This window comes from Microcebus murinus, chromosome 5 (genome assembly GCF_040939455.1).
Source record: "Microcebus murinus isolate Inina chromosome 5, M.murinus_Inina_mat1.0, whole genome shotgun sequence".
Classification (NCBI taxonomy): domain Eukaryota; kingdom Metazoa; phylum Chordata; class Mammalia; order Primates; family Cheirogaleidae; genus Microcebus; species Microcebus murinus.
Window position 1 is genome coordinate 74180748 of NC_134108.1, and position 72089 is coordinate 74252836.

Here is a 72089-nt window from a genome sequence, read left to right on the forward strand (position 1 = left end):
TGTGAAATGTCTCCTGAATAGGCTCCATGTGGGTTGTCTAGGAGGGGCTCTGCTGTCCGTTGATCTCCATGATTCTTGGATTCTCCCTTTAGGAAGTTCCTCTTTTGGTCTTGTCTGAAGTGGGCATTGAAGAATATGTCTGCCTTAGAAACTGAGCAGCTTTCCCAGCCTACATTTTGCCTATAAATGGTAGAGTCCAAGAGTTATCTTAAGTCTCAAACGGCTACAATCACATTCAATCCAGGTAGGAGACTTTTTTAGCAGTAAAAGTATCTTACAAACTTAAACTTAGTTGACTTCTTAGATACTCTCAGGGTTCCTTTCTAGACATATTTCTTTGCCATATTTCTATGCTCTCTTGTCCCACTGCTTCTCTGTTCTCTCTCCCTCTTCTCCCTGCCCCCATCAGTTAGGTTCCCGGAACCTAGCAGTGAGAGCTACACCTTTTCCCCTAAACCAATTTAAGTTTTCTTGAGCCATTTGTTCTAACTGAAAGGCATTACAAGGTGCCACACCCTAATCCATGATCAGTAATCTAATCCTTGTTTCAAAGCTGAGTTTTAATAGGTTTTTGTTGCTCAAAGGATCAATTTTATCTTTCATTGTTTGGGTTGAGAAGAAGTTGCCTTTTCTAACCTTATAAATCCTTGAATTTGTAGACTCTCTAGTCTCTCTTATTTATACTTATAAATGACAATTCTTCTCTGAACCTATCTCTTTCTTACAATATCATGTTAAATGAAGCTAATAGCATCCAATAAGCAGTAATAATCTGTTTTCACTCTCCTCCCTGAAGTTAGATAGGTCTTTTGCCTTCCAATTTACTGCAGGCAACAGTTTTACCAAATATTTCACTACTAAAAAAAAAAAAGAATTTTCATTCACCCAGACTTCAGTAATAGTTTCCTTGATTTCCTCTGAGCAGCTGTTAAGTCAATGTCACATATTTTAGAGTGTATTTTATTATTAAAGCAGCACTCAACTCTTAGGTTCTAAGTTCTATGTCATTCAGGATAAGATAAATAATCCTGTGGTAACAAATTTCCCCCAAATCTCAGTAGCTTAGATAAAAGGTTTATTTTCACTTGTGCTGCATGTCCATTGTGGGGGGAGGGGGAGGTCTTCAAAAGCCTCTTCACTGTAGTCACTCAAGGACATACACAGGCAGTCTCCATCTCAACATCTGTTTCCATAATCATAGCTCCACTGGGAAGAGAGCATTTCTCTTAAAGCTGGAAATATTTGGTTAGCAACAGTAAAAGCAGCTCTATAGGTCTGGATGCAATTGCAGAGAACAGAACCCTGAACAGAATAGAACAGAACTCTAATTTAAGAAGGAAAATTCAAAGATTTAATAGCTTATGGGATAGTTGGGAAGATTAAAGAAACAGGCTCTCTGGGTTGAACTTTCAGAAAAGTCTGCCAAAGTCACACTCAGAACAAGGTCATGAAAGGAGCTGTGCCTCTTCTGCAGTCAGGAATCCACTAATATCAGGACTCTACAAGAATAAAAACACTTTCTCAATCAGGAAGCCACTATCGTTGCCAGTTCCAGATCACACAACACCTTCTACAGTCTATGCCTACAGAGTGAACGCAGGGAGACCAAACTCTCAAAACTCACAGAGCTAGTGCCCTGGGATCTTTGCTGATGTTGTTGTAGGAAAACAGGAAGCAGCAGACACAGTAGATGTGGCAAAAGTGCGGCCTCTTCCCAATCTTCACTTTCCCAAGCTCATGCTAGTGCATCTGACTAGCCAAATGCACATCACACACAGAACCCCAGCTGCAGTGGGGACTCCAGCACCCCCAGTGTGGAGAGGCAGACTCCAGCAGCGAGGGGGCTGAGCAACAACCCAGCACCTCCATCTTTAAAGCAACAGCAATAGGCCATATGTAGGGCACCATATTCTATGGCAACAATAAAATGCTTTTTTAATCATTTTTATCCCTGCCTACTTCAAAGTCATTTTAAGAGTTTTACAGTGAATGTTTATCATCAGGCCCTTAGGGATTCAGGAAAAGTTAAAATTTTCTGTGCTCTCTTATCATCTTTGGGGGAATATAACACACTTGCTTCAAACAAAATATGCTAAGTACCATCCTTCAGGCATATGTGCATTCCCAGAGTTTGGTAGTTTATCATCTTCAATTTTCACACCAATTCCACGAAGCAGTGTATCAGTTAGGGATCGTATTCAGCTGCACGTCACAGACACCCACCTACAGCAGCTTGATCAAACATGGTGTTATTTTCCATACATAAAAAGCAGACTATAGCTGGGCTATCTAGTGCCAGTACAGAGAACCAGCGGCCTGTCTTTCTACTCCTTCATCCTTAACTTGGGGCCCTCCTCTTGATGCACATAAGATGGCTTTTCTACTTCCAGCCATTGATATTAGAGCAACTTCCAGGATGGAAGGAAGGAGAAGAACAAGGGTAAAAGGCAGCTGCCTGGCTGGGTCTGTCCCCTGTTATTATTTGCTGGTATTTACACTATCCCCTCATGACTTCCTCATACATTTGTTAGCCCAAACGCTGTCACATAGCAACATCTATTTCTGCTGGGGAGCTGGGGAACTAAAGGCTTTGTTTGTTTTGTTTTGCTTTGGCTAGGCCTAGCCTATTGCCAAAATCAGAATTCTATTAGTAGGAAGAAGACCAGTGTGCATACCAGGCAGGTAACTGACAGGATCTGCTTGGGATAAACATTATTTGCTTCAGTTTTCAACAAGGAAACCAGGGTTCTAAGAAATTGAGTAATGTGATGATAGTTCAATGGGTTGGAATTTGAATTCAGGCCTGTGACTGCAAATTCAGGACTTTTTGATAAATATTTATTTTTAAAATGTTTAAAATTAAATTTTTAAAAAATTCTTGATGTGTGAAAAGGTAACTTGCATTATGAAGAAAAAAGGAAAAAGAAAAAATTTATTTGCTTAAGATTCCAGAGAGCAAAAGTAGGAGAGCAAAAGGGGTAAAAAGACAAGAGCCTTTCTGTGAGAATAGCACGATCCCATGTTTTAAAAACAACAAAAACCCTATGCTTATAAACAGCCTTGAAGATTATGGCACATTTCCAGGCTAGTTTTCCACTGCTAGGTAAAATTTATTGCCTTGTGGCTAGAATTCATTCTGACCTGGCCAAACTCATTTTATTGCCTCTGTTAACTCTTACCTAGTGCTTGAGATTTATAATAGTTATTAATCACGCTAACTTGAAAATCATCTCCAGTTGTTATATGGTATTGTCCAGAATGATTCATTTGACTCCTATTTCCCTAAACCTGGATTTTTCTTGCTTTCATAGAAAAAAGGAAAATGTTATGATCTGCCCTGAAAGGCAGGACCACTGTGAATTGTGACAGGGACGGGGCTGCTGGATGTTTCTTACAAGCTCCCAGGGGTTTTGAGATTTAAAGAAATGCAGAGGCCATTAGAAATGGGTAGCCAAGATCACCAGCTTAGAGGGCAGGGTGTGGTCCTGTTTGAGAGTGTACTGGCACTGACAGTAGTCTACAAGAATGTGTAACTCAGCCCGAGAGCTCTGCAACAACCTGAATCTGGTCATTGGCACCTTGCAGCTTGTGGCTTTTTCCCTAAGGGGGTGGGATGAGTCCTTGCTTTGCTGTGTCCTAGCCATGAACCTTGGGGATTTTTTTCCCCTTAACTTTCGCCTCCTTGAACCTGGATGGCTCTTGACACTGGCCATGCTAACAATCTAACAGAAAGGAATGGCTAAACGAACATAGCCTAATCCTTGGTTCTAGCCACTGGGCATGCCTAATTCATCCTCAAATCATCCTTTGGGAGCCACAAAGAGCAAATTAATCACACTCCTGTGAGTTTAAGTGGCAGCAGCAAGAAGAAGGAAAGGTAAATAGCACAGAAATTGAACCCAGAAAGAACAGGAGGCAGGAAAACTGTCCAAAACATACCTGGGGTAAAGAATCTGCACAGAGATTAAATTTGATTGAAGACTGGGACAACAAAGAGTGGGGTCCTGGGTATATACAACCACAACGAGTAAGATATGCAACATTTGGGGGATGGACACGCTTGAGACTCTTACCCGAGGAGGGAGGGGGGCATGGGCAATATATGTAACCTTAACATTTGTACCTCCATAATACACTAAAATAAAAATAAAAATAAAACAAAGAGTGGGTTCCTATTGGAAGGTCACCAAATGCTGTGGCCCCACTTGCTGTTAAGGCAGTTACAAGGTATGTTCGTACAATCATTGACATAATATTAAACAAAACCTTGAAAGGGTGTGGCTTGTGGGGCTTTGGCTACAGTTAGGCTCATTTAGAAGATGTGGGGTCAGGGACTTTAAACTTTCAGAGGCCCAAGCGGCTGCCTAGAGTGCTGCCTGGGAAGATAAAGGAGGTGCTTTTATAGATATCTGGATGTGTGAGGTGTTAAAATCACCCTTCAGCCTCCTCACAACTAGAGAAGAGAAAAAAGAATGTGAAATAAACAGGCAGTGCCCAGCAGAACTGAAAGTGAGGAGAGATGGAGCCTAAACACAAGGTAAAGTCTATGGGGGGAGTTTTACCCATAGAATTATGCTCCTGATTTGGAAGCATGTTAGGAAGTTTTTATGGGTATCCATCATCAGACTCTAAATGCCACCATTCGGCAAATACTTACTGAGAGCAAAGGCCTAGTCCTGAAGTTTCCAATTCTAGCGTAAATATCATGTAAGAAACTTGTTTTGACATGCAGATTCCCAGGCCCAGCCTTCCAGGATTCATTCAGTGTGTTGGAGCTGGGTTCTGGGGCTCTGCATTATCATCAGGAAGCTCATGGGACTTGGGACCAGTGGCTCTTGGACTCCCCTGGCTGCTTTGTATAAACTAACCTTGGTCTTCTCAAAACTTAGCATCCAAGCATCCAATCAAATTAGAGACTTGATTGGTAAAAATACAAACAAAACAGTATTCTTCTGCTACCTCTTATTTGTTGTTTTCGATGTTGTCTTGCTACACTACTGAATTTTTCACCTTGGAATTCTTTGGCCTATTTACTGAAGAACAGGAACTTAGTCTGGAATAACAGAGGTTATCAGAAGAAACAATATATAGATTCCAGATCTGATTTTTTCAGCAATTTGTCATTGGAGCAAAAGCCTAAGGGACCCTGCCAGTATCTGCTCAAAAGAGGGAAGGAGGGACAGATAAAAAGGGAGGTGATTTGCAAGTTATCCTTTCCTTTTAAAACTTCCTCTCAAAATTTCCTTCCAAGATTTAAAGATTAAGCACCTTTCTTCCAGAGAAAGAAATTGCTGGAGCCTCAAAGATCCATTAGATTCATTAGTCGCTTTAAATTTTTTTGACCAGACCTCTATTAAAAATACATTTCATATCACAACCCAACACACACACAGAAACACACACACATATATATGTGTTGTGTGTGTGTTTATATGAGCATGTATGGAAAATGGAAACAATCATTTTATGAAATATTACTTACCTTTACCTTGTAAAATGCATTCTGATATTTTCTATGTTTGCCCCTTTCTTTGCTTTTCTTGCTTGATCTCCCTTCTCCTCTCTCTCTCTCTCTCCCTGAATCCTTTCTGTCTTTTCCTTAATGATAGTTATAACAATATAAATGGTTTTTCCCTGCTGTTTGAAAATGCTGGGGTAGGTGTGCAATTCCAACAGTTTTGAGTAGGAAAGAAGGTGAGAGAAACTAGAATTGGAAAAGAAGTTTGTTCACTAATTTTTTTTCTTTCTTCCTCAGGCAGTAACTTCCTTAACTTATCCATTGTCTACCTTAGCTACGGCAGTATACACGTCCTGCTTTTACTGTCTTAGAGACTGATATTTCAAAACATTGGGAATTCTTAGTGGAATCTATTAATAAACAAATGAGTCTTTACTTCTTACCACCTGACCTCCTCACTGTCTTGCATGTGGCATCTTCACTTCTGCTCAGGTGTCTTTATCTCTTAACCTGGAATTCCAGTGGCCCACCAAATCACACTCTTTGCCTACTTCTCTTACCTCCTGGGTCACCAATGGAAGTCTGTGCTGATTCTCCTAGATCTTGAAGGCTACTGAAGGTATAAGGGAGAACTCTCCATTTCCTAGAGTACTGCTCAGTCAGGTGCAAGCTGTATCAAAGGAAAGATAACCAGTGCTGTTATTTTCATCACTTGTAAATGAACTAAGAGATTCTCATGACTCTACATACTCATAATCAACCTTCCTTACCCAACTAGCAAGCTTCAATTTCATTGCAACAGTTTTATTATGTGCAGTAAAAACATTCACAATTTTTTTTTTTTTTGCTGTTCTTGATCTGAGTGTTTGGCCTTGAAACATATCAAAGAAGTCAACTTTGTGAGTCACTTTTCATCACAGAAAGGAAAAATTCACCTTAGTACTACCTTTGTTGTGGCAACTTTTCATCTCCATAAAGAAAAACAGCAATCCAATTCAGAATTTGAATGGTACCCAGTATCCTTCCCACACATATCAAAAATGTCTTCACTGGCTTTTTAAAAAAACTATCAAATTTTTGCACTAGGCAAACTTTCTTCTAAGACATCTTCATTATAAATATTTTAAATATATTTTATAAATATAAAATATTTTAATATAAACATTTTTAATGGTAAATTATCAACCTCTACATTTCTATCCAGCTCTAAGCAATGAGTTGGTTTTGTCTTAGTTTTTTTGAGTATACGATTGTCATCCCCTGAATGCCTGAGAACAAGGAATATATCAAAGGCAATTGGGATCACATCAAAAGGGCATAGGCACTAATTTGAAAAGGTTCTCGTTGACTAAATATGGGGCAATATGAGCATTAAAAAATAATAACAATGATAGCAATACACTGAAGTACACTAAATACATAAAAGTCCATCAGTTCCTAAGGATGTTCCAAAACAGAAAGTCATTTTCCACCTCTGGAGTTTGCTAGGATATCAATTCACTTAACCTGAAAATTAATAAAGAAAAAGTGAAGTATGAAAATTAACTGCTTGATGATATTTTTAATACATATCTGCAGCCTCTGTGTGATCAAAATAGATTTGCCCATGTTTGCTGTTTATGGCTTCACTACATTTATGTGAACTTAGCCTTCTAAGACAATTCTGAACCTAACCTTGCCTAATTTTGCTTTTTCTATAATTTCATATAAATAAAATCATTCAGTATGGTATTTTGTATTTGACTTCTTTCATGCATCATTTTGGTTTTGATATTCATCCATGTAGGAATATTGTTCCTTTTATTGTTGAGTACTATTCCATTGTACGTGTTTACAATTTGTTTACCCATTCACTAGTGCTTTCTCTGTATCTGTTAAAATGATCGTTTTTACACTTTATTCTATTAATATGGTAATTACATGGATAGATTTTTAGACAGTAAAGCAACTTTGCATTTTTCAAGATAAACCTCATGGGTTATGATGTATTATCCTTTTAAACATTGTTGAGTTTGAGTTCCCAAAATTTTATTGATGGCTTTTGTGTCTATGTTTATGAGGGATATTGGTCTGTAGCTCTCTTTTCTTTTGAGATCTTTTACTGGTTTTGGCATCAGGGTAAAATTGTTCTCATAGAATAAATCCAGAAGTATTTTTGGAATGCCTGTTTAATGCCTTGCATAACTTTGAGAAATATTCAATTATGCATAAAGTGTGGCATGACAGGTGTCATTTAAATACACATTTCAAAGATAAAACTTATAATCACAGACTTTAGAAAACTAGAGCTAAGCAATCTTAGGGACTATTGTCATTGTACATGTAGAGGGGGAAACCGAGACCCTTAGAAATTGCTAGACTCTTCCAGCACAGAGTACACTCTTTACAGGTCTCTATCATGTAACATTCATTACAAATCTTTATGGGTATAAAGTACCTGCTGTGTATATATTTGCATTATGAAGTTATCGTGTCCATCCAAACTCTTTTTCCTTCTTATTAAGGCGCACACTTTTCTCATTAACACAAACCAAAGAAGGACCAGCAAAAAAACAATGAAACTCCAGAATTGTGTGACCTGAGGGCTACTAGTTGAACTGGGCATGCTCAGTCGCCAGGCAGATTTTTCAGTAAAGTAGAAACTACAACAGCGCGTACCGTGCGCGCGGAGGTGGGCGTGTCCTCGTGGAATTTAGAACGTTGCTTCAGCCAATGGGGCCTCGCGGCCGGCTGGCGGGGCTCCTCATTGGAGCAGCGGACAGGCGAGCGGCGGGCCCCGGGAGGGAGCCGCGGAGGTGCAGGTCGGAGAGGCCGGGCTACGCCGTGCCCTGCGCGTGAGCAGCTGCGGCGGCGGAGGCAGCATCCAGCGGCGGTGCCAGCACTTCCAGCCCGTTGCTTTACTTTTTGCTGCACCAACATAGTCATTATGCCGAAGAGAAAGGTAAGTCTTACCAAAAGAGATTTCCAAGGCCTTCAAATTGTGCTCACGGCACGTCCTGTCATTGCAATGGATCGCGCAGAATGCGCGCGGTGGTAACTCGGGAATCGGGGACGTCTCTGCTCCTCCGCGCTGCGTTTCAGATGCCTGTTGCAGGCATTCCTTTCCACCCCGCCTCCCTCCCTGCGTCCTCACCGATCTCCGAATGTTACTTTCTCTCCAGCGGCGCGGCTTCCCCTCTTTAGGAACTCATTTTCGCCGGAATGGTTTCCACCCCCGACGAGAAAGGAGCAAAAGCGGCTTTCCATTACCCCTTCCAGAAGGGGAGTTTCCTCTTCGCAAACTGCCAGGTCGTGGTTAGTGCGGAAGGAAAGCCGAGAGAGGAGAAAAACAAGTGCAGACATAGGGAGATTGGAAAGGAAAAGAAAGAAATCGGGCAGATGTTGGGATTACCCCCATGGGGGCTGTGCGCACGGCCGGGCGCGGCGCGGCGGCTCCGAGGCGAAGGGAGACAGAAAGCCATGTTTTAAATAGCGCTCACCCCCCTGCTCGCCTCCGCGGCAGACCCGTATGTACCAACTCCAGTGTCAATCAGGGCTGGGGACGGCGCAGGCGGGGCCCGGGGCGGCCTGGACCTACCCGCGGTCCGCGGCGGAGTTGGCGGCGCGCGAGGCGGGACGGCGCCAGGGCCGCCCAGTACGGCCGGTCCAAGGTCAGGGGCCCCCAGGTCCTGTCCAGCGGCTCGGTCCCGCACTCGGGCGGCAGGGCGAGCGCCCCTCCGTGCGTTTGGGGAACTGGGGTCCTTTTAGTCTCCTCTCCCGCCCCCTCTGGACTGTGTCCCCTTCCGCGCAGGCCCGGGACACCAAGTACGACGCACGGGGACACAGATCCCCCTCAGGGTCTGGCTGCGACTTGGCCTTGTCCCAGGGAGGGCGAGGGAAGGCTTTCCTCTTCCCTCCTAAAACCAGTGTGTGGTGGCTGGTTCCTAAGAAGACGCTTTCCACCCTCCCACCGCCTGCCCCGGTGTTTCCAGTAGTGTCAACTACTGTGGATATTAAATATGAAGCAAAATTATTCGTAATACCCTGCTTTATCAGTTAAAGACTAAGGACTCATTTGTGTGACTGCATTATTAAAAAATATTTAAGTTTTGGAAATACAGAAATTTTTGCCTTAAATGTCATTACTAAGAATTTGGTAGAAACTTGACTCCTACTTTATTTAAAAAAAACACATAATAATGGAAACAATTTTTAAAACTCTTAGAGTTTGTTTTGCACCTCGTACTGTACAAAGAGTTTGGCTTGTATTATCTCATTTAATTCTCAGAACATCTTGAGCAGCGACATCCTCTTTGAACTGGGGCTTAGAGACATAAGTTGTCCAACATCTCACCCACCAATAATAGCAAAGATTGAATCAGATGCTGTAGATCCCAGAATCCTTACTATCAATCACTGTTTCCTCATTCTCTGTATTTAGTGGTGGGTGGGTCAAGAGGAATTTAGGAAATGCAAAGAGACTCCCAGTTTAAGAAGATGGATGGCATATTAAGAGTACTAATAGCTGATTTATTATTTAAACTTAATTTTATGAAAGTACTATTTTTTTCAGCACTATTATACTAGAATGAGGATATTCAAATGATGCCACTATATTCAACATTTTATCTGAGAGTTTATGATGGTTTAGGAATTTTAGTAGAATCAAAGGAACTAATCATCAAGAAATTACTTACAAAGTAAGTCAGTTGGGGTCATCTCTTTTCCTGGGAATTATTAACAAAATATTTAGATAAACAGTAGGTTAGATGTGCACACTATGTATAATGGACTCTGACTTGGTGAACAAGGAAGGGCCAACCCACCAAGGGCCAGAGTTGGTGAAACCATTACACTTATTTTTCCTCACTGTCCACCCCTCTCCAGTAGACAGAAGGGAAGAAAACAAGAACAGTAGAGTAACTGACTTTTGATTATGGTTTTAGTTCCCTGGAAGGCAGGGAACTCCCATGAATAAACTAGCCAACTGTCCTGGCACTAGGGGAAAACCTGTGAGTCATCTTTCAGGACATCTGAGTGTTCTTCAGAGTTGGAAAACCTCTTCTTGATTAATAGGAAAGCTTTTCATTCATACCTGGAGCCCAAAGACCTGGGTTGGTCCCTGGGCAGGAGCAGCCACAGGTAAAACATGGCTATCATGGCCATCCCATTTATCAGTCAAATCTTAGAGCTGCCTCATGGAATCCTGGAGTTATATTAATATAATTTCAAGGCCATAATATCATCTGCATTAATATAAAAGGTTTTTGTGACATTTCTATGTAAATTTTATGTGTATCTTTGTGGGTGATAGTTGTAGCTATGTTAAACCAAATGGTTTTCTATAACTTTCATAAATTTTTATTTTTTGAAGCAGTACAAAACTTCATAGCGAGAAGTTCTTCAGTGCATGTTAAGCTCTTTCTTAGTTTGTAAGGAATAAATAAAGTTGAGTTTCCTGTATTATGTAATGGGTAGTGAATGAGTGGAAGAGCAAGGGAAATGATAACAGTAGTGGATTCAGGTGGTGGTGGGACAATGAGTAACTAAATTCTAGACTGTTCTGGTCAGACATCCACAGATGCCTCCATTGGTCATGTCGTTATGTGATGGTCTGATGTTCTGCAAAGAGGCACCAGCCGGTGAGGCCTACAATCCAGGCCTACAGTCCTGGCATGATTAGCAACAGCAAACACATTTTCACATCCACCTTATTTTTCCAGTTCCTTATCACTATTGTATCACATCAGAAATTCTTTAATGAGTCAATTTTCCATGAATTTGGCATGTAAACCATAGTGTCTCTTTACACTTAAAGGTTTAAGGAAGGAAAACCCATCTGCCTCGAGCTTTAAAATTTGAAAGTAGGTTTTTATCTGTTTTTTTAAAATGAAGGCTCAATATCATTGGGCTTAGCATATGGGATTCTTAACTAACAATGCTCAAGGTTTCTGATAATCTTTCAAAAGAATATTACTTGTCATAACACCCAAGACAGAAAAAATGAAAATATAGATAAATTTGGCTATGAAATTGAATATTTTAAAGTAGCAAAAAAAACACTCAACAAAATTTTAAAATTTATGAAAAATGGGAGAAAAAATATTTATACCACAATGCACTGAAAAAGTGTGTTATTTTAAAAAGATTATATCACATGTGTCCTTATGGAAAAGTTGTTTATTATAGGAATATAACAAAGACTCAAGTAGACGAAAATATTTGGTTTTATTAGAAATCAAAGAAATGTACCTTATTAAGAATGTACATATTACATATTGAGAATAATGAGATGTGATTTTTTTAAAGACCCAATTTAGTTTTAAAAAGACTAAAAGTATTATTGCCCAGTGGTGAGGAATATAAAACACTCAACACTCTCAATTATGAGAGTATAATTTCCTTGAAAAAATTTACAGAAGTATAATGTAATTACCACAAAGCCTATTCATCCATTCAAAGTATATAATTCAATTATTTTCAGTAAATTATAGAATTGTGCAAACATTATTACCATAATTCAGTTTTAAAACATTTCCATCATCCCCAAAAGATCTCATTGTTTACAGCCAATCCTTACTCCCAGCCCCAATCTACTTTCTTTCTAGATTTGCCTTTTCTGGAAATTTTATATAAAAGAAATCATACAATATAATCATACATATAATCTTTTGTGTCTGATTTCTTTCAGCATAACGTTTTTGAGATCCATACATTGTAGCATGTATCAATACTTCATTCTTTGTTGTTATTCAGTAATATTCCATTGTATGGATATACCACTTTTTTTTTTTTTTTTGAGACAGAGTCTCACTTTTTTTGTCCAGGCTAGAGTGAGTGCCTTGGCGTCAGCCTAGCTCACAGCAACCTCAAACTCCTAGGCTCGAGTGATCCTTCTGCCTCAGCCTCCCGAGTAGCTGGGACTACAGGCATAAGCTACCATGCCCGGCTAATTTTTTATATATATATCAGTTGGCCAATTAATTTCTTTCTATTTATAGTAGAGACGGGGTCTCGCTCTTGCTCAGGCTGGTTTTGAACTCCTGACCTTGAGCAATCCGCCCGCCTCGGCCTCCCAAGAGCTAGGATTACAGGCGTGAGCCACCGTGCCCGGCCGATATACCACTTTTTATTTAACCTTTTACAAGTTGATGGACATTTGGATTGTTCCAGGTTTGGTTTATTATAAATAATGCTGCCATGAATATTTGTATAAATCATTTCAGGGACATATATTCTCATTTTTCTTGGGAAAATTTCTAAGATGGTATGAAAGTGGTATGGAAGTCTATGTTTAACATTTTAAGAAACTTCCAGCCTGTTTTTCAAAATGCATAAGGATTCCTGTTTCAAGGTACTTGTTTATACTGTCAGTTTTTTTGCTTATAGACATTCTAATGAATTTTAATTTATATTTCTATAATAGCTAATGATGATGAGCACCTTTTCATGTATTTACTAGCATAATGTATATCTTAGGTGAAATGTCTATTCATTCAGATATTTTGCCCTTGTTTTAAATTGGGGCTTATTTGTCTGATTGAGTTGTAAGAGTTCTTTATATATTTGGATACAAATCCTTTATCATGTATATTATTTGTAGATATTTTCTTCCAGTCTGTGGCTTTTAAAGTAAAAAAAAAAATTTTTTTTAAAGTCTCGCTCTGTTGTCCCAGGTAGAGTGCAGTGGCATCATCATAGCTCACTGCAACCTCAAGCTCCTGGGCTCAAGCAATCCTCCTGCCTTAGCCTCCTGAGTAGCAGGGACTACAGGCACACACCACGACGCCCAGTTAGTTTTTCTATTTTTCGTAGGGATGGGGTCTCACTTTTGCTCAGGCTGGTCTCGAACTCCTGAGCTCAAACAATTCGCCTGCCTGAGCCTCCCAGAGTCATCGTTGGGGTTACAGGTGTGAACCATTGTGCCTGGCCAAAAATTTTTTTCTTAATGGCGTCTTGAAAAACGAAAGTTTAATTTTGATGAAATCTATTTACTATCACATCTAATAAATCTTTGCCTAATCCGAAGTCACATATATTTTCTCCTAGAAGTTGTATAGTTTTAGCTCTTATATTTAGATCTGTGATCCATTTCAAATTAATTTTGTGTATGGTATAGAATAAATTTAAATTTATTTATTTATTTTGTGTATAGAAGTCCAGTTATCTCAGCACTGTTTGTTGAAACAGACATGCTTCACTGAATTGCCTAGCCACCTGTTGAAACTAAATTCATCATAAATATGAAGCTTAATTTTTGTTTTCTCAATTATATTCCAATATCTATAGGTCTAGTCTTACACCAGTACTACACTATCTTGATTACTGTGGTTTTATAATAAAATTTTAAATCTGGTAATATCAGTCCTCTACTTTGTTCTTCTTTTCCAAAATTATTTGGCTCTTTGGTCCTTTGCATTTCCATATAAGTTTTAGAATTAGTTTATAAATTTCTATTAAAAAAAGCCTACCATGATTTTCTTAGGGATTGAATTGAATCTATAAGTCAATTTGGGGAGAATTGCCTTCTTAGCAATATTGAGTCTCTCAGTCTGAATATGAAAGGGTCTGACATCCATAAATGCTTGCTGAGTTTAATTAAGTATTGATATGGAACCTATATTTGAGTAAAGGCTCCAAAATGACAGGGCTGTACATTTTATTTATTCATTCACTTGATTTTAAACATTCATTGAGCATCACCTTTATGCAGGGTACCATCACCTTTGGAAAGTAAATGAAGAAGTGTTTTCTTTTCAAACCAAATGCATAAAACCCTTGTTTTTAAGGATCTTTGACTCTGACAGGGTAGGTAAGGCACATAGGCAAGTATTTATAATTCATGGCAAGAAGTGATAATAAGCCACAAGAAAAGCTATGAGTTGTGAGTCTTGAAAGGGTGGCCAGGCTGAATGTCCAAAGAAGAAACACTGACACAGAGTTGCTGTTTGGTTAAAAGAGTTGGCATTTTAGCTTTTAACCACCCTCTTGTGTTTTAAAGGTTCTTGTCTAGCACCATGTTTCTAGATCAGCACAAGTTACTTTGATTGATGACCTATTTTTGAATTAACTTTGTTTTGTAATCCTTCTAATTTGACTTTACCATGAGGTCTTTGATGGCTCTGATCTTTCTTTCATCCCTCGTAGCACCTAGCACAGGTACTGTAAATATTTGTCGAACAAGTGGATGAATGAATTGTTTTCAAAGGAAGAAAGTAAGTTCAGTTATTTCACAATAAGTAATTTTAGTAATTTCATATACTGTGAAGAAGTCCAATATGGGTCTGGTGTTCATTGTTCACTATTAATAGCTATCTGACTTAAGGCAGGTTCCTTAACCTCTCCCTAAACTTCAGTTTCCCCGTCTGTAAAACTGGAATAATAATGTGTTCTACCTTACTGAGTTGTTGTGGGAATTTAAATGAGATGGTGAACTCAAAGTACTTAACAAAGTGCCTGGCCTGTGTAAATCAGTCAATGGATGTTCCTTACTGTGATGATGTGATTTTAATTATTAAGAGAACCACAATGAAATAGTAGGTTTGTAATAAGCAACAAGGCTGCATTTTGTAGGTGGACAAATGGCACATGCAGCAGATATTAGAGAGCAAGCAGATCCCTCCCTGGATGTCCAGTTCACTACAATTATAGGGGTAGATGTTCAATGACCAAATGACAAATGTGTTTTTGAAAGAATATAAGCTTTAATCTTGTGCATTTTGACATGGTTGATTTTTCTCACAGGAAAAAAAAATGTTTAAAAATATCTCCATATCCCATTAACATTCTATGGTAGATCAGTTATCAAGTGATCATCTTTTCCTGTATTTTTCCCCCAAAACACTGCTTTTGTTTACACCAAAGTTAAATATATTCCATTTTCCTGCAGGGTACAATTTGGAGATAGTGACTGAAATAAACACCATTTAAGCTGTCTGCTTTCACAGTACCTAGGATGTTGAAATATGATGTTAGTCTCCTGAGTAATTTAAAAATCAGTGTTGAAGATAACAAACCAAATCAAAGTGTTGAATTCCTTTTTCACTGGCTGCTTATTTATTGTACATTTCAGTGTCATTTTAGAAGAATTCAGTCAAATCACATAGTTCTTGTTCAAGGTATTTATTGAGTCTGGTATTCTTATATCTTGTGGGAATGTCCAGAAACCGGGGTGTTTAGATAAGCCTAAGGCAAATATATATTTAGTCACACGGAAAGTAAATGATATGCACATTTAGAAGTAGAGAAATAGAAAAAATGGTTTTAAATTTCAAAATTGGCTCTAAAATTTAATATTTTAGAGAAATTTATGTCAGTAATTAACATAAATACATTATTACCATTAAAATTGAACTATGTATTGAATTCCTGGATATGCCAGATCTGAGCTGTGTGTTTTATATTCATTAGGCACCTTAATTTAAATAAAAACATTATTAGATACATAAATGTGTGAGGGAAGTATTATACTGTGGTTTTATATTTCATAATAAAATCAATAAGTCTCAACAGTTCTATGAGGCTGTCTCATCTCACAGATGAGAAAGATAGGTGGCTTTCTATGACTGAGACACTGTTTTTAGCACTTTGCATTAATAAACTTTATACTTCCAACTACCCAATAAAATGTGCACTGTTCTTAATCTCCATTTTATAGATGAGGAAATTGAGGCACCAAAGGTTAACAGACTTGCTCAGAGCCTCAGTGATAAGGAATGGCTGAGCTGGGATTTCACTTCTGGAAGTCCGGCTCCAGAGCCTGTGCTTAACCAGCGAGTCCTGCAGCCTTTCTCGCACACAGGGGAGAATATTGGTGTTTAGTGAGATTAAGGAATTTCCTCTGGGTCACGCAGCTAGGAAGTGATAGAATCAGCATTCTCACCCAGCCCACTTTAACTCAAGAATTTAACTTTAAACATTACACCGTAATACTTCCCATACATGTTTATTTCTAATAACCTCATGTATATTTATTTAAACTAAGGTACCTAATGAATGAAGGAGGAAGGAATCAGGAGTTATGTAAACATGTGAGTGTTAATTTATGTAAAATGTTGTCTTTATAATGATACAGGCTGATGCCCTCACTTCTAGGTGCCAGTCATAGAAAGTTACCCAATAAGTCATTATTATCTGTGATCATGCCCTAAGGCTGGCCTCAGGGTCCAGCCCTGTGCTTGGTAGGAGAGGCACATTATCATGAAACCTTACAGGTATTTCAGTAACTAATAGACTATAGGGTTATATACAGGATATATATACACAGTTTCCTCACCCAAGTATTGATTTCTTTAAGTATTGAAAGTCTAAGGCTCTTCGTATTTTCTCAAATTCCACCATGAAACTGCTGGATTTGCTATTTGCATGATATATCGTCTTCATTAATTTGTTATGTATAGATAGAATAATAGGGATACTCCTTTATGTCCAAGAACTTGTAAATATGATTGCATATTACACAATATATTGAGGAGTTGTAATATAAATATTAAGCCTCCATTACTTATGTATTGGATTTAAAAAGTGAGCAGGTGCTTTTGTCTTTGGAACTCATGAAATAAAAATAAAAACTTAATAGCTAAAAAATTCTATTGGACCTAGAACTGGATGGATTTTTATTTCAGTGTTCTATAACAGTGGTCCCTGACCTTTTTGACACTAGGGACCGCTTTCAAGGAAGACAATTTTTCCATGGATGAGGGTGGTGGGGATGGTTTGGTGTTGGTTAAAGCACGTTACATTTATTGTGCAGTCAAACCTCTCTGCTAATGATAATCTGTATTTGCAGCCGCTCCCCAGCACTAGCATCACCGCCTCAGCTCCACCTTAGATGATCAGACATTAGATTCTCATAAGGAGCTGCAACCTAGATACCTCACATGCGCAGTTTACAGTAGGGTTCACGCTCCTATGAGAATCTAATGCCACTGCTGATCTGACAGGAGGTGGAGCTCAGGCGGTGATGCAAGTGATGGGGAGTGGCTGTAAATAAGATGAAGCTTCACTGGCCCACTGCTCAGTTCCTGCTGTGTGGCAGGGTTCCTAACAGACCATGGACAGGTTCGAGGCCCAGAGGTTGGGAACCGCAGTTCTGGATTACTAGATGATTAATGTGTAATTACAAATATTGTTTTAAAAATATAAACTGATATTATTTTAATATTATATCTTGATTATTTTGACCCCATACAAAGAAATAAAAAAATCTACCCTGAGAGGAATTGGTTTTCTTTTTTCTTTTTCTCTTTTTTCTTTTAAGGTCTAATCTGTGGGTTTTTTATGATATTGGACAGAATTAGTTACATTCTACTTTGTGTAAAGTCATGGTCTGGGAAGTCAGGCATGGTGTTTGTGGGAGATAAACATACTAAAGATCAGAGGTGATCAAAATGTGAAGCTTTAAAGACTCCTTCTAAAGCTCCATATGTATTTCATATAATACATTTTTTAAACTACTTTCTTTCCATCTACTTCTCATTGTTTTACTTTACCCCTTACTTAGAATTTTTAATCTTATTATTCCCCCTTTAATGAACACATGTAAATCATATCACAGCCAGCTGATTAGTTTTGCAAAAGTACAAGGAACATCATAACTGTGTTTATCATTTGCTAGAAGTCAATTCATATCAAAGCAAATAGGAAAATAATAAAGTAACCATCTGATAACATCTATTTAGGAGCCCTGTATAAGAATTCAAAGACTTGGGTCTAGTGTGGATTCTGCCACTCTTTACCTCAGGAAAATCACTTGATCTCTTTGAATCTCTATTCTTCATCTATAAAATGGAAATATTAAGACTGCCCCTATTTATCTCAGCCATATTGAAAGGATCAATGCAACAACCATGTGAAAGCACATTGAACATGTGAAGTACTATTAATAGTGATAGAAATTATTTGTGTTGTGTCTTTGGTTTTAATAGTGAGATAAAAAAAATGCTTAGATCTGTGTATATAACCACTTAAAACACAGAATAGTAAAATTTTGTGCAACTCAACATACAGTATTTTTAATAGGATATTGTTTATTGTTATTTCATTAGCCTCATGGATAAGGAAGATTAGGAAACAATTCATTGCATATCTTTTGCTCCTCAGCTACAAACTACAGATTAAAGCATTTTCCAAACCAGAGCCTTTTGCTCTTCTATAGCATCCCAGATCTGCATCCATTGGCTAGCACAAACCACTTTGAGTGGTGCAGTGGTTTAAGAGTATGGACTGTGAGCCAGCCTGCCTGGGTTGAATCTCAGCTCTTCCACTTACCAGCAAGATTACAAACTGAGTAATCTTGGGCAAGTTATTTAACCTCTCTGGCCACAATTCCTCATCTATAAAATGGATATAATACTATTTTACCAACCTCACAGGATTGTGGTGGGGATTAAATCATTTAGATCATTGCCTTGCACATAAGTACAATATTGATATTTATTATTAGTAGTATTAGTATTATTATTCCTCTCTGCCCCTTCCCTTGTCCTTTCCCAATAACTCAGTGCCTGGAATCCCTATAATGTGCACATGTGACTTGGATGGTATGATAAATAAGTACATGAGCAGCTAAGTCAGACAGTTGAGTGAGATCTTAAGGTCCATCCTCTTAGTTTTACTGGTGAAGAAACTCAGGTCTCAGGAAGTCAGGTATGAGCCAGTCTGGAATCCAGCCCTCTCATTCAGCCAGGTGCTTTCTTCACGACCACATCTGCACAAAATCACAGCATATGAAAAAGATAACTCAGCTAAAAGGAGCAACTCAGACCAAAGGAGTGTAAAGTATTTAAAACTATTTATTTCATGTTGAAGATATACCCCTATTATTGAATTAGATGTATTTACACTAATGAAGTTTCACTGAATATACTTGCACATGGCTTTTTCTTTATTTATAGTTATCTTTCATACCTGATTGCAGGTAAAATATTTTCTCTAAAAGTATCCTTCAGAAAAGAGACAATTGTTTATTTCAGTTCATCCAAAGGCAGAGTTCTTACTCAATTATGACTCTTATCTTGAATAACCAAATATTATTTGGGGAAGACATACTAGCCTGCACTGACCTTAAATCAATGCAATTTGGATTTATAGAAGCCACCTGATGAAGTTCATAAGCCAAGTAGGTGAGGAGGTAGCAAAGAAATTTAACATAGGCTTGATTATTAATCTTGTGAGGTGACCTCTCAATTCAAAGTATTGTATTACTTTATAAAGCAATGGAATAATGGTAGAGCCCAAACATAGACCTACAGGATGAATGAAAACAACCATGTCAATGTTAAGCATAGGGTCCTTGTAGCTTTGAATAAAACTTCCAGTGTCTTTAAGAAGGCTACCTGTTATTTCAAAAACCTCATAAGTTATGAGTGAAATGTGCACCATCTGGGGGATGGTCATGCTGGAAACTCAGATTTGTGGGGGGAGGGGGGGAAAGGGCATTTATTGAAACCTTAAAATCTATACCCCCATAATATGCCGAAATAAAAAAAAAAAAAACTCATAAGGATATCATGGTCAGAGCCCGAGCCCCATTTGTGGGGAGAATTAACCTTGTGTTAATCAGATAGTTGAGTTCATTTTAACCAAAGAATGTCAGGTATAGTCACATTTCAGTTTTTTCTGTGGTGCATTTTTTGAAATTTTTGGTCCTAGAATGGTTTTCCTCTGCTAACCACCTCACTATTGGACTGCTTTTCTTTCTCTAGCTTTGGCTTTGTAACAGAAAATGCAAATTAACTTTTAAAGACATTTTAAACAATAAAAAAAAATCTTAAAATACTGGCTAGCAAATTGGAGAAAAATCATGTCAACATAATACATTGCCTAGGTTAAAAGAAATGATTGACCATGTATTTGTGCTGTTACATCTTTTCCACATTAGCGTTGATAACCCTAGAGTTGAGACTGGCTTTATTCTGTGGGTGCTGGCAAATGGTTACTTGAATTTCATTAAGGACTCTAGGCTGTCAGCTAATTCAATTACGTCATAAAACAATAGCCCTTGTCACTTAAACTCTGAGAAGGAAAACTCTTAGGAAAGAGTCTCCCCTTAGCAGTAAAGATCTGGGAACTTTAAGATAGATCCAGCAATCTGTGCTGAGAACCCTGAGCCCTTTTGTTGCTTCTCTTATGTGTCTAAGGATCATGGCAGCAGGGATGCACTAGCCTTAAACTTGCCGGCCTCCTGCCATGCCCTCAGTGTCCTTCTCCACTGTGACAAATCCACATGCTGGTGCCATCTAGAACAGTTCCCAAGCAACTGTCCTGTTTTCTCTGATACCTTCCTAAGTTTGGGGGGAGAAAATTTGGCTCATTACTACACGGTGCCCCTCCTGAGAAGCTCAGCAGTTCCTGTGAATGCATTATGGATGGTCTAGGGAATAAAATTCCAAGTTTCCTCCCTTGGTTTACTGATAGGGACTGCAAAGACTGAAGGGAAATACATGTGTGGTCCCATCAGTACACGTGAGTGCTCTGCATATGCAGGACTCAGGCATCTTTGTGTAAAGAAAGAATGGGGTAGCACAACTGCTCAGCTGTTGAAGGGATCCACACTCCTGCCGGGCTCCCTCCCGCACTCCTCCAAGAGAAGTTCTGAATCCAGTCCCTTCATATTAGCACAAATGAAGCAATTATATGTTGTGAACAGAAAAAGAGGCAGTATATGAACCAGATTTATAAGACATTTAAGAAATACAGAAATGCTACGAGTAAACCTAGTCATGTAATTTGTGTTAGGGAATAAGCATGGCGCTGTTAAACTGGGTTTAATAAAACAAGTTTGCTTTAGTCTTTTTCTCCCCCAATATAGATAATTTTTTTTTTTTTTTGAGACGGAGTCTCACTCTCTTGCCTGGGCTAGAGTGCCGTGGCATCAGCCTAGCTCACAGCAACCTCAAACTCCTGGGCTCAAGCAATCCTCCTGCCTCCCAAGTAGCTGGGACTACAGGCATGCGCCACCATGCCCGTCAAGGAAATTTTTTTTTTTTTGGAAAAAATGTAAATAGAAATCCAGGAAATAATATATAATAACATACCTGCTTACCTACCATTCAGAATTCACAAAATTTGAATAAAATCGTATTTGCTTCAGATGTTTTTAAAAAATAAAATAGTTATAGATGAAGTTCAATTTCTTTTTTTCTTTTTTTTTTTTTTTTGTTTTGTTTTGTTCTCAAGTCATGGAATGGCATAGAAGTTCAATTTCTAAACACCCCCTTGGTCACCTTCCCTTGTCATCCTCCCTGAAGAAAACCGTTATCATGAATTTGTTATGTATTCTTCCAGTCCGTATTTTTATGCTTTTATGATGCATACCCATGTACATCTATAATATGAGTTTGTGCATGTTTTAAAATTTGTAAAATTGGAATCATGTATATGTATTGCTTTGTTTCTTCCCTCTGTTAATTGACATTCTAATGAACAGGTCTACTTTGTTTAGGTATGTTGTAATTACCGATGTATTTGGACTTTTTCTAATGACTTATTTGGTGTTTTCTATTTCTCATGTGTTTTTCTCTGTTTTGTTCTTTTCTTCCCTGCCTTTTATGGGTAAAATTTGCTTTATTCCACTCCTCTTCATTTGGAACTTTATAGATCTTATTTCTGTTCTTAAATTTATAATAGTAATGTTTAAATTTTATTTTAGCAAAGTCTAGAATTACTATCTATCTGTATTAACCTCCAGAACAAAACCAGGACCCTAGTATGCTTTAACTTCTTATCTATTCACCCCACTCCCATCTTTTGTGGTCGATATTGTGTAAACCTGTGCTGTCCAGTATAGTGGTCATTAGCTGCATGAGGTTATTAAGCACTTAAAAAGAATGAGCTGAATATTTTATTTTATTTAGTTTTCATCAACTTAAGTTTAAAAATTGATATTACATTTAGTTATTGGGAAATTTTAAATATGTTTGGAACAACCTGGATGAAACTACCATAAATTTTATGAATTCTATATACAGCTCGGATATTCCTGATAAAAAATTTAGCATTTGAATGGAGATATGCTGTAAGTATAAAATAAATGCCAGATTTTAAAGATTTAGTACAAAAAGTTTTTGAAATATCTCACTAATGATTTATACATTAATTACTTGTTGAAATGATAAAGGTTTAGATAGTTAAATAAAATATTAAAATTTATTTCGCCTTTTTTAATGCTTTATGACTATCAGAAAATCTAAAATTACATATGTTATATTTCTATAGGACAGCATTGGTCTAGGATTTCTACTGAAACTTTTTAAACATATAAATAATAGGTGATATTTACAAGTAATAGTTAATTAGATTTATTAATATATTTATATATTTCTTCTTACATACTTTCCTTCCATCTAGATTCATTTTACTTTTTGCTAAAGTTGATCCTTTAGTAATAGATCCTTGTTAGAAAAAAGGCTTTGTTGGAAGTGAACTCTCTTCATATTTGTATTCTGAAATGGCTTAAATTTGCCATCACTCTTGAGTGATAGCTAGGTGTATAATTCTATGCCGGCAGTTTTCCTCTACTCCTTGAACAGAACTCCATAATTTTTTACATTTGCAGTTGCTGGTGGAGAAGTAATTCTTTGTAGTTAATCCACCTTTTAACTCTGATAACTTTCAGGACTTTTCTCATTGTCCTTGATGTTCTGTAGTTTTATTACAGTGTGCCTTGTATTATTTTGTTTGTTTTGTTTTGTTTCTGGTTTGTTCCTTGGTGTAAGCGTTTAAATCTGGAGACTCAAGACTTTGATTTGGGAAAATCCTGAGCCATTATTATGTCTTTGCCTTCTTACTGGCACCTGTATTCTCTGTTTCTGAAATGTCCATTAGATACAGGTGGAGCTTCTCAATTAGCCACATCGCCTGACCTCCCTTTTGTTCATCTCTTTATTGCTCTTGGTTGCATTCTGGGTTAATCCCACAGCAGTCTGTGAGTCATTAACTACTGTACCTGATCTAGAGTTTATCTGTGTTTTGAGGTTTTTATTTCAATGAGCCTGCTTTTATTTTCAGAATTTGTAATCTAAAAAAAATTATTTATTTTTCCTTCATTCCTGTTTTTCCTTCAGAACCTCTTAGGTTTTTCATAAATCAAAAACATTTTAACATAAAACACATCATACGTACATAATATCTACATATATATATGGTTTAAATAAGAATAATAAAATAAACCACTATGCTCACCATCCAGCTTAAGAGATATAACACTAACCAATGACTTTGTGTCTCCCAGTCAGATCACTCTCCCCCCTCCTTACCCAAAGGTAACTTCTAGTATGATTTTGTATTCGTCATTTCTTTGCTTTTCTTTATAGATTTACCACTTACCATATGCATTTTAAAACTTTATTTAGAATCATGCCATGACTTCCCTTTTTTGTCCAACATTATTTTTGTGAGATTCATCTGTGTTGCATGGCCATAGTTCATGCTACATAGTATTGACTGCTACATATTGTTTTATTATGTACCACAATACATTTAACTATCCTCCTGATGATAGGTATTTGGCTTATTTCTAGTTTTTAATTAATTTTAGCTTAGTACACATTTTTCACTGTCTATTTATTATCATGCTTTCTGTGTCCTTGAGTTCTTGGTGTGTCTCTTTTAATATCATATTGCTATGTGTTAGCTATTTATGTTGTTTATTTTATTAAATCTTCAAATCTGAAGATTGAGCAAGCATTCCTTCCCACCCCGTTCCACATTTATTTTTTCCTTTTTTCCTGTAGGGTACAGGAAGCAAAGCTTAGGGCTAGCAGAGGGTGGGAGAACACACAGGAGTATCCCCGCATAGGCAGCTTCCTAAAACGGCACAAGAAACTAAAAACAAAAGTTAAATCACCTCTTAGAGAGACCAGGTAAGAAATCTTGCCTGTGTCAGCTTTAGCACTTGGTGTGAGGAAAAAAGACTTTCTCCGTTTTGACCCTGATGTGTGTCCATACTCCATACCACCTATGTGTCCTGAAAAACTGTAAGCCTTGATTCTAATGGTGAAGAAAAAGTTGTCCTGATATGTCTTGACACACATATCAGCCATCAAGGATGCCCCATCTCTTCAGCTAAGGAAGTTATTTAGCTCTCCCATTTACTGGGAGAACCTAGGGTCTGCTGTGACAATTACTCTTTAGACCCTCAGGCCCTGGAACAAATTTGTAAGCCTTCATCTGGGATTAACACAAATCCCTCCAGAATGTATCAGCCTCCTTTGCTCAGGTGTCCATCAGATTCATGATGAGCATTTTACCAGCTCCTCAAAGACGACCTGATGACATGGTTATTTGATAATGACTGGTTCCTGTACCTTTTCAACATAGACCCTAGAGCAGTGTTCACCAACGTTTTTGGCACCAGGGACCAATTTTATGGAAGACAATTTTTCCATGGATGGGGAAAGAGGGGATGGTTTTGGGATGATTCAAGTGCATTACATTTATTGTGCAGTCAAACCTCTCTGCTAATGATAATCTGTATTTGCAGCCACGCCCCCGTGCTAGCATCACCACCTCAGCTCCACCTCAGATCATCAGGCACTAGATTCTCATAAGGAGCACACATCCTAGATTCCTTGCATGCACAGTTTGCAGTAGGGTTCATGCTCCTATGAGAATGTAATGCTGCCACTGATGTGACACAAGGTGGAGCTCAGGCGGTGATGCGAGTGATGGGGAGCTACTATAAATACAGATGAAGCTTCACTTACTCCTTGGCCACTTACCTCCTGCTGTGCGACCTGGTTCCTAATAGGCCACAGATAGGTAGCAGTCCACGGCCTGGGGTTTGGGGACTGCAGCTCTAGAGGGTGACAATTATTCAGCTTCATCCACTCAGTGAAGTTTCTGGCTTGTAGCTGACCAAAGTTACCTGCCGTTTTGAGATTCTTCTGAATCACCATGTTCACTTAGAATAATCCTTTAGTGCCAACGTCCAGGCTCCCTTGGCTGATTCTCTGTCCTGATCCAGTCACCAGGTGTTCAGTGATCCACCTGTCTGCTGACTTGCCCTCAGACCACCTCTTGGTGGTGCCCAGACTCCTCAGAACCCCTGCTGTGCTCTCCACCTTGACATCCCCTGTAACCTCTTTCTCCTCGCTGGCTCTCAACTCAGCATCAGGCCACCTGGGAGCTGAGGGAGGCTCAGCTGTGTGAATGAGACCTCTTTGTGTGACCATAGTTCTTGCCTTCTTGACTGATCTTGATTCTGATTGCTATATCCTGGGGACTGGGGCAGGAGCCCCTTTGCCTTGGCATTCCCTGAGTCCCATCTAACCCTCCTCATCCTTCACAGCAACCTGCTGGAAGGTTGATGTACGTCTGCAATCACCTACATACACCTCCGGCCCTTCCTTTCCTCCTTTTCTTTGTCTTTATTGCTCATTATCCCTAGGGACAAAAAGCTTTGAGCTTCTGTTTTAATCCCTTTACACCACACCCTCTCCTTCCTGTCTCCAACCTCATGGCTCACTGTTAATGTTGGACAGGATGATGGGATGAGACAGCCTATGATGGTGGGCCTGTCCAAAATAGTACATTTGCCACTCTGTGCAGCAAAAATAGATGACCAATTTGCAGGGTATCTGGGTGTACGGAAATGTGCTCAACTTGAAGGCTGTGTTGAATATAGTCTCATATTTTATAATTCAGAAGACTCCTTAAGATCTTGTATCATCTTTATTGCATAACGTCTGTATAACAATTCTGCTTGTGAAATGCTTTCTCCAACATGTCACTTGATCATAAGCATGAGCCTTTGAGTTAGCTGTCATTATCATCTGTTATTCAGGGATGAAGAGACTGAGCCACTGTTATCAACTCACTGCCCCAGATAATATAGCTCCTAAGTGAAAAGCCACATTCGAGTCAGATTTTTGAGCCCACATCCTGCATCCATGCCACTGTATCACACTGAGCCAGGGTAAATTTCTGTTGCTCCTGATTATAAACGTGTTACATGCTTGTAAATAGAAACTAACTTTGCCTAGAATTGTAGCTCTTTACATCTAGAGTCTTATCTTCATTCCTATGAAGCCATTAACATTTTCAGTATACCTACTTTTTTAATACAGGGTCTTTCCAAGTTTCTGTTTTTGAATAATTTGCATCCAGTTCAAACATTAGGCCAGTGTTTAGGGAGTGAATCTCATGATCCTGTTGCCTATCACTAATCCACTACATAGAAGAATATGAAAATAATGTCTTCAACATCAACTTTTTCTGATAATAGCTATGTGCTGCTGCTTTAACTGCCTATCAGTTATGGGTAGGGAGTAACCCAGACTGAAATCTACTGAGTGACCTGACAGATCTGAATGAGAGCCCAGCACTTCTGGGCAAGAGAGAGTCTGGTGTGTGTCCAGAAAGGTTGAGTTTATAGCCATGGATATGAGCAAAGCCCAGTGGTCCACCTACGAATTGTCTTCATATGGTCAGGCTTTTTAAGATTTTGCTGTCTCTATCTCAACTAACTGATGTATCACAAAATTATGAACCAAACATTCCTGTGCAAGAGAGTGGGGAACAGAAAAGGGACAGCTCTGTTTCCCTTCATGATAGGGAAAGTTCCATGGAAGGGGAGAAAATAGTTCGGTCACTTGGGAAACAGGAGAGACGTTCACAGACATGCAAGGTTCTGGAGAGAGGGGAACTAATAGGCTTTGGGTAAGAGGCAGCTCCAGGGAATAGAGAAAGTTCACTGTGTCCTTTGCCTTGAAGAAAAGCTTTTGTCTTTCCCAAAGACTTTATAATACATATTTAGGACCTATGTTTTATTTACTATTTTATGATGTAAATTTTTGAATTTAGCATTATTTTATATGCACTTCTCATGTATTCACATAGCCTAACTTTTTAATTCCATTATATTCATAATTACACAGTTCACTTAAACAGTTCTCTATTATTAATACTTACTGACATGTGAGTTGTTTCCACTTATTCCAGATTAGAAATACCACAGATAAAACCATATTTTTACAAAGAGTTTCTTTTTTTGAGTCCTGGTTTCAAAATTGAAATTACTGGGTCATCATATTATTAGTCCTGTGTGTCTTTTTTGTATTGCCAAGCTGTTCTTTGAAAAGATTATATTAATTTACAGTGTCACCAGCCCCAAACAGTGGGTGTTACAATCTTTTGAATTTTGTTCTTATTTTATCAAATGAGCCATTACCTCATAGCAATTTTGTTTTGCTGTGCCAAATGTCAGTTTGCTATTTGTATTTTTTCCAATGGGAGCTCTGTTCAAATCAGCTACCCATTTGTGCCGTAGAGATTGAATATTCACCCTCAGCTTTATGTAGTTTTAAAATGTGTTTAATTTTATAATTAGTTTAATTGTTTTAATCATATTTATCATTAGTTCTTAGACAATCAAAACATATTGGGATATATGAAGTGTCTAATAAACTTAAAGTATATTTTACTTTAAAATATAAGAAAAATCTAAAGTGTATGTTTCCATAGTTATATGCAGCCTGTAAAGGAGTCAAGTTTGAGCTCCTGACAAGAGCTCAAGAGTGACAAGAGTGGGCAGGTGCTGCCCCAGGGGATGGATCAAAATGTGGAAACAGATCAGCTGGGGTGGGCAGGTAGCCTGGCTGTCATGCTGAGGCTGGGAGTGCAGGAGAGATGCTGGAGTTGATAATGGAAAAATAGTAATCCTTGATAAATTTGTCAGGTCGTATCAAGAAATGGGCTAGAAATCAAAGTGAGGCAAGGATGGGGTGAAAATGTGCTTTTGTGGTTGGCCCACGCTTACCAGCATCCTGCCCTTATCTTAAAGGAACAGAGTGACTGGAACAAGCAAGAACAGGAGGGAGGATTCCAGACACTCCTGTCTCTTGACTGTGGGTCCCTGTTCTTTAACTGATGGTGGAGTCATCAAAGATAAAGGAAAATTGCTTGGGGTGAATGTACATTGAAAACAGGGGCTCATATCAGTTCTTTCACCATTCCCATTTAAAAAGTAGGGCAGTGTGCATTGTGTGCGCATATGTGTGTAAAAAACATATCCTGTTATAAACTTACTTTTTCTCTGCAAAAAATCTGTCAGCTTATCTGGTCCTGGGAATTGAAAATAGCTTTTTTAAAAAAAAAAAAAAAATCTTCCTCTAATATGTGTTTTCTTATTTAAATACAATTCACTGAAATATTTTTTTCTAGTCTCCAGAGAATACAGAGGGCAAAGATGGATCCAAAGTAACTAAACAGGAGGTAAGTATATCTTGGGCATCTGTATTTATTGAAGTTTAAGTTTTTGATAGTTATGATTGTATATATCATAATGAAAACTATTATAAACAAGGTTGTTGGGAGACTGTGTGTAGTCTCACTTGGCCTAGGTACATTTTAGTTGGGTACATGGATGAGGCATTTTCCACTCACCGTGTTGTTTATGTTTCTACCTGTGGGTTCTGCTGTTGAAGTGGATACTGAGAATCCCTTCTGGGCAAAGGGCGAGATAATAGGTAAATTCATCAAGGAGAACAAAGCTTGCCTTTCACAGCAAGAAAATAGAAGGCTGTGATTTCATAAATTCCCTGCTCCAGCGAGTGAATTACAAATTACTTTTTAGGTCCTGAATATTTGTCTAAAAGGGGTTATCTCTAAAGTCCAAATCTATGTAAGGATACACAATATGTCAAAATAGTAAAGTTTTTTTTTTAAAACTAGGAAAACTCTTAGGGTATTGGGAGAACTAATTAGGTAGTGTTTCAAAGATGCTTTGATTAAAATACAGACACCTCCAAAAGGCCAGAAACTTGGAAAAGGTGCTTGCATTTGACCCTCCACAGTAAAAAAACTATGAACCTCTAAAAAAAGATGGACTAGAAAGTCGGAAATTAGATGTAACTGTGATGACAGCCATTCCCTTTGCACAGAGCTTTAGGGTGTGTGGAAAACTGCAGCTGTTACCTTGAACTTAAAAACCGAAAGGGATCATGAGTGAGACAAAAACAATATCTAGTTACAGAGTCTTTGATTGGGTGATTCATAGGGTAGTTAATAATTCAAAGGAGTTTGTCATGATACCAAAACCCCTATATAAGATTTGTAATATAAATTCATTAACAGAATTTATAAAGAAATCATTTGAAAGCAAAACAAAGCTGTCTTTCCCTACTGTCCATGTACCTAGCATTCAGTGTCTGACAGTTTGGAATAATCGTGAGGTTTGTGATCCAAAGTTGAGTCTCCACACAAATGCTAGAATCAATCAAAGAATGATAAATATGAGACCCAAACAAAAAATATGAACCAATCAAAATAATAACTGCTTAAATTTTCTTGGAAGATGGCAAAATGTAATTTTTAGGACAGTTGGCTAAGAGCTACTAACCTTAATGTCTTTAGATTTGGGCACAAAAACACATTTGAGTTTCTCCGTAGGGACTGGCATTTAAATTGATCTGTCAATCGGAAAACATGGAACCCGTTGTACATAGATCTTTGATAGCCTTCCCAATCCCCTCTATATACTAAATGCAAATCAAGCTGGTTAGGATATATATAAAGGATATGTGTGTATTTTTGCTTACACTGCTGTCTTACACATATTATTTTAACCCAAGGATTTTTATTATTTATATTTTTATTTATTTTTATACTTTTTATATTCTATATATTAATGTTTTAGGTATTTTATATTATTATTAACAAAAATCTTTTCTAGACAAAGCTCTTTACCTGTCATTTAAGCCAAGGCCAGATTAAAACTCATGATATGTCTTCAGGACATCAACACAGTCATTTGGAAAGTGAAAAAGGTCAGTTAGCTGGTGGTTTAGGGTAAAAATGGTTAGATGATATATTGGGGTTTTTTTTCCACTGAATTGACCAAATTTTCCAGTTATGTCATTGAGTATGCACAGTCTTGACTATAGTGAATAGATAGCAATTACAAAGGGGAATTCTCTTTTGAAAGTGCTTTACCACTGCCATGATATTAGAGGGCATTATGCAGAGTATAGTACTTTAGGAGACCTGGACAATAGATGAACAAAATAATGTATTATGTTCTTTACACTTGACAGTTTACAAAGCCTTTTTCCATCCACTATTTTGTATGACCCATCCAGTAACTCCAAAATGAGAGGATGGAAGATTCATTCCTCAACAAAAATGTACGAGCACCTATAATGTTCTAAGCACCGTTGTAGGCTGTGTGGATCCCACAGCGAATGAAAGAAGCAAAAATCCCTGCTTTCATGGATCTTCTGTTTTAGTGTTGGGGAGAAGGAGTGAAATAAAATACTTGGACATTGGATATGTAGAAAAATACAGCAAGGAAGGGGAATAGTGAATGTCAAGACAAGTGCTATTTTTGAGAACAGATTGGCAGGTGTTATTATCCCTGTTTTAACTAGAGCAAACAAAGTTCTCAGAGAAATACCTGATTTTTCCTGGGTATTGCAACTTAGAAGTAGCAGAACCAGGAAAGATATCTGAATCTCCTGATCCCAAATCCTCTGTCCCCATACCCCTTTTGTGGCAGTCATAAAAATTTGGTAATCCTGTGTCCATTTCTCTGTCTTCTCTGTTACTCAGCCAAGGTTCTCATGTACATCCTTCCCTGCTTCCCAGTTTTGAGCAATTTCTATTGAACTTCTCATTTGTTTTTGAGAAATAAAAGCAGCTTGGCTTTGGGTTTTTCTTGGAAGTACATGGTCAGGCTCAGGAGCAAAAAAAATCTCATAAAAATAAAAATACTACCACATTCTAATGCAATGATCCACATGTGTCAAGCAGTATTGAGCAAAGTCCAGTGATTCTGCTTGAGTCTCGCTATCCCTGTGAACTTTGTCACCGCGAGGTTAGACATCTATGTTGCTTTTGCAACCAGGGCATTGAAGTAGAAGTCTCATATCTTTCAGAGAAGCATTCCTCAGAATTTTCTGTGGCCCAGGGCGTGATGATAAGTTAATCACTGAACGCATACTGTGTAATTCTTTTGTGCCTGGCATCTATATACCACAGTGGCAGGCCCTTACGTTTATTGTATCAGTCACTCTCAGTGACTTGTCATTCTAAAAACCTTCATTCCCTCCCTGAGTACCACTCTTTTGACCACTTTTCCTGAGGATTCACACTTAAAGAAATCAAGAGAAATTCTTAATATTTTTTTTCCTTAGTAGTCCCACCCAACAGCCTGAGTCTCAAATGAGTACTTCCAATACTAGTGGTTTTGGTTTTGGTTTTTGTTTTTTTGAGACAGAACCTCACTTTGTTGCCCAGGCTAGAGTGAGTGCCATGGCATCAGCCTAGCTCACAGCAACCTCAAACTCATGGGCTTAAGCAATCCTACTGCCTCAGCCTCCGGAGTAGCTGGGACTACAGGCATGCGCCACCAGGCCCAGCTAATTTTTTTCTGTATATATTAGTTGGCCAATTAATTTCTTTCTATTTATAGTAGAGACGGGGTTTCGCTCTTGCTCAGGGTGGTTTCGAACTCCTGACCTTGAGCGATCCGTCCGCCTCGGCCTCCCAGAGAGCTAGGATTACAGGCGTGAGCCACTTCACCCGCCTAATACTAGTGTTTTAAAGAGAAAAAAATAGCAGTCTAATCTATTTCATATCCAATAAATACAGTCCAATCATTTACAGATATTAAGGCTGTAAAGGCTGGTAGAATTTTCCAGGAAGGCATCCACACTTGCATGAATAATCAGTACTGCTGACTGTGAGTGAAAGGTTTGTCTCAGCCACCACTGTTTGCAGTGAAAATGAAAATCTCTTATAATGGCTACTGGAAAGGAAAATTTAAGAAAAGTCTTTTTTTTCTTAATGGCATATAAAGAAGAGCTGGTAAATTTTATGTAGGAAGTCCTAAGATGATTTTACAGTAAAAGATGTGCTTTTTAGAGACTGGCTGGTTTAGACAGCTTAGAGAGGCAAATTTTGTTTTTTGCAATAATTTCCCAGGCTTTTTATTTTGGAACTCTTGTACTGGACCTGAATTATAAAAAGATATTAAGTCCTTTGGATCAGAACAGCTTTCCAGCCCTTCAAAGCAGTGCTTAGATTGGAATGTCTCTCTGGACATCCCGACAGGCTCTCTGACATCACTCAGCCTGTCGTGTGTGTTCAGGTGTGCACAGGGAGGGGAGAGGAGCAGGAGCGTCACCGTTGGAGAGTTTTTCACATGATTTTGCCTCACTTTGATGAGATTTTACTCAGGAAAACCAGCTGGGTAGGGAGGCAGTTTTGAGTAATAGCTAACAGGTTTGGCCCCTTTTCTGGCCCCAAACTAGACCTCTAGTCCCCCACACCAAGGTCATAGTTGCTGTATGCTGCTGTTGCTTCCCCCTTCCGTGCATTTCAGCGTTTATTGAGGGCCCCTGCTCGGCACTGGAGCTACAGAACGGTAAGAGGAGACGTGGTCCTGTGTGGTAGGGGGTCAGCCGCCAGTCAGGTGGGCTGAACAGTGAGGTAAGGCCAACATGGTACACGTGAGTTGACCTTAAGCGGGGAGGGAGTCAGATAAGGTCCGTTCACCTCTGTAGCACGGAGGCTGCCACTTTTGCTCTTGGAGGGTATCATTCTGCCTGCTGTACTTTCCTTGAGAGATGATGTAGGTAGTTCTTGAGGCCACGCCGAGGCTTCAGAGCTGAGCCGTGTTCAGTAATTGGTGGGTGCTCCTCTGCTCCCGCGTGCTCAGGAGGCTTATTAAAGAAGCACGAGATACCCGCTTGTTGCCAGCTTTAATGTATAACGTTGCCTTTTCTTTGCTGATAATTAATGCTGTTAACCAGCCTGGGAAAGTTATTGCAGGATTTGGGTTCTGAGCGCGAGGGATTGGGATGTCATGGAATGCACCGATGATAATCATGGCGGGTGCTGGGGTGCTCCCCGTGGAGAACCTGACACGCATGCTCCTCCCACACTAATCCACAGGCTGTATGCTGAGCCGTGTGCCCTCTTGCTCTGTGCGGTAAGCGTGTCCCATCCAGTCACTTAACCTGCAGTCTCCTATTCTCGGCGCATTCTGGCCTCAGTCCATCTCTGATCTTTCCCGGAGACCCCAGGGTTAAAATTATTCATGGAGGCTCTGGCCCTTCATTTCTTTCTGTAGTTTAAAGAAAGATGAGTTTAGCTTTTCTATTTGTGCAGCAAGAAAGTTCTTAGATGTGGAGGTGGTAAGAAATATTGCTTCCAGTTTGGCCTGACCAGCTGGCCTAAGCAGACCTAAACACCACTTCAAGAATTCCGTGATTCCTCGTAATCATGGCACATGTTCCTACTGACCATTTTTGCCGACCCCCTTAAGAAAAATCATTTGAAACATTGGAGCTATTGTAATGAGGCAAAAGTCTGCATGAGGCAGGAAGAATTAGGAGAAAGCTTGAATCCATTTGTTCAGCAGGTAAGTCTTGAGTATGTGCTGTGTGTTAGGTAGTATACTGTTGTACTGGAGATAGAGCAATGAACAAAGCAGACAAGACATATAGAACATTTATTTATGGAACACTTATAGGCAATTTCCACTTTTAGAATGTGGAATTTCTTGGGGAGCCAGTAAAATATTGATTCTATATGCTATTGCTGAAATGCCTAGGGACAGTTCCGTTATTTTAAGTTTTCTGTACAGTCTCATTTGCTATTATCTTGTGATATCCTTGAAACAAAAAAAGAATTCTATCAGTCTCTACACACAGTTCCTCTCTGAATTTTCGAAACTTTGAGATTAAAAGAAAAGATTAATGAACTTTTTACTGTAGTTAAATCTTTGAACATAGACTTTTCATATTATAGATAAATATGTTTATTTTGTTTCAGGTAAAAACAAATCTCTCTTGTTAACTGCCCAAGATTTTTAGTCATTTTCTTTTCCAACCTAGCAGCAAGATAGGGGAACTCCTATTTTAGTTTCTACACCATTACATAGATCTCTTCTTGTATTAACTTAAAAGCTTTTGTTCCATTTTTTTTAGGAACAATAGTCAGACTGGAGACTAGTTCTTAAATGGAACTTCACTGTTCTCACTGTTGATTTTATCATAAAGGTAGAGGTTATGGTTTGGGATGAAGCCTAAATTCATCTTCCTTTCCTTTTCTTACTCACTACACTCTTAATTGGGCCACTTATTTGAACAATGTGCCTATACCTCTTTAGAAATACTTCCTCTCAAGTATTATGGTGCCCAGGAGACTTGGAGTATGTTTCGCTGTGCTTACCTGCAGAGGGTGATGGCAGTCATACATTATATTCTTTGAACAAAGTAATATATATTAAGAATGGATTTTTGAAATCAACTTGGTTGTATATAATCACCAAAAAAATTTTTTTTCCATTTCCTTTGTAGCCCACAAGACGATCTGCCAGATTATCAGCAGTAAGTACTGTAGAACCCCTTTGGTGTTAGTTCTTATGAATACATGTTCCCTTTGTCCAGAGCAAAGCAGCAAAAGGAATGAGCTTGTTTATTTTCTTTCTGAAAATTACCTGGGGTCATCATTTCTAGCAGAATTAACCAGTGTTGCCAAGCAATTCACTTGATCAGATGTGTCAGTGAAAAACAGTGGCCAGCCCCATTAGCAAGAATATAAAGCCCAGGATGTTGTTTGACAGTTCTAGATCTCAGAAACAAAAGACGTACGTTAAGCAAAGTCCTAGCCTTCAGATTCTACCTATGATGTGCTGAAGTCCACAGCATTCTGACTTTCTATCCACGACTCATACTTTAGAACATTTTTCAGTCCAGTGTCAGAGTGTTCTGAAGGTTGTGTTCTGAGTCCATACACTTTAGCCTCGTTGCAGACTTAGAGAATCTTTGTAAAAGTAATAATTCTACTTTGCACTTGAAGCCTCTTTCTGTGGGCCGGGCTCAGAGTTAGAACACAGCTGAGATGGGCAGGTGTGGCTGAGCCTCAGACCTGAGCGTGCTCCAGCTCTCCCTCACCAGTCCGTGCTCCTTGCTGGCTGTTGTGTTCCTCCCTGCTGCTGGCCTCTTGACAGATCAGCCTGACTCTCTGGTGGAGGACTTTGGTTAAAATTCCTACAGCCCAGGCTGCCCACTGAGAAGGCAGGGGGAAAGGCACTGACATCTTGACCAACAGCACGTATCCCCATGCTAGATACTACAGGAACTGCAGGCGACTCTGGCCTTCGGGGAAGGTCATGCTCAGCTCACACCCATGCCTGGTACAGTGAAGGTAATCAAAGCAGAAATGGGCATTAATTAGGACCACTTACAAGTTCAGAAGCATAGCTGAGTTTGGGTTGGGTGAGCCAGCGTTTCGCATGAGCCCCCTAAGGAAGCCATACCAGAGTCGTAAAGGAAGACTTAAGAGCTGTGGGTGATGTTGTGGATCTCTAGCCAGTTAAGGGAATAGACCATGTACATCAAATGAAAACCAAAATTTAAAACAAGGCTTTTCCTTAGCACCAGGAAGCACTGAAATCATTCCCTGTGCTTTCAATCCAGAGCCTCAGAGGTCAGCAGGATTACAGACTACGGAACCTCATTTCCTGGTCCCATCAAAACACTTGAATGCTGGGTCAGGGGGAAAGGTCTGTCATACAGAAAATAATATAAAAGGAAATTGTTTGCTATAAATTGAGAAAACATGTATATTAATGCAATGTATCAAAGCTTGGAATAACGAAAATTTTTAAATCCTAAAACTTCAAGAGCTATAAAAGCTGCTGTATTTGGGGAGCAGACTGCAGATTTAGGGGTGGTAAGAAGATTAATATAAACATTCCTTACTTTTCAGGCTCAATTTTCTATTTTTTTATTTGAAAGGTCATTTCTAACAGCCAATCTTCTGGGATTGAACTGTCTACAATTTCACTTTATGCCCTTGATGAAAAGGGCCAGATTCAGTGCGAACCTAAACCACCGAGAGGAATAGGAGAGGAACATGTATTTTTCTCCACAGGGGGAAACCCTGGTCAGTGTTTTCTATTCAAAAACCATTCTCCTAGTGCCAAGAGAGATGTACATTTATTTTTTTCTAGCTCTAGGAGAGAAATATTTGCCCTAAAATATCTACAGAAAACTCGTGGCTTTTAAACTGGTTATCTTTCCCCAGAGTTGCCACGTGCCACCTGGTGTCAGGCCCCTGGGAAGCTGGCCAGGCCCGAAACCTTACGTGGAGGGGCACCACAGCCACAAGGCTTGTGGACACCATTCGCAGGGACTGGAGTAGGAGCACACGAGGCAGGCAAAAAAAAGTCGCCCAGTGGTTCTTTGGCTAATCATATCTGTGAAAGCCCTTAAGCTTTGGGAGTGGACATCTTATCATTATAATTGTGTTCTTAATGAAGAGCTCTAGAGACAAATGAGCCCAGTGTCTGGGTGGGCCAGAGATTCTCACCTTGAGCTGGCATCAGAGAGGATAGAAGTAGGAAAAAGCTTGGCTACAGCACTTGAAATCTACACCAGAGGTGGAAGGATTTGGAAATGATTTTGAAATACTTCACAGGCAGCCATCTTCATTACCCGTTGGGCTTTTGCCTGTGACTGTGCTGTGATTTCTATACCGTTGGGAAGGCCAGTGCAACTGAATTCATTGAGTCATTTGGCCAAGGGCCTGAGTCATTCCTCTTGCTGCTGTGCTGTGATAAAAGGAAGTACAGACACATCGGAGATAGACGCTTAAACCTGTTTCCAGAGAGCTGTTTTGGACCAGGGGATAACGAGTTGGCTTTTCAGTCTCACCTGCTATTCCCTTGTGAACCCAGGGTGAAAATAATTATGAAATGCAGAGGTCTCTATGTTGTTACCTGGTACTAAAAATAGGACAAAACATTTTTTTAAATGATCAAAGCTATAATCAAATTGGGAGATTGTCTTTTGTAGTTCTTTTGTGTTCCTTTTGGTGCTGATGGTTGTCTTTTTCAATATTTGTGTGACTTTGATTGTCTTTGCAGAAACCTGCTCCACCAAAACCCGAACCTAAACCAAGAAAAACATCTGCTAAGGTAAGAGGTGCTCTTTCCCACCTTTGGCTTTTTAAACAATGAATAAATTATAATTCCATACCTCCAAATCAAGGAAAAGTCCACACTTAATGATTCAGGCTGAAATGTACTGACCAGAAAACCATTTACCACTATTATAGGCTTTCTTAAAAGGCAGAAAACAGAGTGTTATGCTTTAACAGGAATGTGTTTTTCATTTGGTCAGTGAGGCACAGGAAGTCCGAATATGTTGCTCTGAGAAGCCTCATGTCCAAAGGGGGTTTGGCAGCTGCCTGGTGAACATGCAGTTCACATGGCACTCGGCGGGGGTGAGGCCGGGCCCTGGACACCCTGCTCCCCAGCTCGAGGAGTGGGGGGAGGGGTTTCTGACTTCATATAACTGATTTTAGCAGGCCAGTCTCATGCATGACTAATGATAATGTTATAATCCAGTAAATAATGATAGCAAACATTTTTATGGCCCTTATACTGTGCCAGACACTGTTCTGATTGCTTTACTCATATGACCCTCCCATCAACCCTATGGAGATGGATTTGAATATCCTGTTTTGCGGATAAGGAAACTGAAGTACAGAATTAGTAGAAAATTTACCCCAAATGGCTTTTCTGCCCTACTCTACCCTTGAGAGCATTGTTCCATGTTGCGAATTATTCAAAACTATGTGTATGAAAGTAGATTATTCCAGAAGCAGAACTCACTTCTATGGGTTGGTCTTAAAATCGGGGACTTTTTTTTCATCTGGGCTTCATTTTTCATCTGGGCTTCATCTGGGCCCAGCTTTCTAGTCGGGCAAGCCACGTGTCTGCACGAGAGGTGTTTCACTGGAAGGAGCAGCAAGGCTGCCTCCGGCTGGTCCTTCTCCATCTCTGCTGCCACCTCCATGCCAGAGCCACGTCTCACCTTAGAGGGGGGATGCCATCGTGTTTCCCACGGGAGGGAGTTTCCCAGCAGCCCATTACATTTTCATAGAGACTCGGTGTAACTCAGTTAAAACCCGACAGAATCAGGTTCCCATGTCTCCTTAAAGGCCACCATGGTGGCCATGGTTGCTCTTCCCCTTGTGTTTGGATGGAGGCTGATTGATTTTAGCCAGCATCACACCATGTCTAACGTGCTCTGTTTCCCTGTGCTCTAATCCTCCGTTAGAAAGAACCTGGAACAAAGCTTAACAGAGGTGCTAAAGGGAAGAAGGAGGAAAAGCAGGAAGCTGGAAAGGAAGGTACTGCACCATCTGAAAATGGTGAAACTAAAGCTGAAGAGGTACTTTCCATAAATACCTCCCACTGATTGAATCAGTGTCTTTAAAGAAATTGCTCAATCCTTCAGCCGGTGATAGCATGTTCTTAATGTCTCTTTTTATTGCCTGTAATGTTATTACAGATCCACATCTCTCGCTCATCTGTTAATGTCTCAACCTCCAGAGGTACCCCACCCAGCACACTGTCAGTAAAGGGGCAGATTGAAACAGTGAGAGTTAAGGGTACAGTAGAAAATTCTGCATGTTTGCAGTGACTAGAATCAGATAGTAGTGTGGTGTTTTTTATTATGAACAGTGGGAGCTTGCAGGTAAGGCTTCTGTGGCTGTTCAAAAAGCAGAAAGCAATATATGCAACAAAGTGTTTGCGTAATATATTCCTGCCTTGTCTGTTTTATACCCAGAATTGAAATACTGCAAAAAAAAAAAAAAAAAATGTTCAGAAGTGTGTGTGTTGGTGGGTGGAATTTTCTTTCGTTATAGTAGTTTTAGTAGTAACTACATCTTTTTTTTTTCCCTTTCTTTTTCACAGGCACAGAAAACTGAATCTGTAGATAACGAGGGAGAATGAATTGTCGTGAAAAATTGGGGTTGATTTTATGTATCTCTTGGGACAACTTTTAAAAGCTATTTTTACCAAGTATTTTGTAAATGCTAATTTTTTAGGACTCTACTAGTTGGCATACAAAAATATATAAAGATGGACATTTTACCCTCTCATAGTCATGCTTTTTGGAAATTTCCATCATCCTCCAGCAAAATAAATATCAATTTAATATTGGAAGCTGTGTGTAAAATTGATTCAGCATTCCATGCATTTGCTTTAAAATTTTAGTCCTGTGCATACTGTGGTGTTTTTACTGTGCATATTTGGATTTTTCATGCAGTTTTTCTAGAGCAATAATCAGTGGTGCTTTTGTATCTAGGTTTTATGTGATTTTAATGAAACATGGATAGTTGTGGCCACCTGCTGACTATTTGTGGTTTAAAATAAAAGGTTTTCTTGTCTGCAAAATACCTGCCTCTTAGCATCTTTACTAAATTTAGGGAGTGTTTCATTTCATTGTTGCAGAAGATGTAAAGAATTTCTGCAGTCTGTGTCGTGGCGGTATCTCTAATAGGTCAAATGGGACTGTTCCTTAATTTTCTGGACTTTCTTTTCTGGACTTTAATTTTCTGGATTTTCTGGACATTGATACTGTTTATATAAAATCATCTGTGGCTGCCAGAGTAGAAGAATTACATCTAATTCACTTTATATCAGAAATGGCCAGCAATGATTACCACATAATAAAACTTTGTAAAACACATTTTTTAAAAATTCTTATAAACCAGAGAGTTCTGTTAAATAAGAGCTAGTAAACCAGGGCTTATCTTTGAAAATCTCCCATTTTCAAAATAATATGAAGTCACATTTGTTATTAAAATACTTTCCCATTCAGTTGAGGACTTCAAAGCTTTGAAAGCTCTTTACCCAACATGACCACATCTCAGCCTTGTATCAATTTGAGAATGAAGTTGGCATGGTTATTATAAGAGCTCCTTTATAGGCTAAGAAATAGGAATGTGGAAGAGTATGTGGCTTATTGGAAAGAGAAAATTTAGGCTTGAATCTTTTGAATTTTAAACAGTGTCCATATGTCTGTGAAAGGACATAGCAGTGCCAGGAACAAAGGAGTTATATTTTATACGTAATTTTTTGTTGTTGACGTATCTGAGAAGTTTGGTAACTGCATGAGTACCCTGGGAGAGCTGAATTCTGGGGATTCTACTTAAATGAAGAAGCTTTGAATCTTTTAAGATAGAGAGTAATGTCTGCACTGCCAAGGGACTCCTGCAAAAAACCTGTTGTTCCTCTAAGCCTTAGATGCTTTTATGTTGTGTTTATCATCAAAAACAAGATCCCTCCTCCAGTTTGTATTTTGGGGCTAAGAACTTAAACATGTGTCATTGTCCCAAGTCTGTCATTAGTTGACTGTAGATATCAACCCTATTATATGCAGAATAATCTTGTTAATAATTTCCTTGGCTTATGATTATGAAATGTACCTTAATTTGTGAGTCTTGGATATCCTGAAAACCACTTTTATCTCAAAGAGAAGTATCTGCCATCCTGTGAACACTTCACAAAAATATTTTCAACATGCAGTTAGTACACAGTATATTGCTGGCTGGTTTCCAATCCCTGAAGTGGAACATAAACTCCATAGGTTTACTTTTTAAAAACTTACAAAAGTGATACAGGTGATGTTTTTAGAAAATCAGACATTACAATAATATATAAAGCAAAAATTCAAAATCTTTCCCCCATTCCTACATCCCATAGGTAATCACTGCCCACCATATTCTTTAACTGTATGTATTTATATGTATCTATATGTGTGTATGTGTATATATGTATGTGTGTGAACACACACATACAAATGCACATACTTTTTAAAAGACAGAATCATACAATACATCCTATTTTGAATTTACTCAGCCAGTAAATTCTAGTTGGAATATAGATCATTTCCAATTACAGTGCTGCCAGTGATACTGAAGTAAACATGCTTATACACAAAACTTTGCCTACTTACATATTTTTGCTCAACTAAATGCTTTCCCAGAAATGGAATGTCTGTATCAAAGGGAATGTACATTTGAAATCTTGACTAATGCCAAAAAGTTGTACAAGTTTCCACTCCCGTCAATGGTATACAAATGCCGTATCTTCATGCGTTGGCCAGCACTCTTATTTTGGTCAGTCTAATAAATGAGAAGTATGCCTCACTGTTTTAATTTTAAATTTATGTTATTACTAGTAAAACTGAGCTTTTCTTACGTTTAATGGTTATTTGAATTGCTTCTGTGAATTCTGATTTTATCTATTTTTCTATTGAGATTGCTTCTCAGCCTTTTGGCTAACATCAAGTGTATTTTTCTATTAGGGAGTCTGTGTTTTAAATCATTATTATTCATAATGACCATTGATGCCATTACCTTTATTTCAAACAAACAAAGATCAGGGTTTCTATAGGCCCTTAGTATGTGTCTATTTAAGTATAGTATATGGGTATCACCATGACCACACTGACAAAGTGAATGAACACTGTGCAGAGCTAACAGCTACCCAAAATAATCCAGGAAGTCCAAATCAGTCCCCTAAAACTTGAAGACCTGATTAACATACTGCCAAAGATAAGGACACGCTGCCTGCCACCACATGGAAGGCGTGAGAATACCCATCCACTGCCCCACTGCGAATTTGGTGAATTTATTATGCACATAGATAAAGGTCCTCTTCTCCAAGACACTTATCTGCTACTCTGCTACTCCCCTGTATTTGAGTTGCACTGCTTGTGCAGCCCTAAGTGGTCGTCTGCACACTTAAAATTCTCTCTGGAGGCTGCCCCGTGGATTCCAGTGGAGTAAGGGTGGGAGTCAAGGGGCACGTGGCCCTTGAAGTCCAAATTACAAGTTCTGTGAAAAGAACCTGAACCAAAAGTAAATATATATTGATCTAACAATAGGTGAGCCATCCCATAAAATCTTGAATGTACATTTATATAACTAAGAAATTTAAAACAAAGTATGAAATGGTTTCCTTCTGTCCCAGATTTTAGGGGACTTTACTCTTGGCTAGAGGTACAAGTGCTATCCATTAGGTTGCCAACTGTAGCAGGCTCGAGGACACCATCCCAACTCTTAGCTGTCACATGCTGATGTGTCTCTTCCTTGAATGCGTTTCTCTTAATCATGAATTCTAAACTTATTATTTTTTAGTTATTTTATTCAGAGCATTGACTTAACATTTCTTAGAACAATTATAATGATTAAGATAATAATGGCCACAATTTATTTAATGTCCTGTAATAAGCACTTAACATAAATTAATTTGGGAGTAAAGTTATAAATTCTTTAATAATTTGAATGTTCTTATCCAATAAGCTCAATATTTCAACACCAAATAGAGGTTTAGGCTCGCTTAAAACTAAAGAGAGCTTCGTGATTATGTATCTCTTCCTCGTGGGAAAAGAGAAAGTCTTTGAAACCCTAATTTTAAAATGATATTTACATGGATATCTTCATGACTTTGAATTAGGCAATGATTTCTTAGGTATGACATCAAAAGCACAAGAAACCAGATAATAAATAGGTAAATTGGATGACATCAAAATGAAAAACTTCAAGGAAGTGAAGACAATCCAAAGGATGGAAAATATTTTCAAATCATATATCTGACAAGGGTCTAGAATCCAGAATATATAAACAACTCTTACAATAAAAAGACAAACCACTTTAAAAATGGGCAAAGATTCTAATAGACATTTCTCTGAAAACATATGCCAGTAGCCAATAAGCACATGAAAGTATATTTAACAGTAGTAATTAGGGAAAAGCAACTCAAAACCTTAATGAGATATTACTTGAGACCCACTGGGATGACTATAATACCAATAAAAAGAAAATATAAACGTTCAAGTGAGTGGATTAATAAAATGTGGTATGTGTATACCATGGAGTACTATTCAGCTATAACAAACAATGGTGATATAGCACCTCTTGTATTTTCCTGGACAGAGCTGGAACCCATTCCACTAAGTGAAGTATCCCAAGAATGGACAAATAAACACCACATATACTCACTAGCAAATTGGTTTCACTGATCAACACCTAAGTGGACATACAGGAATAACATTTATCGGGCGTCGGGCAGATGGGAGGGGGGAGCAGGGTATGGGTATATACATACATAATGAGTGCGATGTGCACCATCTGGGGGATGGACACGCTTGAAGCTCTGACTGCGGTGGGGAAAGGGGGGGAAAGACAGCACACGTAACCTAAACATTTGTACCCCCATAATATGCTGAAATTAAAAAAAAAGAAAAAATAGCAAGTATTGGAAAGGATATGGAGAAAGTTAAGCTTTCATTCTTTTCTGTTGTGAATATAAAATGGGCTGCCTCTTTGGAAAACAGTTTGACAGCTCCTCAAAAATATAAACATAGAGTTACCATGTGACCCAGCAATTCCACTCCTGAGTACATACCCAAGAGAACTGAAAATATATGTTCACACAAAAACTTGTACATGAATGTTCATAGCAGTATTATTCATAATAGTCAAAAAATAGAAACAATTCAGATGTCCATAAACTGATGAGTAGGTAAATAAACTGTATGTCCATGCAATGGGATATTATCCAGCCTTTAAAAAGAATGAAATATTGATACATGCTACTCCACAGATGAACCTTAGAAACAATATGCGAAGTAAAAGAAGCCAAACATAAAAGGCCACATATATGAAATGTCCAGAATAGGCAAATCTGCAGAGATACAAAATAGATTAGTGGTTGCCAGGGGCTGGAGGAGGAAGGTAGAATAGAAAGTGGCTGCTAAGGGGTGCAGAGTGTCTTTTGGGGATGATAGAAATGTTCTGGAATTAAATAGTTGAGATGTTTGCACAACTTTGTAAATATACTAACAACCACTGACTTGTATTCTTTAAAAAAAAAAATGACATTTATAAGGCTACTGAAAGCACAGAACTTAGAATCAGGAGGTCTGGATTTAAATCTCAGCACTATTTCTTACTAATTATGTGAACCCAGACAGGTCATTTAGGTTCTACTTCTCAATTTTTTCATCTCTAAAATAAATATAATATCTGTTTAACAGAGCTGTTAGACTTGACTGAGATAGTCACTGTAAAATTACAGTGTGATGCCTAAAATACAGTAGATTTTCTACAAATGCCAATTGAACTGGAATTAGATGGACGCAAATGGGCTCTGCAGGCATGCTCTGATGAGTATATACCACGTACGTCTGTCATGGGTAGTCAGACTCAGGTCCATGAGTCTCCCTTGAGCAGTGCAAAAGGAAGAATTGTGCTTCTCTTAGAGGGCAATATACTGCAGTAGTTAAACTTGTGAACTCTGAAGCTGAACTGTCTGGGTTCAGTCCTGTCATTGTTACTTCTATATTTTTGTGTTCCTATCTGTAAATGGGAATAAAAATAGTCCTTACTTTATAGGTGTTATAAGTATTAAGTGGTACAAAGTAAGTGTTCAGGAAGTACTAATGTAACTGGCTCTATAAACAAATTTCAGTGACCCTATATATTTTTTTTTATAATTTCAGAGCATTACAGGGGTGCAAAACTTTGGTTACATAAATTGCCTTTGCACCGCCTGACAAGCATTCCCATCCCCCAGACAGTGCACACCGGATCCTTTAAGTATAGATTTACCCATCCCCTTCTCCCCACTCCCACCTACCCAACAACGATATGAATGTTATTTCCATATGTGCACATTAGTGTTGATCAATTAGTACCAATTTAATGGTGAGACATGTGGCGTTTGTTTTTCCATTCTTGTGATACTTCACTTAGAAGAACGGGGTCCAGCTCCATGCAGGGTAATACAATATAGGTAGTTCATCATTTTTTTAATCACTGCGTAGTACTCCATGGTATATGCATACCACATTTTATCCACTCATGTATTGGTGGGCACTTGGGTTGTTTCCACATCTTTGCAATTGTGACTTGTGCTGCTATAAATATTCTAGTGCAGATGTCTTTTTTATAGAATGTCTTTTTTTTCCTTTGGGGAGATGCCCAGTAATGGGATTGCTGGACCAAATGGTAGTTCTATTTTTAGTTCTTCGAGATATCTCCATACTACCTTCCATAGAGGTTGTACTAGTTTGCAGTCCCACTAGCAGTGTATGAGTGTTCGTATATCTTCCACATCCATGCCAGCATTTGTTGTTTTGTGACTTTTTGATAAAAGCCATTCTCACTGGAGTTAAGTGATATCTCATTGTGGTTTTGATTTGCATTTTCCTGATGATTAGAGATGTTGAGCATTTTTTTCATGTTTCTTGGCCATTAGTCTGTCTTCTTTTGATCAGTCTCTGATCATGTCCTTTGCCCACTTTTTAATGGGGTTGTTTCATTTTTCTTGCTGAATTTCCTGAGTTCTAAATAGATTCCAGTTATCAACCCTGTATTGGATGTATAGTATGCAAATATTTTCTCCCATTCTGTAGGTTGTCTATTCACTCTAGCAATAATTTCTTTGGCTGTGCAGAAGCTTTTAAATTTGATCAGGTTCCATTTATTTATTTTGTTGTTGCTGTGATTGCCTTTGGAGTCTTCTTCATAAATTCTTTGCCTAGGCCAATGTCTATAAGAGTTTTTCCAACATTTTCTTCTAGAATTCTTATGGTTTCATGTCATAGGTTTAAGTCTTTATCCATCATGAGTTGAATTTTGAGAGGTGAGAGATGTAGATCCTATGTCAATCTTCTACACGTGGCTATCCAATTTTCTCAGCATTATTTATTGAATAAAGGTTCTTTACTCCAGTGTATGTTTTTGTTTGTGTTGTCAAAGATCAAATGGCTATATGAGGATGGTTTTATGTCTCAGTCCTGTTCAATTGGTCTATGTCTCTGTTCTTGTGCCAATGCCATGCTGTTTTGGATACTATAGCCTTATAGCAGATCTTGAAGTCTGGTAAATTGATACCTCCCAATTTATTCTTTTTGCTTAAGGTTGCTTTAGCTATACAGAGTCTTCTCTGGTTCTATACGAAGCATAGAATTATTTTTTCTATATCTGTAAAAAATTATGTTGATATTTTAATAGAGATTGCATTGAAGCTGTAGATAACTTTGGGTTGTCTCAATAGTTTGTGTGACAAGTAGCTAGACCTAAGCCAAAACCCCCTTGCAGTTTCAATAGCATTAATATTATTAGTCCAAATGTAGAGCAGGTGAGACATTAGTTTCTTAGGGGCAGGTAGCATTTTTTTCATACTCCCTTGTGCCTATATGGCCTGACACATAATAGAGAATCAATAAATACTTGTTGGACTGAACATGGTCTTCAATGGACAGGAAAGAACCAAACTCAGGTTGTTTCCATCTCCAAGTTAAGCTAGTTGGACAGTGTCATCCAAACACATGAACCAGAATTCTGGCAAGTATCCCTTGGAATTAATGCAAAAATTAAGTCATCTTTATCTCATTTAGTTTGTATTTAGCTGAAGCCTTTTAAAATACTGATACCATAACTTTAGGAACATTTTTCTGTTGATTGTGGTACTATTTTTGTGGCAATATTTGTTTAGCCTGTGTACTCAACATTTATTTTTAAACTAGATTCAACTTCACTTTTCTAGAAAAAATTATACCATGATCTGTAATGCCTTTTTTTATAGATCATAAAGAACTTAACAATTGAACAGGAAATATTTCTTTAGAGATACATACACCTGGACCTAGGTTAATGGGTCTCACTGAATTCCTTGAAGCCAAGTCATAAACTCTGTGGATGGGAAGAATCCCTGAGGTCATCTAGTTTCCCCCTTATTTGGTGTAGATTCCCCTTTGCAATAGGACCAAGCAAAGAGATTCTCAGACATTGCATACATCCAGTTTGGGAGAAGTTATCACCCCAACAACTCTGAAAGTTACAAAGTACTTTCTTATTGTTGAGGCAAACACTGTCTCCTTGCAGCTTCCAATTATTGATTCCAGTTTAACTTGGATCAGTGACATATAAACTAATTGGATTCTTCCTCCAGTAGCTGTTCAGATGTCTGAAGATGTATATTGCATCCCATCTGGAACACCACTTTCTCTCACCCATACTCATATGTTATGGTTATAGGACATAGATCTCTTTGAAAAGTATGATACATTTAAATGAGTCTTATAAGTTTGGATGGTTGAGAAATGGGAGCAGAAATTTTCAAAATGATCACATTAGATTGAACCATATGAAATGCCTATCTTCTCTTCTCATTTGGACTTGCAAAAGCAGCAATTTCATATGATTCAATCTATACTTTTCCCAGTTTCTCCCCCTCTGCAAATTTGATTAGTGTATCTTCCTTGAATTCATCCTGATCTCTAACAAGTATGTTTTACCAAACAAAGAATACTCCAGAATTACCCCCAAAGTCTATCTTCCAGGTTCATCCATTCATCAATAATATACTGAACATCAAATACTAGGCATTTTGCAAGGCACTGGGGGTACAGGAGTGGGGTCAATTTCCCCGCTCTTACGGCGCTTAGAGTCTAGTGGGGGAAGCCAACATTAATTACATAGTAACACAAATAAATGTACATTTACAAGAGCCATTACTGAATTCTAACCTCTTCCATGGTTAACTTTTAATGTAGTTCCTCTAATGGATTTCATTTTGAGGACTATATCTCAATGACTCTAAACAGATGTTAGCCATAAACAAACCCACAAGAAACTAAACAAGTTAACGTACTGAATAACATCTTAAAAGTATTATTCATCTGATTGCCATAGAGTGCCTGCCAAAAATGGCAATTTGAGTTTGGCATAATTAATGTTTACTTGTACTTCCAAGAAATAATTACTCTTGAGTACTTCTGTGGCTCTTCCACTGATGTCTTTTTGGACTAGAAGACCCCCGTATGTCACACAAATTACCTATGAAATTTGAATGACTTGACAGGTAAAATAGAGTTTTGGGGGAATGAAGGATGAGAGGAAGATGGCCTGAGAATCAGAACTGGCATTGACCTTAGTGATTATTTGACATAGTTTTATTCTTAGAGCTGAGTCTTCTTTGAATTAAAATAATGGGGTTTTTTTCTGGAGAAATTTGTGAAATCTTCAAATGGTAGGATCTAAATCAGAATAAGGTGATGCAAAAAAATATGCTTTCACTCTGATGGAGTTCAATGTAAAAAACCGATAATGAATGGTACTCTTAAAAACCGGTATGTACAAAGCACCACAAGCTACATTTAACAAGCAAGTGTTAAGCAGCTACTGTGTTCTGAGCTTTGTGCTAAGACTCATCACAACCACAAGAAGAGATATAATTTTTGGCTTTGTTCTTATGAGGCAAGACAGGACTTTGGCCATATCTACTTCTCGATTTTTTTACAGCAAAGTTGAATACCAATTCATCAAAACTGAGATAAAATAAGACCATCTGTTAATCAACTGCCCTTGTCTACAGTGTGCCCCATGGTGGATAGAAACAAATGGAAATTTTATTGATCATTTCTGTCACAATGAGTTGCTTTTTCTCTTGCATTAACACAGCACTTTTCTTGACCTATATTTTGTACATATTTCATGCATACTGTAGAACATCGTTGCCTTGTCTATTTCCACAAGTAGAATCTGAGCCTCTGGAAGCAGGTACTTATTCATCCTTATGTTCTCCAAAGCCCCTAACTGGGTGCCTGCTACACAGTCATTGTTCAGTGAATGTTTATTGAAATGTTTTGGTGGTCTAAATGATAAGTTCAAATTGTTCACCTGACTTTCAGAATACTATTAATCTTGAACCAAGGAGGCAAAACCGAAACACATAAAAAAGGAGACAATATTTTCCAGGGGTCAAAATTAAGTGTCGAAGGTGTGTAGTTCAGACTAAAAAAGGCTGTAGAAGACCAGAGAAGGGAACTGTCTTGAGTAGCTGTGGGGATATTGAATGGTGGAGAAAGTGTAGATGCTCCCAATCCTTTAAGGACGAACGAGTGGATCAGAGAGGAGTGTGAGTAGTTGTTCAGACGACCTTTCCAAAGCCTGGAGGGAAGTGTGAGGAGTCAAATATTCCTGGAGCAGGTTCTTCTCCCAAACTAAGTTTTGGATATTTGAGCAAATTGATTCACTATTTCATGCTCCATTTCTTCAGTAAAATGATTGGGTTGAATTTGATTAATGACTTGTAAGACCATTTTTTAAAGCAATAGGATACCAGTAATACAAGTTATTCTTCCTTGCTGGTGGTAGAAGACCTTCAGGGACTCCATGACCCACTCTCTTGGCCATCACCTGATCTTTTAGGTGGCTACTAAGCTTATCAGTTGAATCCACGGGACACAATGTGAAGACTAACACACCAAGGAACTTCTAAAAGACAAGGTGACAGGATAACTCCTCCTAATGATCAATGTGCACAGTTCCATGCAAAAGACAGGAAGACACCATGACTGAGTGGAGGATTGGTGGTGTGAAGCAGTGGGAACTGAGACTATGAACACAAAGCATTCAGCACCATGCCTGGCACACAGTAAGCACTCAGAAAATGCTTCGTAAATATATGTGGGAATGTGGCTAGGTATATGAGACCCATATGATCACAGAAAGCTGTGAATGGTGGTTATCAGTGTTCAGACTTAATTCAACAAGAAACATGAAGCCACTCTAGATGCTTCCATAGGGTGGACAGGATGAGCATGATATCTGGGGAAAAGGAGTCAAGCAACTAATTGGATCCCTCAATCAACTCATATTTTGCTCGTCTGTAAACACATGCACATCTAGATAGTTAAAATAAATATGGCAAAATATCAATTGTTGGATCTAATGGTGGGTAGACAGGTGCTTCTTACATTATTCTTTTCTGCACGTTCATACATTTTCATAATAAAAATTGGAGGAGAAGTATGAAAACATATTTTCTTTGTTCCTCTTATAGGAGAAAGAAGACAATAAGGGATAAATCATAAACATTAGGAGAGTACTTACTTTGTTCCATACAGTATAACAAAGAATTTGGCCTGACCAAAAGAGATCTGGTCTTTGTCCCCAGTTTCTGGGAGGTGACTTTTATACCCATGGAATTTCCTAAGTGAGACGAGTGTCTTTGTCATTCACAGTGGGCCCCTAGACTACTCCTTATAGTTTGTGCTAATAAGGTTTACTCACAGTGGACTCCTTGGGTCATGTGATGCCAGCTTGATCTTAGAGGGTGAGGAGAGAGACTGGAGATTGAGTTCATCCCACATGGGCAATCAATCAATCAATCATGGCTATATAATGAAGGCCCACTAAAAACTCTGGACACTGAAGCTCAGGTGAGCATCCCAGTTGGCAGTGTTCCATGCTATTGTCACACATTGATATCAGGAGAGTAGAACATCCTGGGAACAATGGAAGCTTTGTATTTGGAACTCTCCTAGATTTGGCCCTATGTGTCTCTTCCCTTTGGCTGGTTATAATTTGTATCCTTTCCCTGTAATAAACTGGAATCATGAGTGTAGTGGCTTTCAGTAAGTCCTGTGAGTCCTTCAAGTGTATTAGCAAAACTGGGTCTGGTTTTGGAAACCCTCTGAATTTAGCGGTTGGTGTCAGAAGTGAGGACTGTCCTGGAAACTATGCCCTTAGACTTTGAAGTTTGGATAATTCCAGGCACGAGGCATTCTCCTTAGTGCTTTTGTATGAATATTTAATACTCATGTGTATTAATGTGTTGTGACAGGTCCCACCATTTTGCCTATTTTACAGTTGAGGAAACTCAGGAAGAGCAAACTAACTTGTCCAACATCATACAGCGAGTCAATGGTGGAACTAGAATTTAAACCCTGGAAGGCTGCTCCAGAGCCTATGCATCTTGTTGATTAGGAAACAAACTTATATCATAGATGTAAGTGAAAAGAATTCCAGAGTAGGTAGGTCTGGGGAGCAATGTAAGTTGAATCCTGTCTCCTCTATTCTCTAATTACAGTTTGCATAATAATAATGGACTTTTAAATGAGGACCCTGAAGCATAGCAATACCTTGTTCTCTGAAAGAAAAATTCAGTGATGTTTAGTACTACACGCTGTGTTTTCTAAGGCTGTTAAGTGGACTAATTAATTTTATAAAGAAGTCCAAGAGTTCTAACAGAATGGGCTTTCTCATTAAGTCTTCCCTTATCGAAGTAACCAGACCTCCACATTCTCTGACCATTCCGGTTAATAGTAAGCTTGCTATAAAATTTCAGTGGCATGGAAAAATGCTTTAAAGGAGAGAGTAGTCCCACATCTCTCCCCGCTAATTGATAGTTGACAATAATCCAAATCTAAATAGCATGTGCTTCAGAATTCCAAAATAGGGGTGGTAAAAATTTCAATACCCTAAAGAAATTATATGAGGAAAGATCTATCTAATATCTACTTTTCTGTTTTGAAATTCAAAATGCTCCAGCAGGAAAGTTCTCATTTTAACAAACTACAAGTTTCAAAACTTTGCAAGCATTTTGATAATTTGTTAAACCAACTAGCTGAATATGCATTAAATCAAACCATCACAAAAGCTTGCAGATAAATGGTACTATATAGGTGCAAGCAAAAAGTGTGAATGACCCACTGCAATAGTCACTGAGGTTGGACATTTGCTTTTTGAATATGTGCATTGGTGTGTGAACAATACCCTTATACAGGTTGTAAGGATGCTATTCTTCTCTTGCCACCCCCCAAAAGCCTGGAGGTTCACTAGTGGGGAAAAAAGTTAGGCAATGCCAAGAGCTCATGAAAACAAGAGAAATGTAAGAGATTAAAACCTCTTCTGGTTTGTTTTATTCTGCAAAATGGAGCCTGATGGTCAAATGAATCTCTAAGAAGTTTTAGTTAATGACCTTCTATGGAATTCCTTAAGTAGTTCATATTCCACCTAAAACAAAAACCCAAAACTCCAAACATTGTGTTTTGAGATTATGTTTTGCTCTAATCTCTACTCTAGTCATTTTATGATTTGTTTTCAATCACTACAAAAATGGTTCTAAAACATGGTTATGCACTGTCCTAAAATCTTGTGTAAGGAAAAAAACAAAACCAAAGAAGAGAAAAAAACCAGCAAAGGAAAACAGGAAACAGTGTTTACATGTTTCCACATCTATAAAATAAGAACAATAAAAGTCCCTATCTCACAGGGTTGTTATGAGGATTAAATGAGTTAACATTTTTAAAGTGCTTAGAACAGTGCCTGGCACAATAGTAAGCCATATAATTCTGTTTAATAAAACCACCACAAGTGGAGTAAAGTAAGTGAACATCAGAAAACCTGCTCTGTCCTCCTTACAAGTAATTAAGTACCATGAGGCCGTTCTGGAGGCAGAGAGAATTGAGGTACACTGGGAGAAATGTGTTTCCAGCAAGTCTTAGCTAAGTGTGTTATTCCTTGGTTTATTTTCATTATATGAGTTTTTGATTCCTGCATACTTTGAAGTTTGCCTCAAGGGAAAAAGTTGAATTGGGACTCTTTGTGACTAGAATCTTTGGCCTGGAAGGTTGGCGCCTTCAGCTGTTTCTTATGCCAAGCCTTTGAGATTCCGTTCCCGTTCCAAAAGCTGACAGGAGCTTCCTTGCAAGTTCCTCTGAAAGAAATGAATGAGACTAAACTCCAACAGATTTCTGCCTTTATAGACCCTTAACCAGCCTAATTAGCTTGGTGAATTAGCAGTGCGAAGGGTAGAATGCAGAGTGCAGCGGGCCCCAGCTCTGGGGTAGAGGCCCACAGGGCCCCACTGATCATGAAGTGGGACCAGTCCTGCAGCCAGTCAGGGATGCTCAAGAGAGGCTGCAGTGAAAAGACTACAGAAAAGCTGCTGCCATCCTTTGGCTTGTTCCACAGGAAACGTGGTTTTTGAACTGTGAGCCATGCAAAATTATATTTATGCCCAGAAAAGGCTTTGCTATGCCCAACCTGGTGGGCATAAGGTACTACATCATTGACACCTTTGGGCTTAAAAAAGAAAGATTGATTTAAGGTGATTCTGAGAAACTCTTTTCCATCTCCAAAAGCAGGAGGAAAGTGACTGAAAACTAAAAATGGTAAACAGTGACAGTAGGGATCCAGGTCAAATTTCCAGGCCTTCTGACAATAGCTCTACTCAACCCTATCTGACCCACTCACTGCCTTATATAACAAATATTTGCTAACATTCCCTCTACTATCTTGAAATAAACTCACAGATAATATAACCTACTTATGGGCATAATATCAAAACTCATACTGCTCTAACTGTAAAATGAGTAAGAATTTTTAAGTAATTTATAATAAACTGTGTATTCCAATATGTAAATGTTTGGGCATGACTTCACAAGAAGACCTAATGGAGTAGATAGATGCACAAACTAAGTTTGGATTTAAGAAAAACAAGACATACTTAGTGGATTATCAACATACTTCCTTTATACTTCAAACTTTGAAATAGGGGATAAATATGTTTCTATGTATGCATGGAATCACCGTGATGCAACAGCTGCAGTTGTAGTAGAGATTCGAATTCTGCAAATGGCATTGCTGAGGGCAATGCGATTTTCTGAAACGGTGTACACAGTACTTGTTAAAGTTCCAAACTGAACACAATGTTTAAAACTATGCAAAAAAAAATTCAGAATATTCAATATGTATATTTTAAAACAAAGTTGGTTCTAGGCTTTGATACCTATAAACAGGGTTGCTTTTTTAAATATACATGAATGTCCAGTGGTATATGGGAAAGTCATGAGAGATGCAGGATAATCCTACATTTTGTGGGACTGTTCACACATTGTAGGATGTCTACCCTCCCTGGTTCCTGCCTGGGAAATGCCAGTAACCCACTCCAGACCCTCCCTGACCTACCTCCTGGGCTCTTATCATTGTGAGAATTAATTATGACTCCATAGAAGACTGAAACATTTTCTGAGGGCATGGACAACTCCCACTGAGAACTATTGCTGTACAACCTTGACAACCTCCCACCCTAAAGTCAGAATGGGAGTCTGGGGATGAGCTTAGACCTTAAGGAGTGAGGTCTATGCTCTTCTTTGGGAGTGTGATGGAACAGCGAATCCGAGGTCACAAATTAACTTCCTTTGCTATGTTTCTCCGCTCTTTTAAATTTACTTTTACCTTTTTTTAAATCAAATGTTTTAAAAATCAAGTAGTACATAACAATTGCCTACTACACATTTCCCCCTCAAATTCCATTCCCAAAGGCATATACTTTCAGGTACTTCCTCTGTATTTTCCTTCCATAATTCTAAATAATGTGCTTTTCTCCCCCCAGGGTTTGATTTTTAAAATCATCATAATTTTTAATAATTACATATTAAAATATATATTAGAAAAATATAATCATTACTTGTTATAATATATATTTTATAAAAATACTTTTTACTCACAAATATTATCCATTGGCTTCCAAATAGGGAATATAAACTTTTACCAGATATACAGCATATATTTAAATTAAGCTATTTTCATATAATGTGCTAGAAGTGAGTTTTTTTAATTTCGATAGATTTAGGGGTACAAGTGGTTACATGGATGATTGTATAGTGTTGATGTCTGGGTTGTTAGTGTACCCATCACCCTAATAACGTACATTGTACCCAATAGGCAGTTTTTCTTCCCTCATTTTCCTCCTACACTCCCACCTTTTAGGTCTCCAGTGTCCATTGTATCACTCTATATGCCTGTGAGTACCCATAGCTTAGCTCCCACTTATAAGTGAGAAATGCAGTATTTGATTTTCCATTCCTTCATTTCTTCACTTAGAATAATGACCTCCTGTTCCATTCAAGTTGCAGCAAAATACATTATTTCATTGTTTTATGCCTGAATAGTATTCCATGGTGTACATATACCACATTTTCTTTATCCATTCCTTTGGACACTTTGGTTGATTCCACATCCTTTGGGTAGATATCCAGTAGTGAGATTACTAGATCAAATGGTAGGTCTACATTTAGTTCTTTGAGAAGTCTTCATACTGTTTCTCATAGAAGTTGTACTCATTTACATTCCCACCAACAGTGTGTGTTTCCTTTTCCCCAAATCTGCACTGACATATATTGTTTTTGGCTTTTTAGTAATGGCCATTCTGACTGGGGTAAGGTGGTTTCTCATTGTGGTTTTAATTCACATTTCCCTGATGATTAGTGATGTTGGGCATTTTTTTTCATATGCTTTTGGCCATTGGTATATCCTCTTTTGAAATAGCCTGTTATGTGGTTTGCTCATTTTTTGATTGAGTTGTTTGTTTGTTTGTTTTTTCTTGCTGATTTGTTTGAGTTCCTTGTAGATTGCTGGATATATAGTTTGCAAATATTTTTTCCCATTCTGTAGGTTGTCTGTCCATTTACTCTGCTGATTGTTTCTTTTGCTGTGCAGAAGCTTTTTAGTTTAATTAAGTTCCATTTATTTATTTTTGTTGTTGCTGTATTTGCTTTTAGGGTCTTAGTCATAAATTCTTTGCCTAGAACAATGTCTAGAAGAGTTTTCCCAAAATTTTCTTCCAGAATTTTTATGGCATCAAGTCTTACTTTTAAGTATTTAATTCATCTTAAGTTAATTTTTGTATGTGGTGAGGGATAGGGATTCATTTTCATCCTTTTGCATGTGACTATCCAGTTTTCCCAGCACCATTTGTTGAATAGGGCATCATTTCCCCAGTGTATTTTTTGTTTTTTGTCAAAAATCAGTAGCTTTTAGGTATTTGGCTTTATTTCTAGCTTCTCTATTCTCTTACATTAATCTGTGTGTCTACTTTTATACCAGTACCATGCTTTTTTTCCCTTGGGAGACTTTTCATTACTGATCAATATTTCCACTCATTATTGATCTGTTTAGGATTTCTATTTCTCCCTGATTCAAGCTTGGGAAGTTGTATGTTTCCAAGAATATATTAATTTCCTCTAGATATTCCAGTTTGTATACATAGGGGTATTCATAGTAGTGTTGGATGATCTTTTGTATTTCTGTGGTAAGAGTTGTAATGATTGAGTGCATTTGAATCCTCTCTCTTCCTTTTCTGGTTAATCTAGCTAGTGGTCTGTCAATTTAGTTTATCTTTTCAAAGAACCAACTTTTTGTTTCATTGATTCTTTGTGTTATTTTTTTGGTCTCAATTTCATTTACTTCTGTTCTGATCTTTGTTATTTATTTTCTTCATCTAGTTTTAGATTTGGTTTGCTTTTATTTTTCTAGTACCTTGAGGTGTGACATTAGGTTGTCAACTTACAATTTTTCTGTCTCTTTGTTTTAGGAATTTAGCAGTATAAGCTTTTCTTTGAGCTTTTGCTCTATCCCAGAGGTTTTAATAACTGGTGCCACTGTTATTCATTTCAAAAAATTTTTCATTCCCATTTTGATTTCATTATTGACCCAAACATTGTTCAGGAGCAAATTGTTTAATTCCCATATATTTATATAATTTTGCAATTTCCTCTTGGAATTGATTTCTAGTTTTATTCTGCTGTGGTATGAGAAGATACTTGATATGATTTTGATCTTTTCTAAGATTTATTGAGACTTTTTGTGGCCTATGATATGGTCTATCTTGGTGAATGTTCCATGTGCTGATGAAAATAATGTATATTCTGCAGTTTTGGGGTAGAATGTTCTGTGAATTTCTGTAAGGGCCATTTGTTCTAGAGTCAAGTTTAAGTCCAGTGTTTATTTATTGGCTTTCTGCCTTGTTGATCTATCTAGTGCTGTCAGTGGAGTGTTGAAGTCCTCCACTAATGTTGTATTTTTTTTTTTTTTTTTGAGACAGAGTCTCGCTTTGTTGTCCAGGCTAGAGTGAGTGCCATGGCGTCAGCCTAGCTCACAGCAACCTCAAACTCCTGGACTCGAGCCATCCTTCTGCCTCAGCCTCCCGAGTAGCTGGGACTACACGCATGCACCACCATGCCCGGCTAATTTTTTTTTTTATATATATATATCAGTTGGCCAATTAATTTCTTTCTATTTATAGTAGAGACGGGGTCTCGCTCTTCCTCAGGCTGGTTTTGAACTCCTGACCTTGAGCAATCCGCCCGCCTCAGCCTCCCAGAGAGCTAGGATTACAGGCGTGAGCCACCGCGCCCGGCCTAATGTTGTATTTTTGTCTATCTCTTTCCTTAGGTCTAGGAGTATTTGTTTTATGAATCTGGGAGCTCCAATATTAGGTACATATATATTTAAGATTGTTATATCTTATTGTTGGGTTGTTCTTTTTGTCATTATATAATGACCTTCTTTGTCTCTTTTTGTAGTTGTTGATTTAAAGTCTAACTTACCTGATATAAGAATAGCTACTCCTGCTGACTTTTGGCTTTCATTTGCCTGGAATAACGTTTCCACCCCTTTACCTTGAGTCTACAAGTATCTTTATGAGTTAAGTGAGTCTATTGAAAGCAGCAGATATTTGGGTTGTGTTTTTTCATCCATTCTACTAATCTATATCTTTTAAGTGGGACATTTAAGAAGTGAGTTTTTATAAGTAGGTTTGCATATGAATCATTTCATGTGGTCCTAAAAGAAGTTTTAAGAGGGATGTTGTTATATCATTTCCATTTAAAAGGTGAGGGAATTGGAACACAGATGAGTGATGTACCCAAAATCACATGATTAGAAAATAGCAAAGATGGGATTAGTGTCCAGAATGTTTGCTCTTAATATACTGTTGTTTTCAATCTTACTTCAACTGCTGAAGTGTCTATGGGACTATTTTGCTTAGATTCTCTTCTGGTGAAAACTCCTTCAAGGCCCTGTTCCAATTGCACATTCTTCCTGAAACCTTTGTTGAATTGCCACCCCCAGGCAGGTCTTTTCTCTGTGTTTCCACAGCAGTTTTGCCATGCCTCCATCATGGCATTCATCACAATTAGTAATAAGTTGTCCTTTTCAGGATGCTGAAAGTTGAATTATGAGCTCATCAAAGCCCTGGGAAACTTCTAATTTTCTTTTTTTGTCTCCAGAGCCCAATAGAGCATTAGGCACCTCTGGCATTTGGAAGGTGTTCAGTTATTAGGGAATTTGAAGAGGCATCTTTGTGTGGGAATCTGTGCTGACTGCTGGGGACACACAGATGACTAGAACAGAACACATTTCCTGGCTTCCAAGGCTCCAGCTTGGTAAATGTGTGGATGCCTGAGTGTTGCTCTCCGGAATGGGTAGAAGAATGATATTTCAAGAGGATAGCTACACAGGGACTAAGATTCTTAGATTTGGTTTGCTTTGCACCTTCAATGCTAAAAAATTAGCCAAAGAGGTCTGAAAGCAATATACATGGAGGACAAATTAGATTCATAATGTAATGAAAATCCTAAGGGGGTAATGGAGTTAACCAAAGAGGAGTCCAGTAAAGGTATGTGCTTACAAGAACAAAAATGGAAAATTATTTTTGATAAATGAAAGCGCTTTATAAGTAAGGCCAATAGGAGAAGTTTATTTATCATGATAAATGATAAATGTATGGATTGATATTTTATATTGGAGAACATTGAATAGCTTTAATAATGGAGAAAATACTTTTGGCTTTCCAGGTAGTCAAGGAGAAAAAGGAAGAAGAACAATTTAAAGACATAAGCCTTTTGTGGCAATATGATAAAAGGGAAGGAGTAGGAGGATTTAGCAATACATGAGTCATGGATATGAAGTTGAAAGGAGTTTATGAAGACATGAAAATCAAATGCTATTAAGAAATTTTGAAGGAAATGAAGGAAAAGAAAGAAGACATTTTTTTGTGTGGGGGGTGAATAATATTTTCATCATCCAGTTGGGTAAGAAGCAATGGCAATGAACACCTAGTAGAAATTACAGTATGTAATATACAAGGTGCATCCATAAGTACCATCAAAAGGCATTTGAATTGCCAGTCTTGCATTATTTTGCTTTTTCAACCCAAGAAAGAAAACACTCTTCTTAACTATGGTAAAGGACCACAGTTATAAATAAATATATAAACATATAAATATAATAAATAATTATAAGCACAGTTATATATAAATAATTGTGAAGAGTTGACCTGTTCCTTTCTGGGCTCTTGTCACTTGCCACACAGAAACCCTCCAAGTATCTCTTTCCAGTATCTCCTTCTCATGAAGACACTAGATTTGAAATCTGTTGTTGAATTAAAAATTGAGGGAGATGTAACACGCTCTTTATTCAAAGACAACAGAACCCTGTGCATATCAAATCCTAAGGAATACACACACATGAAAAAAAAAAACTATTAGAACAAATAAAAAAATATTCAGCAATATTTCAGGATATAAGATCAATATTCAAAAATATTTCAGTATACTAGCAATGAGCAATTCAAACTGTTCTAAAGCTAAATTTAAATGATGGTTGCAAAACTAGCTAAATTTACAAAAAATTATTGAATTGTATACTTAAAAAGAGTATATTTTATGGTATATAAAAATATCTCCATAAAGTCTTTTAAAATTAGGGGATGTCAAAAAAGGATAAAGAGCTCTTTTTATTCTTCACAAAAGGAGGATTTTACTCATTATCTATGCCCAATTTCTGTGTTTTAATTCCTGCTGTCAAATACTCTGACCTTGAGGGTTAGAGCCCCAGTCAGGGTATTTCCAGGTCATTTTCAGAGAAGAGATGCACTGTTGTCATAAACCTCAGCACTGACAGGGCAGACAGAAGTTTTACAATCACATTAGATTGCTGTTTATCTGCCAGAGCTGATAAGCCTGGTTACAAAACAGCAGGCCAAGGTGAAGTAAAAGATAAGTCAGATATACAAAGATGGTTGTGGGATGTTAGGATGTTTATTCCCTGGGTTTGGGTGGGTTATGTCCTAAAGGGATACAAGATTTTGTTGCTTGGAAGGAAACTTCCTCATCAACTTCCAAGACCCAGTCAATTCCTTGGACCAGAACAGAACTCAAAACTAATGGAACATTCAGAACTATCAACACTCAACTCTCAACATCTCAGCATCTTCACACACATAGATGAAAACAAAATCTTGAAGATCTACAAATGATCCTTGTAGAAAATGGGGTACAATTCCCACCAATGGCCCTCTGCCTTTGACTTTTTAAAGCCCTATATATTTATAATTCAAGTCACATTTGTAAACATAAAACATTTTCAGTAACAACTATAAGAATATTTAATACTTTTATGAATAATTTCTATTTCCTGTCTGAAAATATTATAAAAACCATCAGTGGAATAGGTTTAGATTCTGGGCTCAAAAGCAAAGTTCTCAGATATAATCTCCCATGCTCTGGTGACTGAAATAAACAGGTGCTGAACTGGGAAAAAAATTCTTTTTTTTTTAAATGCAGCCATGGATTTTATGAACTGATTCTATGGCATTTAGGCCTGTAGCCAATTTTATTTAAGCTTTGGTTTGTTATTTTTTAGCCAATTATTTTTTAGAAATCTTGAGAGACTTATGAAAAAGACAGTAAACCTTTGTTATCTGCCACATTTTAGTACTCTGTTAGCCAAATATTCTGGTTTAAAGAAAATTGACTATTTGTAAAGAATAGTATTAGTAGGCAGAATAATACCTGCATGCATGTACTAGGTCTTGAAATAAACTCATTAATATTCTGCAAAGAAGTTTTAATGAGAAAACTAAAGCAACTTGCTTGTGGTTGGTTATAAGGAGCAGCTTCAGAGATTTCCAATGTGCCAGGCACTATCTTAAGCATTTTATATGCATTATGACCTTTAGTCCTCATAAAAATCTAAGGAGAAACTATGAATATTTTTATTTTACAAATGAAGAAACAGAGATTTACCCCCAAATTGCTATTGAAAGTTGTAGCTAGAATCTCATCAGTCTACCTAGTTCCAAAGCACATTCTTATCTCTTATTTGTGACATCCAGAAATTCCTCTTTGATGATAAAAGATGTATATCAAATTATGCAAGGATGCCAATGTGAAAATGAATTATTATAATTTCCAGGAAAAGCTAGTTAAATAAACCCTCTTTTGTCAGAAATATCATCATCATCATTGATAGCAAACATCTGCCCTCCCCAAAAAGTTGAGTTGTTGAAAATTCCTGATGCATGGCAAGTTAATGGTCACTTTGGATTCAAAATATGGGCTCAGTAGGAGGAACAGCAAAAGGAAACAATTCTGTGGCTTCAATGCAAAGCATGCATTGAAAAGGTAATTTATAAGAAAGGCAGACTGAATGGATTTGGGGATGAAATAATGAATGTTAAATTGGGCTTTTTAAATCTTGAATAAAGGAAATTTCATAGTGACCAAATACAATTTTGTTTCAAATTTTCTTCTTTTATATTAGCGTTTTTTAAATAGCCAGTTATTCATCTTTAGCTGGCTTCTGAAATTAAATAAATTGATTCAAAAAGAGAGGGTTTTAAGAAGATATCTCTGTTTTTGGTGCATATTCATCTCCATTCACAATGTCCTCATAGAGTTTGAGTGCTAAAAAGCAATTTGAGGTTGTGCCCTTTTAGGACCAGGTGAAACTGCAATTATCAAAGTAATGAGGTCACCAGAGGGCCAAATAGCTTTTCCTTAACTAGCATGTGAAAGGAAATGTGGACAAATTAACTGTATAACTAAAACTCCACTTTATTTGCTGCTGGGAAGACATATTGCTAGAGCCAGATTCATCTTTTAAAATGGATCTCTTTGGGGGATCTTGTAAAAGTTCATTTCACATTCTCGGTCATTACTATATATAATAATAAAGCTCACATGTGTTTGGTGCTTACTACATGCCAAGTTCTAGTGTTTTACACATATTATTTCATTCTCACCATAACACTGAAATATTGACTTCCTTAGGATTCATTACAGAAAAAAAGGAACCACTTTATGCAAGCTGGCATTTAATAGAGGGAATTGGGTGCTTACAAAATCACTGGACGGGATGAAGGAATATGTTCTAGGCTGGGCTTCTCGAAGTAAATCCCAGAGAAATACAAAACTGACCCACTAGGAAAGCCTTTACTTTTAAGGTCATTGAAGCTAGCAAATTCAAGAACTTGTTCTAGAGCAGGAATCCAGATCTGAGACAGGTACCACCACTGCCACTGACTTTGACACCCAGGAAGCTGGGAAAAGGATGCTGGACTCTGCTGTGGATAAAACCTCACACCTCCAGGATCTTATTAATACTTGCCAGCAACAAATGGCTAAGTGAGGCAAGAAGACAGCCTCCTCACACCTGTCTTACAAATTTCAAACAAACCCATCTAAATGACAGGACTGATATCACTGAAAAATGCAGATTTTAGCTTTCCAACCTCTGCATAAGAGGAAGGACCCTAGGAGAAAGATGGAATGTAGGATAAGCAAGGTAATCCACATTATTCCAGGTGGGTACAATTATTATCATCCTTATACCCTACCCTACCCTCCAATTTGATAGCTAAGGAGACTGAGGCACAGAGAATTAAGTAGATGGCTCAAGGTCACACCAAGGCAGTCTTAACCTATGATCTTAACCACCGGGCTCAACTAACTCCCAATAGTCAGGTTATGGTCCTTTGTACACATTGGTTAAATGAAAATCCCAGTAGCATTGTTTGCCAAAGGTGAAACATTTTTGAGTGATAAAAATATTCCAACAAGGTTAATCAGGAAAGAGCCAAGTCTCTGGTATACTACTGGACTCTCGCTGACCTTTAGCATACTAAGCAAAATCCACTTAATCAGAGAGTTCCAGCAGAGCTCTTGAATTTCACGTTTTCAGAAACTCTGTTGATTCAGATACTATTAGATGCTATCTGAGATGGTGTTTTGGCATGCAGAACCAAGAATGTCCAGGGATCCAACTCTAGATGAATCCCTACTAATCACTAAATTCAAAACCAGATCTTGGAATTTACTATAAAATGTGACAAGGAGCCCCTTCCAGAAACAAAGGAATCAGGCCTCCAAGATAAAGTGAAATATTTCTCATCCCTTAACCTGGAGCTGGTGTGGCAGAGACCTTGCCAAGTATTTACCAAGCCCATTTACTTTCTTCTTGGGCTCCTTTGCAGCAGGCTGAAGTCATATAAATTCTGGCTAATTGAAGCTGGGGGACAGTGATGTAGAGTGCTTGCATACCAGGCCACTCATTCTATGATGACCAGGCTAGGTGTTAACAATGTTGGTGTGAAAAGATAGAAGGAGCCTGAGCTCCTCTGACTGCCTGCCAACCACATTGGATTGTGATGTGAGCAAGCAATACATTTTTGTCAAATTAAACCACTGAGGTCTGGGGCTGTTTGTTTCAAGAGTTAGCTGACCTTGATCTTCTGATACAGATCTTTTGGTCAAGGAGACCACATTGCTCAAAGTAGCCTGTGGGCAGGGGCAGCCCAAGTTGGATTTGTAAAGGAGCATGCAACAGGACATTACTATCTGGGTAGCCTTCATTTCCTGGCATTTTACCTTTTACTCATCAACATCATCCCATTTTTCAAAATTCATTCAAGAGTTACCATTCCCTTTGCTTCACTTCTTCTCTAGTCAGGGCAACGAATCTGAGCACTATGTTGGAGAAGAGAAAACGGAACTAAAATAGAGTCAGAGAAAAGGGACTCTACCTGTAAGTGATGGACCTTTAAACTGCTTGGATAGTCCCATCCCTGGAAAAAGTAACCCCTTCCATGAACTGAAATATGACTGTTGGGATCCACTCTCTTCTCCCTGGGGTGGGTGCAAGCAGAGTGGGAGGACAGCAAGGAGAGAGAGAAATTTGTGATCATTCTTCTGGGGACCACTGGGGACGATTGGGATAGATTGCAATGGCATGGCTCCCCTTCTGTGCACCAAAGCATACCAACAGGCTAACCCAGACTTCACCTCCCTAAGAAGAAATCTCTAAAGCTCTTTAAAAGCACCATTTATGTACAATAGCAAATATGTTCGTTGTAGATCACTTTTAGCTGTTCATTAAACCAAATCCCCTAGGGACATTTTATGCCAATGCTTTGGAGATTAGTCCTTGTTACTTTATGTAATTGAAAACAATAAAGCTAAGTGCCTGTTATACTCTTCTGTAATTTGAAACAGGGACTCCCAACCTCAGGTCCTATCTGCAGGCCCCTGAGTGGCCTCAGAGGTAATGATGGGAAACCGTGCATTATTTTCATTATATCAGAAAACCTTACAGAAATGGGACATTTAACTTGAAGCTGAATGAGCTAACTAAAATGCCAAGTTTCTGTTTTTTGACTGAGATGACATTGGTTTAGTACAATAATTGATTGTCTCAAAGGATAATTGATTGCTATTTGATTATCCCACACTATTTGGAAACTCTAAATAGTAGTCATTTAATGTCTAAGATTAATACAAATGGGATAAATTAATCACCCAATAAGAATTTGATAAAGAAGGGCCTTTAAGAAATAGGCTCCATGTAGAAAAACTTATTAACAGTTTAAGAATCTAGCCAAAAAGTAGAAATATTTATCCAAATATTTATCACCTGATGAATGAATAAATAGAATGTGATATAACCATTGTCTTCATCTATTTTCTGCTGCTATAACAAAAACCCACAGACTGGGTAATTTATAAGAAAAGAAGTTTATTTCAGGGTTCTGGAGGCTGGGAAATCCAAAACTACAAGGGGCATCCTATGGCAGAAGGCAGAAGCACACACAAAAGAGAGAGGAAAAAACAAGCCAATCTCATCCTTTTTATCAAAAACTTACTCTGGAGATAACTAACCCATTCTTAAGATAATGGCATTAATCCCTTCATGAGGGTGAAACACACATTACCCATATTCCTTAAAGGCCCTACCTCTTGATACTGTTACTACGAGGATTAAGTTTCAACATACAATTTGGCAGTGACATTCAAACCATAGCATCCATACAATGGAACATTATTCCATAATAAGGAATGAAGAACTGATACAGATCATAACATGAATGAACCTCAAACAACATTATGCTTGGTGAAAGAAGCTAGTCACAAAGATCATATTAAATGATTCCATTTGTATAAAATGTCCAACAGATGCAGATCTTTAGAGACAGAAAGTAGTTTTGTGATTAACTAGAGCTGGGGTGTAAGAGAATGGGGAATGACAACTAATAGGCATAAGATTTCTCTTTGAGGTGATGAAAAATTAGATTATGCTGATTGTTGCACAACTCTGTAAATATATTTCAAACAATTTAATTGTACATTTAAACAAGTAAATTTTATCATACAAGCATAAAGTAAATATTGCAATACAGCAAGTCACCCAATTTTTTTGATTTCTCAGTGCATATAAAAGTTATGTTTACACTGTGCAATAGTATTATGTACAATGGCATCATCATAATTTACTGCAACATCAAACTCCTGAACTTAAGCAATTCTTCTGCTTCAGCCTCCTGAGTAGCTGGCACTACAGGTACATGCCACCATATGTAGCTAATTTTTCTTTTCTTGTCTTTTTTTTTTTTTTTTTTTTTTTTTTGTAGAGACTCAGGCTAGTTTTGAACTCCTGGCCTCAAGGAATACTACTGCCTCGGCCTACCAAAGTGCTAGGATTATAGGCATGAGCCACCATGCCTGGTCAATGTATATATCTTCATTAAAAAATACTTAATTGCTAAAAAATGCTAACAGTCATCTGAGCCTTCAGCAAGTTGTAGTCTTTTTGCTGGTGGAGGATCTTGCTTCAGTGTTGATGGCTACTGACTGATCAGGGTAGTGGTTGCTGAAAGGTGAGGTGGCAGTGGCGATTTCTCAAAATAAGACAACAAAAATTTGCCACGATTGACTCTTTCATGAAATATTTCTCTGTAGCATGAGAGGCTGTTCCATAGCATTTTTCCCACAGCAGAACTTCTGTCAAAATTGAAGTCAGTCCTCTCAAATCCTGCCTCTTTAATCAACTAAATTTGTGTAATATTCTAAATCCTTTGTTGTCATGTCAACAATGTTCAAGCATCTTCACCAGGAGTAGACCATCTCAAGAAACCACTTTCTTTGCTCATCCATAAGAAGCAACTCCTCACCTTTTATCAAATTTTATCATGAGATGGTCGCAATTCAGTCACCTCTTCAGGCTCCACTTTTGATTCTAGTTCTCTTGGTATTTCTACCATATCTGCAGTGAATTCCTCCACTGAACCCCTCAAAGTCATCTGTGTGGGCTGGAATAAACTTCTTCCAAACTCCTGTTAGTGTTTTGGCCTCCTCCCATAAATCACAAATGTTCTTAATGGCATCTAGAATGGTTAATCCTTTCCATAAAGTATTCGAGGCTTTGCCCAGATCCATCAGAGGAAATGCTCTCTATGGCAGTTATAGCCATGTGAATATATTTCTTAAATAATAAAACTTTAAAGTCAAAATTACTCCTTGATCCATAGGCTGCAGAATGGATATTGTGCTAACAAGCATGAAAACAAAATCAATGTCTTTGTACGTCTCCATTAGAGTTCTGGGTGACCAGGTACACTGTCCATGAGCAGTAATAATCTGAAAAAAAATCTTGTTTTCTGAGCAGTAGGTCTCAATGGTGGCCTTAAAATATCCATTAAACCATGCTGTAAACAGATGTGCTATGATCCAGGCTTTGCTATTCTGTTGCTGGAGCACAGGCGGGGTAGATTTAGCATAATTTTTAAGGGCTCAAGGATTTTCGGAATGGTAAATGAGCATTGGCTTCAACTTAAAATCACTATCTGCATTAGCTCTCAAAAAGAGAGTCAGCCTGTTTTTGAATCTTTGAAGCAAGACATTGACTTCTTTTTAGCTGTGCTGTTCTTGGTTGGCACTTTCTTCCAATATTAGGCTGTTTTGTCTACATTAAAAATCTATTGTACTTTTAGTATAGCCATTTTCATCAATGATCTTAGCTAAATTTTCTGAATAACTTGCTGCCTCACTTTGACTTCATAAACCAATCTCTGTTACAGCTTCCAACTTTCCTTCTGCAAGATTCCTCACCTCTCTCAGCCTTTGTAGTATTGAAGAGAGTTAGGGCCTTTCTCTGGACCAGGCTTTGGCTTAAGGGATTGTTGCAGCTGGTTTGATCTATCCAGATTGCTAAAACTTTCTCCATATCAGCAATAAGGCTGTTTCACTTTCTTATCATTCTTGTGTTCACTGGAGTAACACTTTTAATTTCCTTCAAGAACTTTTTATTTCCATTCACATTTGGCTATTTTGGCACAAGGGGCCAGCTTTCTGTCTATTTGAACTTTTCCTATGCCTCACTAAGCTTAATTATTTCTAGCTTTTGATTTAAAGAAACATGTGACTCTTCCTTTCACTGGGACAGTTAGAGGCCACTGTAGGATTATGAATTGTCCTAATTTCAATATTGTGTCTCAGGGCATAGGGAGGCCTGAGGCGAGGGAGAGTCACAGGAATGCTGCTTGCTAGAGCAGTTAGAACACACGCAGCAGTTGTGGATTAAGCTCACTGACTTGTATGGATGTGGTTCGTGGTGCCCGAAAACAATTACAATAGTGACATGAAAGATCACTAATCACAGGTCATCATAACACATATAATGGTACTGAAAATGTTAGAAATATTGCAAGATTACCAAAATGTGACACAGAGACATGAAATGAGCACAAGCTGTTGAAAAAATGGTGCTGATAGATTTGCTTGATGCAAGGTTGCCAAGAGACCTTCAATTTATGCAAAAATGCAGTATCTGCGAAGTTCAATAGAGTGAAGCACAATAAGATGTAGTGTGCCTGTATATATTAAATAGATTATATCTCAATAAAACTTAAACATTTTCCAGAATCATTCATTGAACTCCATATTTTCTATTTCATTTTACCCCAAATTTGCCTGCATTAATGGAATCTAACATCCTGGAAATAAAATTGGTTTCTGGGAAAATGACAACAAAAGCAAACACTAACTCTCTTTCTTCAAGAGAGGCTGCTGGAACTTCAGTTTCCTCTTCTACTTGTATTGGTCCTTCTTCTGCACTGTGATCCTTGCTTACAACTGGAAGGAGTGAGATCAGACTGCGGCCAGTGAGAAGCTGTTTCTCCCAGTGTTCTGTTCCTATAAAGGACCCAGGAGCTATACACTTCTTCTCTTCCCTGGGGAGAATAAGAATAAGGCCTGTGCCCCTTCAACCACACCTAGGCCAATCCAGGGCCAATCCTTCCTTGGTGGTTTTCCTTTTTCTCTCAGTAGCCAATTTTACCTGGTCCTAGATCTACACATTTGATATCTTTTCCTTTTTTTCCCCTTGAGATACTTAATAAATGTCTACCAAAGTCATCAAGAGACACAAAAAACATTCTTTTCCTAATTATATACATCCTAAGTCAATTGTGAAAATTTCAGAAAATATATAAAAATATAAAGAAGAAAATACAATGACAACCACCACCTGGTAATACCTTTGTTAACATTTTGGCATATTTCTTTCTAAGGTTATATATATATAGTTTTTTTTAATGCTTGAGATCATACTATAAATCCATTTTCATAGATTATAAGAATCATGTAATCAGTCTCCATGTCAGCAATTGCTGCTAAGAAGCCTAGAGTGAAAAGTACAAAGACTTACAGGATTCATGTTGTGAACAAAGCACTTCCAGCTTAATTTTATGTTTTTCTATTCAGATCTCTTCTGTCCTACTTTCCATGTTCTCTTATTTCTATATTTAATCCAATTTTGTTATGTGTTTTTCTGTAAAATACTCTAAAGGCTTTCTAAAATAAACGATTTTTCTCATCATAACCATTTTTAGGTGTTCTCTTTAGTAGTATTAAGTATATTTACATTGTTGCACAACAGATCTCCAGAGCTTTCTAATCTTGAAAAACTGAAACCCATTGAAGAACTCCCCATTTTTCCCTCCCCACCAACTCCTGGTAATCAGCATTCTATTTTCTAGGAATTTCACTACTTTAAATACCTCATATAATTAGAATCATACAGTATTTGTCTTTGTTACTGGCTTATTTCACTTAGCATAATGTGCTTATCCACGCTGTAGCATGTGACAAAATTTTCTTTCTTTTTAAAGATGAATAATATTCTATTGTAATATCCTATAGCAGTCCCCCCTTATCCATGAGGGATATATTCCGGGATCCCTGTGTATGCCTGAAACCGTGGATAGTACCAAACCCTATATATACTATGCTTTTTCCTATACATACATACCTATGCAAAAGTATAATTTATAAATTAGGCACAGTAAAGGATTAACAATAACTAATAGAATAATTTTGACAATATATGGTAATAAAAGTTATGTAAATGTGGTCTCTCTCTGAAAATATCTGATTTATGTAAATTTTTTAGACCATTGTGGACTACTGGTAACTGAAACTGCAAAAAAGGAAACCACAAATGAAAGAGGACTGCTGTGCAATATTTTGTTTATTCATTCACCTGTTGATGAACATTTGGGTTGCTTCCACTTTTTGGTTATTGTGAATAATGCTGCTATGAAAATGGATGAGCAAATATCTCAGAGAATCTGTGAATCTGCTTTCAATTCTTTTAGATATATAGACAGAAGTGAGACTTCTGGATCATATTGTAGTTCCATTTTTGTTTTTTTGAGGAACCACTATACTGTTTTTCATAGTGGTTGTGCCATTCTTGCCAACGATTCTTATTTCTGGTTTTTGTTTTTGCTTTGTTTTTGAAACAGGGCCTTGCTTTCTCTCCCAGTCTAAGGCACAGTGGTGTGAACATAGCTCACTGTAACCTTGAACTCCTGAGCTCAAGCAATCCTCCTGCCTCAGCTTCCTAAGTAGCTAGGATTGCTGGTGCATGCCACCTCATCTGACTAATTTTTTAATTATTATTTTGTGGAGAGAGGGTTTCACTATGTTGCCCAAACTGGCCTCAAACTCCTGGCCTCAAGCAATCTTCTTGCCCCATTCTCCCAATTATGGATGTGAGCCACTGTGCCTAGCCTTTCTGGTTTTATGATAGTAGCCATCCTAATAGATGTGAGGTGATATCTCATTGTGGTTTTGATTTGTATTTCTCTAATGATTAATGATAATTAACATAATTTCATATAAATGTTGGCTATTTGTTTATCATCTTTGGAGAAATGCCTGTTCAAGTCCTTTGTCCATTTTTGACAGGGTTATTTGTTTTTATTGATGTTGTTATTGTTGTTGAGTTGTAAGAGTTCTTTATATATTCTGGATGTTAAGTTCTTATCAGATTTCTGATTTGCAAATATTTTTTCCCATTCACCTTTTCATTCTGTTGATTATATTTTTTGATGCCCAGAGGTTTTAAAGTTTTATATAGTTCCACTTATCTATTTGTGGTTTTGTTGCCTATTCTTTTGGTGTCATATCCAAGAAATTATTAATAAGTCCTATGTCATGATGATTTTCTCTTTTGTTTTCTTCTAGTGTTTTATAGTTTAGGTTCTTATGTTTAGGTCTTTAAAACATTTTGACTTAATTTTCATATATAGTTCAAGATAAAGAAATAACATCATTCTTTTGCACATGGATGTCTAGTTTCACTAGTATAATTTACTGAAGAAACTGACTTTTTTCCATTGAACAGTCTTGAAACCCTCATCAAAGACTATTTGACCACATTTGTGAGGATTTATTTCTGGCCTCTTTATTCTGTTCTATTGGTCTGTATTTCTATCTTTATGCCAGTAATGCACTGTTTTGATTAGTGTAGCTCTGTAATATGTTTTGATATCAGGAAGTATGAGACTACCACCTTTGTTCTGTTTCAAGATTGTTTTGGTTATTTAGTGTCCTTAGAGATTCCATAAGAATTTTAGGATGGAGTTTTCTATTTCTGCAAAAAAAGTACCATTGGGATTTTGATAAGTATTGCATCACTTTAGGCAATTTTGTCATCTTAACAATATTAACTCTTTTGAGTCCACAAACAGGGGATGTATTTCCATGAACGTCTACATTACTATGGTCCTTAATGGTTATAGGAATAGAATATTCCAAGGTAGCAGTTGGGGTCTAGATGCATTGACACAAAATGAGCCCAGTGCCTGTCAATAGGAGAGATATTGACATTAGTGGCTGGAAAATTATTCTGGAGAACTGTCCTAAGCAATGCATCTCTAGCATCTCCTGCACCTGCCTACTGAATGCCCTCTCAATCATTGTGAATACTCTAATCTCCCCATCTAATTGTCCCTCCTTCTGTGATTCCAGCCTCATCAAGACCACAGTTGAGCCTCATTAAAACGATACTGGAGCCCATTCTATTAAGTGAAGTATCACAAGAATAGAAAAACAAGCACCACATGTACTCACCAACAAATTGGTATCAACTGATCAACGCTTAAGTGTATGTATAGTAGTAACATTCATTGAGTGTCGGGCAAATGGGAAGGGTGAGGAGGAGATGGGTATACACATACCTAATGGGTGTGATATGCACCATCTGGGGGATAGACACACTTAAAGTTCTGACTCGGGTGAGGGAAAGGCAATGTATGTAACCTAAACATTTGTATCCCCCATAATATGCTGAAATTTTTTAAAAAAATTAAAAATTAACAACCGTACACCCCAGTGATGACCAACAAGTTGAAAATAAGAGAAGAAAAATTATGTTTATTAAACACCTATTATGTGCCACAAACTTTTTATGTATTAGTTTCCTATAGATGCTGTAACAAATTATCACAAACCGTGTGACTTAAAAGAACAGAAATTTATTCTCTCTCACTTTTGGAGTCTAGAAATCCAAAATTAAGGAGCTAGCAGGGCTGCACTCCCTTCAAAGGCTCTAGAGGAGAATCCATTCCGTGCCTCTTCCAGCGTCTTGTGACTGTGGACATTCCTTGATTTGTAGTCACTTCCCTCCAATCTCTGCCTCCATGGTCATGTGACCTTCTCTTCTTCCGTCTGTCTAATGTCTCTCTGCCTCAGTCTCATAGGACATCATCACTGGACTTAGGGCCCATCCAGAAAATCCAGGATGATCTCTTCATCTCATGATCCTTAACTTAAATCTGCAAAAGGCTCTCTTTCCAAATAAA

At 37.9% G+C, this 72089-nt stretch overlaps 1 protein-coding gene across 5 annotated transcripts; it reads left to right on the forward strand.

The window, feature by feature from the left end:
* The first annotated feature begins 8239 nt into the window (after nucleotides 1–8239).
* On the forward strand, nucleotides 8240–39635 carry HMGN3 (high mobility group nucleosomal binding domain 3). Of its 5 annotated transcripts, none has more exons than XM_012791150.3 (7): nucleotides 8259–8399; nucleotides 28601–28651; nucleotides 34741–34770; nucleotides 37314–37364; nucleotides 38512–38625; nucleotides 38746–38845; nucleotides 39153–39635. In XM_012791150.3, exons 1-7 carry the CDS (start codon nucleotides 8385–8387, stop codon nucleotides 39164–39166), a joined length of 375 nt encoding a protein of 124 aa, XP_012646604.1. In that variant the 5' UTR covers nucleotides 8259–8384; the 3' UTR covers nucleotides 39167–39635. The 5 variants fall into 5 exon arrangements, with proteins under 5 accessions (XP_012646609.1, XP_012646608.1, XP_012646604.1 ...); XM_012791152.3 differs by having other exon boundaries at nucleotides 38746–38788; XM_012791155.3 differs by lacking the exon at nucleotides 38746–38845 and having other exon boundaries at nucleotides 8240–8399.
* The last annotated feature ends 32454 nt before the right edge of the window (nucleotides 39636–72089 follow it).

Coding starts and splice junctions, on each gene's coding strand:
- HMGN3 (XM_012791154.3), top strand. Junction 34,771..37,313: donor GATCTGCCAGATTATCAGCA/GTAAGTACTGTA, acceptor TTGTCTTTGCAG/AAACCTGCTCCACCAAAACC. Junction 38,626..38,745: donor GTGAAACTAAAGCTGAAGAG/GTACTTTCCATA, acceptor ATGTTATTACAG/ATCCACATCTCTCGCTCATC.